Raw genomic sequence first — 71,600 nt, 5'->3', positions numbered from 1 at the left:
AATATAATTAGTTCCTGACCTTATGGGACTTGTCATCTAGTAGAAAATAGAGTCAATGCTCACTGATAAGATGTAAATCAATGTTAATTCTTATATTGCTAACTTACTATAAATCTATACTTATGCTTTCTGTATGTTATCTTATACCTAAGTTGATGATATATGATGATATAAATTAATGTAAATTCGCAACTGTGAGGAACTCTGTGGGGAAAACTGCTATGCTAAGAAATTTGCCTTGGCTTCAGGTCATAAAAAACTTTCTTGTCTGGAGTGTAGCTCGGCACTGGAGCACTCACTTGCCTAGTATGCACAAGGCCCTGGGTTCAATCCCCAGCATGAGGGGCGGGGTGGGAGGGGCACTTTCTCGATGAAATTTGAGGGACCAATGCTACTGAAGATAGTAAAGAGGAGAATACTTCAGACAGAAATATTCTGAGATGGAAGGAACATAGTCTATTTAAAAAAGTTACAAAGGACCGGTGGGCAGGAATGACTTATGGCAACAAAGAGCCACTACGGAAGTTGAGGCTAGAGAGGAAGACAGGGGCCAGATTTTGCAGGGGCTCACAGGCCTTCATTTTAAGAGCAGTGAGAAATTATTTCCATATGTTAAAATAAGGGTTGACAGTATGATTTGCATTGTGAAAAGAACATCGGCTATGTGCAGTTCTGTTCACTGATTGAAGGCAGAAAGACAATAGGGTGGCGCAAATGTAGATAAACTGTCAATTTATCATATGGTATGTTCACTATGGTGTTGCTGATCAGAGCCAGGAAAGGAAAGACCACCAGAAATGAGAGCATATTAGGAGCCAGAGGACTGGGTTTCTGGAACCGCAGCCCTGAGTCCTTATTTCTCCTCATATTTATTTGTTAACAAAAGCATGTAGCAATGACGGATGTTTATTCCAATGAGCAAAACAAGAAGTGATTTGAAAAACACTGCTCTACTTATATGTTACTTATTAAAGCCCTTCCCTTAAAGCTTCCAAGAAAGTGGACAAACCAGAACATTCTGCCTTCATGTGTGCTCAGTGTGCTGAGAAACTTCTTGGTGTGCCAAGAGTCATATTCTTCCAGTCTCATGTTTGACAATACTGGAAGACGTGCAGAAATGCCTTTGATTGTCCCCTTCTTCGTCAGCCTATGGTTTCAGCCTGCAGCAATATGGCTGTGTGGTACTTTCTTGTTTTTCATAGAGATGACATCAACTGTGAAGTGAAGATGGATGTGGAAGGATTGGTTCCAAGGACAGTTAGGAGAATAAATAGAGGAATTTCCATTCTTCAGAACCAATTGAGGGAGATTTATCTAGAGAGTTTGATATAGGTACTCTGGAATTTAAGGAACACAGGAATTAATGCGTGACCTGACTGTTGACTAAAAGCATGACCTGAGTAGCGGCTCTGATGGCAGAGTGAGAAGTACAAAGGGAATGAGCTATTCACCCATTAATTTCAGACAGGGATAGGTGTTTTGAGGAGTCAGATATGTACTAAGCCTAAGGAACAGAGGTTTAATGTCTATGGGAAGAGATGCCCTACAAAGGACTACCTGGAGGGATAGACAGAGATAAGAGATAGAGATAGAAGTTGGGTATGGTGGCCAGTGCTTGTAATCCCAGCATTCTGGAAGGTGAGGCAGAAGTTTAAGGCCAGTCTGGGCTGGGTACATAGCAAGACCCTGTCTTAAAAACCAAGAGAGGACAGAGAGAGAGAGAGAGAGAGAGAGAGATGAATCTGGATGGGGCAGACAAACAAGGCAAATCAAGAGAAGCATTGTTTGCACCAAGGCATTCAAGTAGGAGACTCCTCAGAAAAGCAGAACTTCGAACAGGTATAGCAAACTGCTCACCAGCTGTGGATATCTTCCATGACTGAATGTTTTTAAAGCTAGGAGAGAGCTGTAAAGTGACAAAGTGACTGTTTTTCTCCCCTTCCTGCCCTCCTCTTCTCGACATTATCTCTCTATCACTGCTTTGCACTGTGCAGCATCAGAGGAGCCAAAGAAGAATTGAAACTGGAGTTTTGGACCCCAGCCCCAAAGTCCTGGGCTTCCACATGTTGAGTCTGGCCGCTTGCCCCTATACACCAAATAAAGAGACATGGTGAAGGGCAGAGAAAGATTTATTACACGGCTCTGGCATGCCGTGGGAATAGACAAAGTAAGCACTCAGCCCATCTTCAGCCATCTTCAGGGTTCAGACATGCTAAAAACTTTAAATAAGACTTACAAAAGGTAGCATAAACAGTCCCAGTCACAGATGTGTTCCAGTAGTTGGGTCGGATTGATCATTATCTCAGTCCTTGTTCTTCTAGGTTTCCAAAGAAGATGTTATCACTTTCATCACTTGACATATTTATGTCATCAAGACATCCTGCTTCAGGGTGCAGTCTCAACATTATTGGTACTTGTCCTCTTTTGGAGATATGGTCTGTCCTGCAAAACTCCACTGTTCCTTCAGGGTAGTTTTGGTCCCTTGTCATAAAGATGTTATTTATTGATCAGTGTTGTCCTTTCTTGATTACAAGGTGGCTCCAGAGAGAATGGCTTAGACCAAGGACAATAGGTACAAAATGGAGACAGAGTTGCCAAGTTTTGTCTTGTTTTAAGTTCATTCATAGGCCCATGTAAGAAGTTAGTGCTTTTTGGCAAAAGCAGCTTAAGCACCTCTTACAGAATGAGTGAAGAAAAATAGTTAAAAAGACCAGCCACACTCTTCTCTATTGCAGGTTTCAGAACCTAAAAGGCCTGAACTGAGGAAAAGGAGCACTTTAAATTGGGAGAGTTTTAAGTTGTTTTTTCTTTGTTTATTTGTTTGAGTGGGTGGTACCAGAATTTGAATTTAGGACTTTGTACTTGATAAGCAGGTACAATACTGCTTGAGTCGTGCCTCAAGCCCTGAGTAAGAGTTTTAAGATTTGATAATATGTTATATTGAAACACAAGATTGTTTATTAGTATCATTGAATGGAAATTATTCTGACACTTGATAAAATGGTAAGACAGGTTTTATTTGAGACTTATAGCCAGGCATCTTGGAACACTTTTGTAATCCCATCCCCTCCCCACTCAGTGATTATTGCATGGGAATCACCTTGTCCTGCCCTTTCCATGGGTCAGCAGTGTAGGTTTTAAATCACCTGAAAAAGAGAAGAACAGTCTCTTGGCCTCCAGGTTCACCTGGGCCCCACCAGGCTCCCCTTTGTATTTTCATTTCCTAACTCTTAATAAACCCCATTTACACCCATGTGTCCTGCGACAGATTCTTCCAGAGGACACAAAGAATTTGGATGTCTTCTGATCACAGACTTCACCAAGGCAGTCAACTGTGCAGTTAACTGTGCAGTTAACAGTTGCTGTGAAGATAACCAGTGTCCATGCAGTGTTTCTGCATGTAAGAGGTGCTAACCTGCTTTTGCTGAAAAGCACTGACTCCTTCTTGGGCCCACAAATTAACTAAAAGCAGGAGGAAAGTATGACATCTGTCCCTCATTTTGTATCTGTTTTTGTTCTAAGTTATTCTCTTTGTAGTCACTTTTCAGTCACCTTGGATTCCAGAGAAGACAGAACTGATAACATCTTTATGACAAGGGACAGAAAAATCCCCTAAGGGACAGTGGAGACTTGTAGGACAGACCACCCCTCCAAATGAGGACAATTACCTATAATGATGAGGCTGCACCCTGGAGCAGGAGTAATCATCTTGGGAACCAGATTGCTTCCCTCAAGAAATGACAGCAATAACATCTTTTCTGAAACCCCTCTGGGAACCCTCAGATTGAGATAATGGCCAAACAGAACACACCTGTGACTGGGACTGTATATGCATTCCTTTTGTCCCCTGCCCCTAGTTCTTTGTTTTTTAAAACCTATAACTCATATCTGTACCCTGATGATGGCTGAAGATGGGCTGAGTGCTTATTCTGCCTCTTTCCACAGCATGTCCTGAGCTGTGGAATGAATATCCTTTCTCTGCCTTCATCATGCCTCTTTATTTGGCATTTAGGAGTAGGTGGCCAGACATGGCATATGGAATCTCAGGAGTTTGGGCCTTGGATCCAAAACTCCAGTTTCATTATCAGAAAGTTTAGCACTGATATATACCTCAGTTCTTGCCTCTGGCAAGAGAAGAATTCAGACAAGATGTGAAAATGTCATAAAGATAATATTAAAGCTTATTAGGAATTTAGTACAATAGGATAAAAATGGGGAGAAATGGGAAAAAAGGAGAAACATTTCTTACTCCCCATGCAGAAAGTAGGAGTAAAGACTCAAAATGGTGGCCGTCATCTTTTAGTCTTATATATTCAGAGATGCTCAAAGATAACGGATCTGGGTGCTAGAATGGGTGCTAAAACAGGGAAGTGTCATCCAGGCCTTCTCAAACCATGGGGACAAAAGGTGTGCTTTAGGACTTTGATTTGGTAGATGTGTCCTTCATTCTTTCTGTTCCTCCAACCATCCAAGGAGCCTTGGAGCTTATTAATATCTCAAAGAGAAAGGCGGATGCATGTAGCCCTTTTCTTGCATCTTAAACATCTAAAAGCAGGTGGGAGGGGGTGGCTAGCTGCTCTGGCTTTTTAGTTTCAAGTTTTAATGTCAGAGTCTGGCCCTTTTAAAAAATATTATTTTCCTGTCTCCTCACCTATCCATCCTGCCTCATCCGTCACTTGTGCTGACTGCTACCTAACAAAACGACCTCATTAACACATTTCAATTGCTACCAGATTTTCATCTCCTTAAAAAGCTGGTTAAAGGACTGGCGGGGTGGCTCAAGTGGTAGAGTACCTGCCTAGCAAGTATGAGACCCTGAGGTTAAGCCCCAGTACTACTAAAAAAATAAAAACATTAAAACTTCTTTGTTTTCTCTCTTTCATAAAACTTTGTTCTGCTTTGCAATCACCATATGTCTGTACAATGTTTTGTTTGGAGTTCGAGCCTAAGACCCTTCTGACCAGGGTCTTCAGAGCCCCCACACCAGTAACACTTCTATTCATTCATAATGATAAATAACATTGATATCCATCAGGATCTCAAGAGGAAACATGACTTGTTCAAATTGTCAAATTGTGATAGTTAGAAGGATTTAATGAAGGCATCATCAGAACCAGGACCCATTCAAACCTTGGGAGGTTTCCACAGAGCATGAACCTCAACCTAGAGTGCCATAGTTGTGGCATCCATGCCACAAATATTGTGCCATTGTCACAGAAAAGAATTGAAGGACCAGTCTAGTTAGGAAAGTTTATGGAAGTTTTATTTAGCAAAGCAGAAAATCAGGAAAACAAAATACATAAGCTTATCTCCAGTAAGTTGGAGATGTGGGCACATGAGAAGGGTGCCATGTCCTTTCCGTAAGCCATATTTATAAGACTCAAGTCAGTCTAGGGGACTGTAGGTCCTTATGTCTGTGCATGCTTCTTGTTAGACCATCTGGCAAGTTAATCATTTGCTGTGACAACCTTCCTTTAATTGTAACTTATATTCTTGGAGTTAATAAGTTTGGGATTTCTAGACACTGAGTCTCCTTAATAGATATAGATGATGTATGTTTGACAATCTACCAGGTGGTTTCTTTTAGAAGACATTTATTTAGAGCAGAAAAGCCCTAAGTTAGGAGATACTTATTTTCCTTTAATAAAGTCTCCTTTTAGTCGTAATGTTAACGGCAATGCTGTAGTCTGTGATCAGAAGATTTCCAAATTATTTGTGTCCCACATGGAAGAATCCATGGCCAGACATATGGGTGTAATGGAGTTTATTAAAAGTTAGGGAGGGAAATTACAAAAGGTGGTATGCTGGGACCAGGTAGAAGCTGGAAAGAGAGGAGAAGGAATAAGGAAGAGGGGAGAGAGGAAAGGAAAGAGAGAGGGACCTTCTTTTTTCCAGGTGCTTTTAAAACTTAGGTGAACCTATGGGAAGGGAAGAACCTGGTGATTCCTAACCAATAATTGATGAGTGGGGAGGGGCTTGGGTGATCCCTGAACCAGGCGAAGGTGGTTTTAGTTGTCCCAGAGCTACAGTGTGAATAACCTACACCTAATTGTAATTGAAAAGAACACCCAGAGAAAGAGAGGAATGTTCAATCTGAAATACAATATTAAGTCATATGTTTTTTTAAAGAGTTCTGAACCTCCCCTAATTCTAGCCTGCCCTCACTAGGATGAGTTTTTTTTTTTTTTCTTGAGATATTCACCTAAGATGTGCTTATTCAGAGATTTAACAAAACATTAAACTTAAAAGCTTGGCAGCTGCTTGTAGCCTGGCAGGGAGTAAGAGACTTCAAATTATCAATTAATACAGTGCCTATTCTTGGCTCCTGGCATTTGGTTCCCACACCTAATTTAGCCTGCCTCATGTGGCCAGGAATAGGCATGCTATTCCTTACTTTAATAATTCTTCTTCTAGATGACAGGAATTATTCAACAAAAGCCAAAACATTTCATATCTTATGCGTACATGTATCTTGAGAGCTGCACATTTCCCAGACCAAAACCAACAAGCAAGTAAGCAAAGAAATAAATTTGACCTTTACTATTAGAGGCGCAGGATACGAAATGAGGTGAGCTTTTGTTACAGAGACCTACTATCTGTAATAAATCTTTTAAAAAGGTCAAGACGGGGAGGAGCGCTGGGAGTGCACACCGCCTTGACTTTGACTCTTCAGTTTTCCCTGAAGAGGTGCTTGACCAATTGGCTCAGTGACTTCTAATAGGCTTTTCAGGCATGCTCAGGGAAGGTTTGGGGAAAACAGGATGAGCAGCTCCGAAACTCTCGAATGAGAAAGTGGGCGTCCTGCACGTGCCGCCGGGAGTGCACCACCAGGAGTACAACCGGTGTCTGGAGACAGAGCGAGGGTCGGGTGGGCTCAGCTTCTGCGTCCCCTGCTTAGTAAGGACCATCAGAAGCCATGTGATCTGTGCTTCAGCCGAAGAGCGACAGTCTTGTTCCCTTTATTCTCGGGAAATACTGGCTCCTAGTGGCATATGGGCTGGATCTCATTCGTACATCCAGGAGGGTGGAAATATATTGATCAAAGGATCTGCTCAGGCGAGCCACAGCAGAGGGACTGACAGCTCAGCGCGCTCCCGCTCAGCTCCCACGCGAGGCTGGGGTAGGGAACGCCCGGTGCTCGTGACTCTGTAGAGTGCGCATGGCCAGCACGGGGAAAGCATGCTCCAGTGGCGCAATCGGTTAGCGCGCGGTACTTATACAACAGTATATGTGCGGGTGATGCCGAGGTTGTGAGTTCGAGCCTCACCTGGAGCATGTTTTCTTCCCTTCATGGTTCCAGGCGTTCATGGGAATGCCTTTTTCCCCTCCTCTTTAAAAAAAAAAGCTGAAATGGTTAAATTTTCCGTAGCGAGAACACAGAGAATTCTATGATGAAGGGCATTTGGTCGATTTCAAACAACCACAATCCAGGAGATAAATTGACCTCATTAAGCAAATTGGTAGCAATCTGGAGACACACAGCCAGGTTGTTCATGTAGCTTCAAGAAGAAGCCTCCCTTCCTCTTCCCCACCCCCTTTTAAGAGACGCTTTTTCAGCTCTTTGGAGACTGAGCAAAGAAGCAGAAAAACTAGTTCTTATCTGCTGCTATTTTGTGCAGCTGTCACCGGGGCTCACAGATGTGCAGAAGCCACTCCCACGTATCTTAGCGTTGGAGTCCACTAGGACAGCATTGAGGTTCAACTCCATCCCTGAAACCTAAATATGCTCTGAGTCTGGCTTCATTGCCTCTTTTATAAAAACCTGTCTGGGGAACAAGAATGCCAGTCTCCCGCTCCTCTCCTCCCTCCTCCCAGCAGTGAAACATCATGTATAGGCCGGAAACAACGTCCTTATTTTGGGAAATTACATTCATCTTGAAGCTTGTGTCTGAAATAATGACTGCAGGTTGCATTGCTTTTATCTAATCACTCCTAGATTTTATTTTCTCTTGCAGGACCTTTCTTCTCTTCTGAGTTCTTTGTCCTCCTCCTGTTCCTCACAGTCTGTGTGTAATGGTATGAACAATCTGTATTACAGTTCTGCAGAGAAACAGAACCAACAAAATATATATATAGATACAGGAATTGGCTCAAGTGATTATGGAGGCAATCAGGTGATACCCTGCAAGATAGAGAACCAGGAAAGCCAGTGGTGTAGTTAAGGTCTGAGTATGAAGGCCTGAGGAAGCTGGGGGTAGGGTAAAGGACAGATGAAGAGCTGGGAGGCCAGTTGCTGCTGGTTGTAAATTCCAGAGTCCAAAGACCTGAGAACCTGGAGCTCTGATATCAGAGGGCAAAAAAAAAAAAGGCCCACTCCAGAGGAAGCCTTGAATTCCTGTTTCCTCTGCCGTTTTGTTGGAGGCTCTCAGTTGATTGATGCCTATCCACATTGGTGAGGGTGGATCTTCTTTACTCAGTCTACTGATTCAGATACTAAACTCTTTCAGAAATATTCTCACAGACACAACCAGAAATAATGTTTTATTAGCTTTCTGGGTATTAACCCAGTCAGGTTGACATAAACTTAACCATCAGAACTCTATCCCTTGTCAACTTAGTACACTTAAACATCTCCTTAAATCATATTTCATCTTGAAATAAAGACAACAAGGTCATAAGTCCACCTAACATGATATAACTATTCTGCAGACAACTGAAAACATGCTAATTTCTTCCCCAGAAGAGTAAATAAAATTCTTACATGGTATTTCTTTTAGCAAGTCCTTCAGCTGATCATGGTTCTTACCTGGCAGGGTGACCCAAAACTACTAGTCCTGCCTGTATTGGATTGTTATGGTTTTCCATCCACTTTAATCACAAGGCATGGCAATACTAAGAGATGCTTTAAAGCATCTCCTTTGTTCCAGACAAAGGAGTACCTCTACCTGGAGTAATAGTCCAATTTTCCCTTGGTTGTCAGGATAAATCACCCCACTCAACACTGTAACTCCCTTCTTGGCCTTTTGACCACTTCTAGTTCAATGGAATAATTATGACTCCTTGTAGTAGAAGTATTCCTTCCTCAGAACTAAGATGTCTAGGTCAGCAGAATATAAAGTTGTAGAAACAGGAACCAAAACTTTGCTAGGAGTAATAGTGAATGGCACTACTTTTATTTGCACCTCTTCCTTCCATGACCTGTAAATCCCAACTGTGGAAGGGACAGCACCATATATTGGATTCTGATTCACAACATATACAGCCTTCTAGAAAACCTTGCCCCAGCACTTGAGGTATTGTTACTTAGCTGGCACTGTAACTGTGTCTTCAAAAGACCGTTCCAGGGTTCTATCTTACCATGAGGAACATGGTAAGACTAGTGAATTCATGAGCATGGGCCGGTTGCCACAATTCTTTAGCTGCGCAGTGAGTTCCTTAATCAGAAGCAATGCTGTGTCGTGATATCATGACAGTGAGTGGGCATTCTGTATGTTCATGGGAGGTAACTTTGTCAGAAGCATTGCATGGAAGGCAAATCCATATCCTGAGTGTTTTTGTTCTAGTAAGCACAAAATGCGGTCCTCCTTCCATGATGAAAGTGGTCCAATGTAATTAAACCTACCACCACGTAGCTGGCTGCTCACCCCGAGAATGGTGTTCTATAAGGAGCTCAGTGTTGGTTTCTGCAGCTGGTAAATCTGGACTTAGCTGTGGCCATGGAAAATTCAGCCATGGTGAGTGGAAGTCCATATTGCCCAATGCATGCAAAACCTTCACCCATGCCACTATGGCTCCTTGTTCATGAGCCCTTCAATGATGACAGGGGTGGCTGAAGAAAGAGGCCCAGGGGTATCCACAGAATGGGTCATACTATCTGCTCAACTATAAAAATCCTCCTCTATTGTCACTCTTTGGTGGACATTCCGATGAGACACAAATATCTTCACTTTTTTTTTTTTTGCCTGTTCAGAGAGGTCTTTTCCCCAAGATAAATCCCCAAGAGATATCTTTTCCCCAAGTGACTTCTTCATCAGTTTTCTAGTAATATTCCTTCTAAATCCCAGACCATCCAAGCCAAACCATTAGCCCCAGCCCATGAATCAGTACATAATTGCACATTTGGACTTTTCTCCTACCAAAGAACACAACCAGGTGCATTGCCCAAAGTTCTACCTTGTGAGATTTCCCTTCACCACTGTCATTCAGAATGTCCCAGGTAGGGGTTATAGTGCTGAAGCTGTCCACTTTCAGGTGGTGCAGGCACATTATGCAGAACCATCTGTGAACCAGGCCTAACACTTCCCTTTCTCTGACAACTTTGAAGCCATAGGTATAGTATAGGAGAGAAAGGCAGTGGGGACGGTGGCTATTTTGGTGACTTATTTATATAACTTACTTCTGCTTACAGGATCTGCTTAGGCTTGGTAACATATATGCCACTCCTACTTGATGATGGAGCATTACTGTGCACACCCACCTTTGTGGTTTGGTAGGTCAGATAATATCACTTCATGACAGCCAACTCAGGTTGCATGGTAGCCTGTGGTCAAGTATTCAGTTTCCATTGGGATCCAGTAGAAGGCCAAGAGCTATCTGTCAAAAGGGGAGTGTCATGTGGGGTTGATGGCAGTACTTGCTCCACAATCTTAAAGACCTAAGCTCCAATTCTTCTGTGGGGATGCTGCCAAAGGCTGCAAATAGCATCTCTATAACACTTGGAACACCCTTGAATCTGCTGGATTATATGGCCCAAGTGGCAGAGCAGCCTGGATCTGTTGCAGAGCCCTCTGCTGTTGTGGGCCTCACTCAAAATGAGCAGTTTTTCAGGCCATTTGGTAAATGGGCCATAGTGGCACATCTAAGTGACGAATGTGCTGCCTCCAAAATCCAAAAGGCCAGCAGGTGTTATGCTTCCTTCTTATTTGTAGGAGGGGCCAAATGCAACAACTTATCTTTCCCCTTAGAAGGGCTATCTCAATAGAGCCTCACCACTGACCCCTAGAACTTTTACTTAGGTAAAAGACCTCTGAATTTTAGTTGAATTTATTTCCTACCCTCTGACATACATTTGTGTTTTCAGTAAGCCTACAGTAGTTGCTGCTTCTCACTCACTCACTAGGCCCAGTCAGCATAATGCCATCAGTGTAATGGACCAGTATGGCATCTAGTGAAAGGGAATTCCAATCAAGGTCCTTGTGAACTAAATTATGTCATATGCTCCTGAAGGAGGACAGTGAAAATACATTGCTGACTTTCCCAGTTGGAACTACTTCTGGTGGGCCTTATGAATAGAGATAGAGAAAGGTGCCAGATTGATAACTGTATACCAGGTGCCAGAGGATGTTAATTTGTTTAAGAAATGAAACTATATCTGATATAGCAGTTGCAATTGGAGTCACTATTTGGTTAAGTTTATAATAATCCATTGTCATTATCCATCTGTCATCTGCACAGGCCAAGCAGTATTGTTGAATGGAGGTATGGTGGGAATTACTTTCCCTTGATAGTGGTACTAATCTCTACAGCCACTCCAGAAATGCAATATTGCTTATGATATATTATTTTTCCTAGGCAGAGGTAGTTTAAGTGGTTTCCAATTGACCTTTTCCACCATAATAGCCCTCACTCCACAGGGCAAGGAACCAATGTGGGCATCCTACCAGCTGATAAGTATGTCTACTCCAATTATGCATTCCAGAACTGGAGAAATAACCACAGGATGGGTCCAAGGACTCACTGGACCCACCATGAGACAGACTGAGCTAAAACTCCACTGTACCACAGTGTTTTGGGTCTCCTGAAATCAATGTAGTTCAGAACCAATAGTCCTCCAAAAGTCTGACTAGTTCCTTTTTTTTTCAATGCACAGTTACTCTGGTAAAAGGTGTTGTTAGATCCCTTTGGGGAAGTTTGGAAAGAAATTAATTATATTTATTTTTAGTAGTGTACCAGCATCCTTCCTCAAGCAGACTGACTGCCTCTTCATTCACAGGGTTCTGGGTCTGTAAACTGTCTTACGTTTGGGAGTTGACTAAGGAGCTTGTGACTCTATTTTTTTTTTTTTTTTTTTTTTTTTTTGCGGTACTGGGGTTTGAACTCAAGGCCTTGCTCTTGCCAGGCAGGTGCTCTACCACTTGAACCAGCGTCCCCTGCCCAATTCTGTTTTTATGATTCAAATTATCCTTTTATTGACTTGACCTGAAAGTTTTCTGCTTATACAGATCAAGTAAGAATTTAGTGAGCTTATATCAGTTTCACTTTAGGGAGTGTCACCACCAACCAGCCAATGCCATAGGTCTGAGAGTCAGACTCTGGATTGTTGCTTTAACTCTGTAGGTCCTTATATTAATTACACTCACCTTTCCTTTGACAGCTGAGGGTGACCACTTGACCCCTAACATCCAAGGATCCAATCACTTTCAATGCATTTAGAGTTTCCAATTAAGTGGCTACGGTTCCTGATGTAAAGCCTGAGCTCTTCAAAGATGCTACGGTTTCCCTAACAAAATCATTTCTCAAAGTGGGTGGGTGAGTAGGTTTCAAATGATGAATCCATACTCTAACATGTCAGTCTCCCTACACCGTTTAATTCCATCCTTTCCATTAAACCAAGGAGATTAGAAATCTTCTACTTGCTAATACTGGGTCAGCTTTTGACCCATGTTTTAGATAATCAAGCAAACAGTTCTAACTTCCTAAGGTACAGCATGAAAAGAGGAATCTCTCCTTAATGGATCCATACTAAAGAATTAGGCATGATTCAACTTTCTATTCCTGCCACCATTATCCCAAATCCTTATTATCCAATCATGTAGATGTTCTCTAGATTTCTGCTTGGATAAATTAAAAAACTCAAATATGTCTTTTGGACATATTTGTATGTCCAAATATAGACACAATGGAGTGTAGCACACCATCTTGTGGGTTATACTTTACACCTCGCCTTTAGGATCCTGCCGGGATTTGGGTTTAGTCAGCAGTCTGAAGCAAAGGGAGGTAGTGGAGGTGGGTCCTGAGGAGTATCACATCATTTTGTAGGGCAACTGCCTCAGGGGAGGCCATTACTGTTTCCTCAGACATTACAGAATTAATCCCCTATGGTAGGGGTGGGAAAGCTATTATTACTACCTTTGGGAGTGTTAGGAGCTTGATCTTAGGTAGTTGGGGTTGGGGGGCCACAAAGGAGTGGTTAAAGTCAGCAAGAAACAGATGTTAGGCAAGAGAAGAGAAAGAGCCTAGCCAGCCCTGAGAATGCAACTGTGGAGGGGGAGTGGGAGTGGTCCACTGAATGGCCTATCAGAAAGTTGTTTTCAGGGCCCACAAGGACCCACCTGTCAGAAATCTGCCTCTGCCTGTCCAAAGGCCCATCTGTCAGAAAGCTGTTTACAGGGTCTTGCAAAGTCTGCAAGCTTTTGCTCACCAAAAACTAGATAAAAATTCCTAGACAATGCAGTTGCCATGGCTCAGTCTTTCTGAGTCCCACCCACACAGGTGCTTTTTCTTTACTTCAATAAATTTCTTTCTCACTTACCATTCACCTGTTGTCCAGGCTTGTCATTCTTTGACCGACACTGGACAAGAACCCAATGAACTCAAAATCAGTATCAGGAGGGCCCTTCCACTAGGGTTGGGAGTACACTTGCTGGGAACTTTTTTGCTGGAGGTAGGGAGACTTCTTCCACTGACAAAGAAGACTTATCAAAATTTAAGGGCTTAATGTTCCCAAATGCATCAGTGTTTTCCCACACATTCTATCCCACCTTACAGAATTTCATCCCCCCATCAAAGCCCTTATTTTGACAGTACAAGCCCTATATAGCTGGGTGTTCAACTTATGTTATTCAGCCAATTGCAAGATGAGACCTTACACTTGATCTTCAGCAATTTTAGATCTATAGTTACAGGAACTGAGACTGTCTCTCAGGGCTATACCTAGAAGTGCTTACAACTTGGTGCTTGAGATGGGAATTTGAATCCTTGAGCTCATCCCTTTCTTTTGCTACTTTGCAGCAACATTGACAACCAATGTCATTACATTAGTTTTCCAAAAATGTTTGAAAGTATCATTCACATATATTTACTTAGCTTCTTGCCTCTTGTAAGTGATTGATTGGGAGTATTCAGTGCAGATATTTTGCAAATCTCTATAAATACTTCATATCATGGAATGTCAATGATCTCTTTATACCTGGAAATGACAGAGAGGACAATGAGAGAAAAAGTAGAGAAACAAGTAAAATGTTAAAACAAACCTTCCACAGAATGTCCCCAAAGAAGACCATAGACAGTCCTATTAATACATATACTGGACTTTAAAGAAAACATATGCTAAAATATCACTAACAACAGCAAACATGTTCCTGTAGAGTAAGAGTAAATAAATTATATGCCCTCTAGTTTGTCCCCTCACTGTTTGAAGTCACAGAGAGGAAGGACAAACTCTAATTACAGGAGACTCAGATAAAACTTCAGGAATAAAGTCAAAGTAAATAGTTGAGTAGCTAGCAGGTCAGTAAAAAGAAAATCAATATAGATCAGAACCTCAAAGATGTGGCTCAAAATATACATGTCGCCTTGATAAGGACAGAACAGTGCTTCACTTTTACGTCCACACTCAAATATTTCAAGTGTGCACTATTGTTTTTTTTGGAAGTGTGAGCTTTTTGTGACACTAGGGTTTAAACTCAGAGCCTCATTCTTGCCAGGCAGGTGCTCTTAGTGCTTGAGCCACTCCACCAGCCTGTTTTTTTGTGACGGCTTTTTTTTTTTTTTCAAGATAGTGCCTCCTGAACTATTTGCCTGGGCTGAACTGTGATCCTCCTGATCTCTACCTCCTGAATAGCTAGGATTACATGTGTTTACCACCAGGACCAGTTAAGTGTGTATTATTCTTGCTAATAAATCTGCTTACGTGTCACATGACTTGTTTTAAGGAATTAACTTTCTTGAGACCTGAGTAGATGTCTTTGTCTTCTTTCTTGGGAACCTCTCCTTGGAAGGCCCACTGACCACAGTGATGGAAATAGTTAATCAGATTAGAGAGCCAATACTAGAAACTCTGAAACCAATTAGAAAACTCATCCTTAAGCTTCTGTTTCTCTAGAACTACTCTTGGTACTGAAAATCTGTGTTAGTCAGGGTTTTCCAGAGGGGAAAAAAACCAATAAGAGATATATAGGCGATAGGTAGATAGATAGATAACAGAAGAATTACTGTGGGAATTGACTTATGTGGTTGTGGAGGTCCAGAAATCCCATATGCCATCTGCAACCTGAACAGCAAAGAAACCTGGTGTAATTCAACCTGGTTTCAAAGACCAAAGGAGCGAGTTGAGGGGGCTGCTGGTACAAGGCCTAGAGTTGGAAGGCTTCGGTATCTGGCGCTTTGACATCACAGACGGATAGCAAAGACAGGACTCTAACTCCAAAAGAAAGTAAGTTCACTGTTGCTCTAGCCTTCTGTTCCCTCTAAGGCTCTCAAGGGTTTAGTGTTATCCTGGCCTATATGTTGGTAAGGGTTCTTTACTCAAGTCTGATTCAAATGCTAATCTTTTTGGAAACACTCTTATAAACATGCCTAAAAACAATGTTTTATGATCTGTCTGGACATTCCTTTACCCAATCAAGGTGGCACTTAAAATTACCCATTATACTTCTTTTGTATTATACTTATTCCTTTGATTAGAACAACTCTACAAACATTGATGACTGTAACATTTCTCCCCCATCCATTCTCACATTTGAATATGGAGCGATGCATCCTGCTGACTGACCTCAGGGCATTTCTGACAGAGCTTTTCACCCACAGCTCTGTAACATTAACATGTGGGACTTTTTTGTATGTGTATGTGTGTGTGTACGTGTGTACTGGGGTTTGAACTCATGGCCTCACGCTTGCTAGGCAGGTGCTCTACCACTTGAGCTTCTGCCAGCCCTTTTTGTGTGTTGGTTATTTTGAGATAGGGTCTTGAAAGCTACTTGCCTGGGCTGGCTTCAAACCACAGCCCTCCTGATCTGAGCCTCCTGAGTAGCTAGGATTACAGGCTTGCACCACCAGCACCTGGTAACACGTGGGAATATTATACAACACAAATCTACGTTGTCTTCTGTGCTCTTTATCTCAATGTAATTTTTTTTTTTTTTGGCGTACTAGAGTTTGAACTCAGGGTCTCATGCTTGTTAGGCAGGCACTCTTACTGTTTGAGCCACTCCATCACACCTTATCTCAATGTAGTCATAACACAAATACGCAGTATCTCCTTTTGCTGAAGTTATGGTGGTGAAAGAAGATGAAGTTTCTGCTTTCTAGACCCTAAATTCTAGAAGGAAGAGATTTTAAAAAAATAAACAACTAAAAATAAATATACCAGGCATAGTAGTATAATCCTGTAATCCCAGCACTCAGGAGGTGGAGGCAAAATGATAGAGAGTTGCAGGCTAGTTTGGTCTACATAGCAAGATCCTGTATTTATAAAGCTAGAAATGGTAATGCTAACTTCTATAGGGAAAAATAGGTTAAGAGGTATAGGGGATACCAGAATATGTGTTGGAGGTGCTATTTTATGTAAAGTTATTTTGGAAGGCTTCTCTAAACAAGTGATGTCTAAGTCAAGGCCTGACATATGAAGTATAAGACAGGTTCAGGCAAAGGGAAAAGCAAATACCAAAACCTAGATGTGGATATGGTCCCAGAAAGAATGAAGGAAAGACATTGCTCCTGAATATTTTTCAACAGAAGAGACTCTTCAATAGTTTTTAAAAGGCTAATACCTCATAGGATATTATGCCTGTATTAAAGATAGTAACCAAAAAATGTTGAGAAGACAATGTGAAAGTAAAATGGCCTGAGGCACAAGAAGTGTCTCTAGGGGTATTCCTGTTTTCTGTGCGAATTTCTGAAAACAGCATTGCAAATTTCTAATGCTTATTTAAAATTTTTTTTGTACATTTGAAATAAGTTTCATTATGACATTTTCACACACACACACACACACACACACACACACACTACTTTGATCATATTCACGACTCCCATCTAATCTCTTTTTTTAACCAAATGCACAGTTGGTGAATTTTAGTAATTGTATTAATTGCCTATTGTTGCTACTACAATAGGCAATGTAAATTTATTTTTGAAGGCTTCTCTAAACAAGTGATGTCTAAAACTTACCAACTTATTGTTTTAAAAATATTGTCTTGCAGTTCTATAGGTCAGGAGTTGAAAATGGGTCTCAATGGGCTAAAATCAAGGTGTTTGGCAGGGCTGTATCCCTTCTGAAAACTCAAAGTGAGGATTCATTTTCTTGATTCTTCTAGCTTCTAAAGTCTGCCCACACTCCTTGGTTTATGGCCCCCTTCGACCTTCAGAGACAGCAATTGAATCACTCTAATCTTTGCTTCTCTTGCCACATCTTCCTCTCTTCCCTCAAGAGCCCACCTGGATAAGCCAGAGTAATTGCCCTATTTGAAGATTCTTAATATAGTCAATCTACCAAGTGGCTTTTGCTATGAAAGGTAAATACTCACAGGTTCCAGAGATTATGGCATGGACATCTTTGTGGGGGGTCTTTATTTTTGCTAAACACAGTAATTGTTTTTATAGACAAAACCCACAGATGAATCTCAAAACAATATTGGTACAAAAGCCAGACACATAAGAACATAGATTCCATTTAATTAATTGGATATAAAGTTAAAAAAGAAGAAAAGACATTACATAGAGTGAAAGAGTTCAGGGCAGTGGCTCACTTAGGGAGGGTACAAAATGAGGAGTATGAGGTAGCTGATGGTTATACATGGATATAAACTTGTGACATTCATTAAGCCACACACGTAAGATTTACTTTACTCAATGGAATAGAGGGACAGAACAACCTAAAAAAAAAGAGATAGTTGAGCGCCCAGTTAGAAATTACCCAAGATGAAGTTGTAATGAAATCTGGGAAACTTCCCCAGAGCAGGAAGTTTTGGATCATCAAATCCCTGTGACTATCCACAGTTCGTATCTTTAGCAACCATGTATAACTTTTTTCTTTATCACTTATTTTTCTTTCTCACCTTCTATCATGCTCAGGGAACTTTGGGTTGGTTACCCCATTGTCTAAATTTTCTAATAATCCTGACTTTTGGTTGCACCATTATTTTTGTAAAGGGCAAAATGTTACTTTTCCAGATACAGTTTCTGAAAAAAGAAAAAATTTTAAGACACTAGGAAAAGACTATTTCAATGAAAGTAGGGAGAAAAAAAAAAAACACCTTCCTGTACAGCCGAAATAGCTCAGTTGGGAGAGCGTTAGACTGAAGATCTAAAGGTCCCTGGTTCAATCCCGGGTTTCGGCAGACCTTTTTTTTTTTTGGATTGATTTTAATGGTGGTGTAAGCAGAACTACCCAATGCTAGGCATGTACAATACTTCAGTCAGCAGTGGTACTTATATGATAAGAGGTTACATAAATTTACTATTATCATGAAAGAGGCTTCTGTAAATCCTCTCATGCCCGTACACTCAAGTTCGTTTACAGTTTCCTTTCCTTTACAGGGAAAGCAAGAAAACACATTCACTGTACTTTTAGTAAGAATGTAGATGTTACTAAATGTATTTATAAGAATCAGGACTGAGGGTTTAGCTCAGCAGGTTAGCATGGGCTAGTCCTTGGGTTGCATCCCTAGCACTTACTTTTAAAATGGATTAATTTAATTAAGTAAAATTAGGGCTTAAGTACATTTAATTCTCCACCTACCTGTCTTCACTTAGATTTTGGCATGATAAATCCTTACATTATTGCCAGCATTTAGAATGTGGTAAGAAGTTTAGCTTATTTTGCTGCAATATTTTAGTTGTTTTTAACTGCCGGGATGTACAAGAGGACATTTGACTGCTGAAACGGTTATTTCCTTTTTATGTGATTTGTGAACCGTCAGAAGCCTTAGCTCTTTAAACTTAGGTTAAATGCCTGTGAAGACTAGAAAAATAATAAAATGTCGAAGAACCAAGTGGTTACTTAAATCCGCAACTGTTGGGTACATTCTTTTTAGAGACTCACTATAAGTCCAACACTTCTCCCTTGCTCCAGTGTCAGTTTTAAAATCAACAGAATCGTGACTCGTCCATTCCTTTAACTGTGAAATCAACATATTCGCCGAAAATATATTAGGCATCAGTGTGCATGGAAGTTCGAAAAACTCAAGAGAAAAAAACACAACCCCAGACACATGCAAAAAGAGGTTTCCTGAGGACGCAGGGGTTCCTTTAAACCTGTAAACCGACAGCACGATCAAGAGCACATCGCACTTGATCCTGCCTCGCCAATCCGGTGTTTGAATCCTTCCGTTCACAAGATGGAACTGTGTGACACACAGCTCGCGCCGTGGAATGAGAATTTAATGCTTTCGTCGCACGCAAGTCACCGCAGCCCTTTCCTACGGAATCGACCGGGATCCAGCCCTGGATGTCGTCATCGATGACGTCAGGGCTTCAGAGATGGAGATCCCTGCCACTTCAGAGGCATGGCTTTGAACCAAGTTGAAAATAACAGGCCATTAAGTTACAAGTTATTAAGAAGTTTGCAGGGGGTGGAGGGGAAGTGGTCTAAACAATGTATACACATGAGTAAATGTGAAAACGATTAAAAAAAAAAAAAGAATCTTGCAATTTGCAATCCAGTACACAGTACACTGGTTTGCCTTTAGGAGGGAAGTAAGTCTCCCTTCGTCCACTAGGAAAACCTTACAGTTTTTTCCTCACAAAGAACTCAGCTTTCATCAAAACTTCCATCATGGATTTTCTAGTTTGAATGTGGCCTTGAAATGGTTCGGATTCTTTCATTAAAGTCTGGGAACATAGCTTTACAAGGTACCTTTGAAAAGGGTAAAAAAAAATTATTTTTATGTAAAAAACACACATAAACTCACAAAAAGTGAATTAATTTACCACCTTCTTTAAAAACAGGAGGTCCTTGTGTGGCCGGTTAGCTCAGTTGGTTAGAGCGTGGTGCTAATAACGCCAAGGTCGCGGGTTCGATCCCCGTACGGGCCAGTGTGACTCACGTTTTTGACCCTTGTACCCTCCAGATTCATCAAAAACCAGAATTCAAAACTTAAACTTTACTACTTTCATCTCCTTCTGTCGCTCACTGGGAAGAATTGAAGACCATACCGGAGAAGTTGTGATGATTTAGGGAAGCGGGAATGAAAGGTACGAAATTTGCCTAAACTTTAGCGAAACTTCAGTAGACAATGTTATTTTGGCGCTTTTAAAAGTACTTTCAGCAGAGAAAGGGAAGCCAGATCGGCATAGTCACTGACTCAGTTGGTGACGGCGAGTTACTGATCGCAAGACGTGGTTTGCTTCCTGTGACGTCTAGGCTGGGTTCTTTTTCCTCAACACAGTTACTTTCCCAGGTAAATAAACACCTGCTCCTCCGCGTGAGGTTGTCACCTGGCTTCCGCAGGAAATCTTCTGTCCCCTTTATCCGAAGGGAGGGGGGAAGTGTCTCGGGGCCGTCAGAACCGCCGACTGGGAAGCCGTGCACTGCCCAGCGCTCTGGGCCACGGGAGGAGGCGCTTGGGGTTCACTAGGACTGCAGAGCTCTTGACAGGGCACGTTGGTAGCTTCAATAAAGTTTTCGGCGAAGTACGGCGAGGACAGAAACTAGATTTCGTTCCTATAGTAAAAAGCTCTCTCTCTCTCTCTCTCTCTCTCTCTCTCTCTCTCTCTCTCTCTCTCTCTCTTTAGTTTGAGAAATTTCTCACACTTGGCAGTGATTGTGTACCAGCCTCTCTCCATCACTCTGCCTTGGCAAAGAAAGGCGACAGCCACAAAACTGCCCCTTCCCACTTTCGTCTTCAGTTTCCTTTCTTTTTTAAAGGGTCTCTGTTGGTTCTATCAGCTGGCTTCAGGGCTGAGCTCCGTCCAGACGGCTCAACTGAGGCAGAGCCGCTGGCATCCCGCGTCCCCACAGCAGCGCAATTCTTGAGTCAACCTTCCTTTGCGAAATGTCCCTTTTCTTTTTGGTAGTGACCGCGCCCTGGGCTGCGCCGGAGAGGAGAGACTCCTTGAATGAGAACTCTTCCCAACAAGAATAAATATTAATGGAGAAAATACAATTAGAAAAAATATGCTTTTTAAAGTCTTCTTTGATTTAAAATCCTTTGTCCTAATGGTCTTTTTTCAGTCAACTTCTGTTCAGGAAACGGTAAGAGGTAGAAAGAAAAAGATATGGCAGGATTGTTCCACGAGTCACAGATAGCACAGCGGAAGGTGAAGAATTAATTCCAGGAGGGTGAATGGGAAAGGCCTCAAGAATTGTCTCGATAGGATTTTGGATAAAAGTACTGGCCCGGGGTGGGGGAGGTGGGCGGTGTGGAGAGGAAGGAGGCGGAAAAGCCAAAAAGGACAACCGAGCCAGCCAGGAGTCGAACCTAGAATCTTCTGATCCGTAGTCAGACGCGTTATCCATTGCGCCACTGGCCCACGCCCTTAATGTGTTTCTAAATACTAATGTTCCCAGTGTTGTATTGGACTGTACAGACCGGAAGAAACAATTTAGTTAGACGGGGATTACAACCAAAAACCGTAGAGGGAAGGGGAAGCACAAGTACTAGGAGAGCATTTTTTTTTGTAGTTTGCACAATGTACATTCACATATCTTTATTGAGCAAAATGACCAATTTTGATCTTTTGAGACATTGCTATGTGATAGGGTGAATGTCAATTCCTTCAAAACAGTATTTATGTTCTTTCTATGTCTACTTTTGAGCTCTTTATTCCTTTTTTATTTCAGATCAATCACCTGCGCACATCTGATTTGATATTTTGTATACTTAAAATGGGCACTGATGATATTTATGGTCACTAAAGAGCAAGCCATAGCATTTTAAATTCAGATATTGCAAAAACTGTTTTCCAATACATTTCTGGAGGCATTGATCATAGATAATCTTTTCTGTTTTATACAAAAAAAAAAAAAAGGCAAAAGTGTAATTACTCACCATGGGAGAAATTTAATGTAAAATGGTATAACAAAACTCAATGAAGTACATAAAGGTACTTAGACATAAACAAAAAATATAGTAAGGATACGATTCAGTAGAAGTATTGCACATTTTTAGGAATTGTATTTGACATAAAAACTCAGACACTAGGAAAGCACTTACTAACAAGTATAAAGCTAACTTAAAATTTGCTTAGGTGTTCAAAATAGCTGAAAATGGAGAAGTATTTCTGAAAGGGGTGTGCTCGTTAAGAAGATAAGTTTTCATATGGGTTTGAAAAGCCAGAAGTTAACATGTATCCTCTATGTCTTGGTTTCCTTGCACAGATAAAGCTCTGGGCAGAGCCACCGGCAGATACAATGGATTATTATAACTCTTAATTTTTTGGTTCCCACCAATCTGTGATGTCAGGACAAGCACTAAAGATTGCTACCTGAGAATGTTTGAAGAAAATCAATTTCACTGTAATCAGAAAGGAAAATTGTATTCTCAACACGACACAAACATTCTTAAAGTTCTAACTTCTTCTAAACACATCCATTATTTTTGAACGTGCTCTAAATCCGGAGTTCCTTGTGCTGAAGGGAGACTGTTGAATTATGCGTTGTCGTAGATCCCAGATGCCCAGGTAACGAAAGACGTATGAAACTCACAACTCGCTAGCGCCCTCCTGAAAAGCTCAGGTTGTAAATCGAAACTGCAGCCTAACGGGCTTGTCTTTTTACGGGTTGTAAATCGGAACTGCATCCTAGAAGATGAAATTTTGGGAAAGTTGCAAACAGTGAGACACAGACAGAAAACGTGACCGCTGTGAGCAGGATTTGAACCTACGCGGGGAACCCCCATTGGATTTCGAGTCCAACGCCTTAACCACTCGGCCATCACAGCTCCTGGCGGGCAATGGTCTGTTCATTACACTGAAAACCAGTATAGACCATTTGCCACCGCACGCAAGAAGAGATGGGGCTATGTTCCACCCCACATAGTACTCTTTTCTTTTCCACGTGCCTATATTATAGCAAAACTCTCCACCGCGTTCTTCAAACCAAGACAACAGTCTTTTTCCAGCATTTGTAATTAATTTTGTTGGCCTACTGTGTGGCAGGCACTATGCTGGCACTGTAGACTGTTGCAAAACAGGCATTGGTCCTTCTATAATGAAACTCAGCATCTAGTGGGGAATAAATCCACTGTTTCTACCTGAACATCTTTGTTAGCTAAATACAACTGCACCGTGGAAACCTTTTTAGCGTGTCCGGACTTGCTAAGCTTCCTTTGCATCAGGTTAGTTAGTTTCCCAGCTCTTTGCTGCTTCTCGTTCCCAGAGTAAGGACATGAATGACAAGTGGTCTCCAGTCAAGTGGATATTGCATGCCTTGCTTCTTCTCCCTCCCTAATTCTGAGCCATAGGGTGGCTCTTGGAGGTGCAGCTCTAGTGCTCAAAGTCGTTCCCATTAGGCTGCTCCTGCCTCTCGCTCCCTAAGGTTCTCATTTCAGGTTGCTGCCTTCAGTTTTGTATTTGTCATTAAAAAAAAAAATCACTTATATACTTGTCTCTCCCTTCCAATCAAGAGTTCCTGGGAGACATAATAATGTCTTAATCTTCACTTATTCTCTGTCTCTCTATGCAGTGGGAACTTGTTTGGTGTATGTATAATAGTTTTGTCACCTGAACAACTAGCTCTTGCTTAATGAAATCGCTATAGGCTCAATTATCTTTTACCCTTTTCTCACTCCATTTCATGCCCTCTCTTCCCTCTGTACTCAGCACACATTAGGGTTACTCTCTTGCTTCAGTCTCAGCACCCCTGCCTCTCTCACTTTACAGTCATTTGACTAAGCCACAACTTGAGCAGCTGGATGTGGCTGGAGAAAACACGCTATCAGCTGACAGGTCTCACTTCCGATTCCTGATAGTGAATCTCAAATAGTCCTCAAGGTTGCCACATAACTGTACCACAAGTTGTTAGACTGGCCTACATGCACTCCTGCTGCAAGTTACTATTTCATACCATTTCCCAGCCCAAAGTTCATAGACTTCCTTTCTCAGCCTCAGGTTTAATTGATGACCTTGCTGCCTTCTTCACTGAGAAAAATTAAAGCAATTAAAAGAGACCTTCTTCAAAAATCCTCCACCATGTCTACCCACCTACCAGCCTCTGTAGAGCTGTCAGTAATCCTTTCATGCTCTTGACTTGTCACCAATGACTTGCATATGGCTCAAATCATTTCCTAGTCCTCATCATCGTTGTCATAGCAGCAGCTTTATGTCCTCCTTATTACACTTTCTTCAATTGACTTTAAGGTGACAGTTCTGATTGTCTCCCAGGTACTAATACACATTTAAGGTTCCTTCATGTCTTTTCATGGTTTGAGAACTCATTCTCTTTTAGTGCTGAATAATATTCCATTGTCTGGATGTACCACAATTAATTTATACATTTGCTGACTTAACTACACATACTGATTGTTTCCAACTTTTGGCAATTGTGAATAAACCTACTATAAACATCTGTGTGTGTAGGTGTTTGTGTAGATATATTTTAAACTCTTTGGATAGAGGCCAATGAGTGTGATTCCTCCATTGTATGGTAAATGCGGGTATAGCCTGAATATCTTCTCTAAATTGCAGACCTGTATAGCCAACTCCCTACTTGTTATTTCAACTTGGACGTCTTACAATAGACATTCAAACTTCCATGTTTCCATCTGATTCCTCAGTGTCTCCAAGAAAACCTGCCCCAAACTCAGGGTTACACATTTTGGTTTACAGCAACTTCAACTTTTCAGACATTTAGGCAAAAAGATCTGAGCAACATCCATGACTAGTTACCCATTCCACATTTGTGAGGGAATTCTCTTTTCTTACCTTAAGAGTGCATCTAGATTTGACAAGCTCCTCACCAATTTAACTGCTCCCACTGTATGTCCAGACACCTTCATCACCTCCATAAAATACTGCAAAAAATCTTTTTATAGTTTTTCCTTTATCACCCTTCCCAGTCCTTTGTCTTCCTACACAAAGCAGTCAGAGACACCCCTTTAAATCTAATATATTTCTTGGCACAGCATTGTTAAAAAAAAAAAGTAATATTTCCTGATTTTATCTGAGTAAATGCCAGAGTTCTCATTTAGCCTACAGGGTTGTCCATGATCTTACATCTCCATTTGTACTGCTTGCTCACTCTGTGCAGTTACCATTGGTCTTGTTCTTCTTTGTATATATGAAGCACATCACTACCTCAGGGTCTTTGCATTCACCATTTCCTCTGCTAGGAACATGCAAGACTCAGTCCTTTGCCTATCTCAAAGTCTTTTCTCAAATACCATCAAAACAGTGAAACACGCCCTAAATATTATAGATAAAATTGTAAACTCTTCTCATTCCAGCCACTTTTCCTCCCCATTCTTTGATTTCTTTTTCTCTGTATCATTTATAATCATTTCAAAAACATACAAATAACTTGTTTTTACTTTTGCCTTTCTCTTATGAGAATGCAAACTTCAGATGGGCAGGGATTTTTGCTTACTACTAGATTTCTAGAACTCAGAAATGTTTGGCAGACAGACAATACTCAATAAATATTTGTTGCAAATAGGTAAATTAAATTTCATTATTCCATTTTGCAGATGAGCAGATGATATCCAGAGAGATCATTGAGTTACCCAGAATCACAGAATAAAACAAAAAATGAAACCTGAATATCTAAAGGTATTCATATTTTTTGCTCAAAGTTATTTCTACTCTTCCAGAGATGCCTTGGGGAAAGGAAGTATGGTTGAGTGAGGGAGGGCAAGGAGGCCACATTGGCTGAAGTACAATAAGAGAGAATACTGTAGGGAAGTGGAAAAGCTTTTGCTACTGAACAGATTCCACCAAAAGAACAGTATATCTGGCTAGAATTTTTCTGATGCTCACATTCCAGGGCAACAATCTTATGCTTTATCTTGGAAAAGATTGCTCTACATCAGTGACATTAGTCATACCCATTCACTTAAAGGAAAAATTTCAACCTTTCTTTCACCCTGAAATATGCATTTCCCCATTTCTTCCAGGGGAGCAATACCAGTAACAAGCACAATGTTTGTAAGAGTCAATCTCTTGCTCTCAGTGTTCTCAGAGTCTCTTGATGCTGGCCTTTTTTGCCTCTCCTGACACTATCAAAATCACCTTCATACAGTTTCACCCTCTTACTACCTGTGTCATTCTGTAGACTCTTCCTTCTTCCGGAAAACAACAATAGTGAGAACAATCAGTCAAAGACACATGAACACAAACACTGGCTCCAAATTCTACAATTTGTCTGACTCTGAGCAACTTATTTAGCCTCTCTATGCCTGAGTTTCTATAAAATAGGCAAATGATTGTAAAAAAAAAAAAACAAACAAAACCAAACCAACAATGGCACCTTTTCCTTAGTTTACTTTGTTAGTTTATATATGAAAAATCATTAAATATTTGATTTAATTGCTAATAATTAATAGTACTATTATTCTGGTGATTTCTTTCCTATTATTAGTTTCAACAAAATGCATGTGAATTCCAAAGATAACAGATTTAGGAATTTTTTAAAAATTGGATGTTCACATCCAATAGAATACTAAAGAATGACCAAGTACTGTGGAGTCACACATAACCATGTTTGAATCGTAACTCATATGCTACCTTTGCACCTCGTCCAGATAGGTTATCTCTGCAAGCCTCTGTGTCTCAGCTTAAAATTAGGAAAACAATATGTTCCTAAGAGAGTCATGGTAAGTCTTATGTTCAACCAGTATCCATTCAGTACTTAATATGTAGTAGGTACTGTGAATTCATTGATGAACAAGAACATTGTCCCTGCACTCATGCAACTTACATTCCAGGAAGACAAATATTAACCTAGTTTATCATACTGATAAATGTCAGATGTGCAAGGAAAGAGAGGCACTGTGAGGAATAAGAGGAGTATGGCACTTTCGCTTAGGGAAAGGAAAATTTAAGGAAGTCTTTCTTACGGAAATAATAATTTAGCTGAGATCCAAGCACGAGTAAAACTAAGCAAAAGACAAGCACAAAGCTTTTTTAGGGAGCGGGAACCTCTTATGCAAAGGCAGTGGTAGAGTGACTGCAGAGGGTGACCCCCCCTCCCCAAAGTGTGGAGCATAGACCTCAAGAAACAGGAGCTGTGACCTGCAGGTGGTGAAGTACTTAGAGGTTGGACATTTAGGCCATTTCGGGCAGTTGTCAACAAATGAGCGCTGTGGAATACAGCGTCTATAAAATGTGTAGTATATATCAGGCTCTTAAAATGCTACTTTCTCCTGCCAAAGTATCCAGAATCAGAGCCCTGTTGTGACTTAATTTCTAAGAAAATCAATTAAATTTCCTTTAATGAATTTAAAAGGATTCATTTTATTAGAAGGGTCACGAGTGTTCTCTTAGTACACTGTTGGTAAGGGAGTAAGTGATCTTTGCAGAAAATTCTGAGCTCTGGCTTCTCATCCTCAGACCTCAGTCTCTGTCACCCCCATGTGGTCACTTCGTGCAGGTGCAGATGTTAGTAGCTCTAGGAGGAAAAAAACCACCGAATTGTCCTGCACGTCGGTTAGAAAAGCAGAGACACCCTCCTTCTAGTGTTTCAAACCCTTTCCTTTTTCCCCTGAGTCCCAAGAAATCTTGCAAACGGCGCAAACATGAAGCTGGTTCTAGATCCCGCCTTTCTCTCGGGTGGGTGGGCAGGCAGGGAGCCCACAAGGACAGAGCGGGACACTGGTGGCAGCGTTTTCCTGGAGACGGTGGCAGTTATGCCAGTGCGGAGAAGCTCCCCGCTGCGGGAGTCCGCCCTGGGCCAGCACCGGCGCGTGGCAGGTCCCCTACCGCAGGGGACGCACTCAGTCCCGCTGCCAGTCAAGTGTCACTGGATCTTCTCGGAGGTTATGGGAACTGGGATGGCACCGGGTGGAAGGGAGGAGGTGAGGGGGTAGATGGAGTGTGTGTGGGGGGACGGTCACGAAAATAACAGTTGATGTCCGGTTCAGACATCCGGCCTTGCTCAAGGGTAAGAATCTCTTCTTAGTCATCTCGTCACCCTCTCCTCCCAATTTTTCCTCCTCTTCCACGCTGGGTGATTTCTAGAAATATTTTTGGTACTAATAGGGCTACAGCAGATAACTGGGGACGTCTGCTGTCTTTTAACTGGCCTGCGGTGGCGATCCTGCTGGACTTCTAAGCAAAGTTTTTTTCTTTTCTTTCTTAGACTTTCAGGAGACAGCCACTTTGTGGAAAACCCGCACATGCCGATCTCATCTGTCCTGAGTCACCGCCGTCTTCAGGAGCGGGCACCATTCGCGTCCTCTACATGCCCTAGGACGCTGAGGACAGGACAGGGAGAGAGAGGGACGATCCACTTGTTGGGGCCACACTGGTTTTAGTGCCGGAGGCTTCAAGACACTCATTTTAAACTCTTAGTCTTCAAATGGAGCTGGAAAATTCCAGTAAATTCTCAAGTTCAGGGCCGCAAGAATTGTCCAAGTCTTGTATAAATTATAAGAGAAATTTAGAAAGTAGCAAAAACCGTGAGCATCAGTGTTCCCGCCCGGTTTCGAACCGGGGACCTTTCGCGTGTTAGGCGAATGTGATAACCACTACACTACGGAAACCCCATGTCTACAGTTTTTTTCTCTCTCAATAAAAGCAAATATGCCTCGATGCCCCAGATTTAAAAACTTTGGATTTACCTTTCAGAAAAATTTTTGCTTATGGTGTTCTTCCCCTCACACTTTCCATTTACGAAAAACAAACTATCAAATACCGATGGTGGATATTTACCAGCAGAAACGCGTTCACCAAATGTTCAGTGTTCAGAGTAGCCGGTGCATAAAATAGTCAAAAACTGAAGGAAGATTTCCTAGGGAAAAATGACACTGGGTCTGAGAGATGGAGAAAAGCATGATGGTTGTTGAGACGTTAGAAAGGGTGTCGCCCCTGGAAACTAGACTGGCCACGGTCTTTGGAGGAGTTCAATGGTTGGTAGGAGAGCACAGAAAGAAATTAAATGGAAAGTTATGGGCTGGATCAGGGAAGAAGGGTTGTGTCTTCTAAAGAGGAGAAGGTATATTTTAATCCGAATGTGATGGGAGAAATTGGAGAAGTTGGACTTAATTCTAGGAATGTCGATGTCATCTAGTGAAGAGTTGCTGCTGTTTTTAAAATCAAGGTGTAATTGACATACATTAAAGTGCACAAATCTTAAATACACAGATCAGTGAAAAGAAATATGAAATCAACTCAGCAAACATCAACTGAAAGAAACAAAGAAAACTATATTTACAACTGTACTGAAAGACTGAAACCAGAGATAAGGAAAAATATCTTAAAAGCATTTGGAGAGAAAAGATTTTAGGTTAAACAAGTTAAAGTGAATAGTAAATACTAATTCAAAGGAAGGCAGAAGGAACATAGGAACTGGTAGGTTGCCTCAAGGAGAAACAAAGGAACAAAGAACAGGTAAGTCATATAGAAAACAAATAATATGATGGTGAACTTAAATCCAATCATATAAATAATTGCATTGGACCTTCTGGAGCTTACCACAGGCTGTGTTCTTACACTGTGTTGTATACAAAGAGGAGGCAAAGTAAACCTACCCCTTTACAACTCAGGCCAGGCCCTATGCCTGGTCTGTATTGTGAATGGGGGGGGGGCAGGAGAAGAAAAATATATAATTACATCAAATGTAAATAGGAAACTATCAGACTAGATAGTAAAATAAAAAGAAACAGAGTCAATTATATCTTGCTTCTAGAGACACAGAAAGGTTAAAAGTAGTCCTGGGGAAAGAGGGACAATGAAAACACCAACTACAGAATGTATTCCATTTGGAATCTTCAAATGGGGAGTCTATTTTTGTGCTCTGGATGTAGTGCCAGAATTACATCCAGCTATGTAGTTCTTTCTTTTTATTTGGTCACCATTGGTCACTAAATAAACTGGTGAAAGGATTTTGATGTCTCTAAAAAGGTGAATGGTAAGGCATGGTGATGATGGAAAATGTTGGGGAAAAATAAATGGTCTTAGGGGGTGTTTCTACCTGGAGTCCAGCCAGGGAATTTTTGGTGTGTGAGGCGACCATGGCAACAACTACACAACAGAAAAATACTTCCAAACATTGCTGCTCTGCAGGCTCAGCAGCATGAGCAGGTCCCTTGACCTGACTGAGAGACTGGGGATTGAGAAAAAAACCACAAAGGCAGACATATAACAAAGCTGAAGTCGGGTGGGTCCAGCACTCCTGATGAGAGATGCTGGCGATCCCCTCCGCCTCTAAGCTCGTTTATTTATACAGCATGTGTGGGAAAGCAGGGTGAAATGCAGGTTGAGTTCTCATGGGTCCAGTCGCATAGGTGGCAGGAGCAGCGCAGCTGTGGTATGTTGTTGTTTAGTACAGACTATCCTGACTAGTGTGTCCTATTTTTCTTACAAGGCAGCCTTGCCTACCTTTGGCTGGGTCCATGCCTATCAGCCAAGAGGCCTTTGACAGAGCCATGCTCATGCCAAAGCTACTTTCACTGCCTCAGTCTCCCTACTTGCAAAGCAGCCTTGCTGAACCTTGCTCACCTCCTTCATGACAGGGCTGTGCCTTCTCAGCACAAAGGACTTTTATACGGCCTTGCTCATGTCAAAGTTTCTTCTCAGTCTATTTAGTTACTGGTCTTCCACACTTCTGGAGTCCATGTCCTTGTTACCTGTTATAGTACTTTGTTCTCCGTGTTAAGATTGTCTACTGTTGAGGCTGTGTCCACAATTTCACATGCACAGCGCACAATCTTAGCAGTGTCCAATGCCCACAGGTTAAGTTATAAGTTCTCTGATCCCCACACCTTACCCATGATCACACAGAGAAAAATCTCAAGCATCTTGGCACTTCCCAGGGCTGCCATTTACAATGGACTTGACTGTAGAGTCTCTGGAGTCAGTTGTTCCTGCATCTCTCAGAATTTCTTCATCCACTGTATGGACGTTTGCTGCTTGTCTGGAGTTGATGATCCCCAAAATCCATGTCTAAATGAAGTCTCCCCCAAACCAAAAATTATATTTCCATTTCCACCTGGATTTCATGTAGGTGCCTAAACAACTCATCAAGAATCCTACTAGAGACTTGGGGTTAAACTTGACCCCTCACATCCCTTCAAATCATCAACAAATCCTGTTAATTTTGTCTGCAGTATATGTGCGTTGTCTTTCCCCTCTGCCCTTCTCTTGCTTCTGGTTTGAGCCCTCGGCATCTCTTTCATCACCATCTACAGTAACCTCCTTCTGTTCTGTCTTCAAGATTGGTGGTCCAAATCCATATTCAATCTAGCAGACAAAGAAACTGACTTAAAATACAGAACACCCTTTCTTAAAACTTCCTAGCCTTAAACATTTCTTCTCTTTCTAATATATGTGTTTAAACCATTTTCTAGTTTGCATTGTACTTTTATGTTTACTTGGAGGGATTTTAGAAGGATAAGGTGATTTTAGAAGGAAAGTCTGTGAATTTCCTAGTTATTTTTTTGTTATTGACGTCTGCTTTAATTCCATTGCTGTCAGAAACCATATTTTTAAAATGATTTTAATCCTTTGCTTTATGGTCTTATTTTGGTGAATTTTTCACGCATTCTTAAACTACTGTGTATTCTGCAGTAGTTGGCTATGATGTTTTATAAATGACAACTGGGTCAAGTTGATTGATTAATTGACATGGTTCAAGTTTTCTATATTCCTACTTTGTTTTCCCTTTTCTTTCAGTTGCTCATTAGTTAGAGGTGTCTAAAATCTTTTTATTTTTTCTTGTTTTTTAGTTTAAGTTTTCTCAATTTGCTCTATATATCTTCTTGATGGATTGATCATTTTGTCATTATGTAATATTGTTCATTATCTTTGGTCTTGCTATAAAGTCTGCTCTGTCTGATATATATCAAACAGATAAATAATATATACTGTAGGTCTAGAAAGAAATACTATTTTGTTTATAGAGAACTCCTTTTAGAAAAAACACAGCTGTCAATATTCAGATCTTGTTGAAAAACTGGTTTATAGAGTAACCATTTTTGTCATGTGATATAAAACTCTTCTATAACTAACTACATGACAGCACTCTAGTATATGCAATTCCACTTTAAGGGGCCTTTCATTATTTGTTATTATTAAATTTGGTTTTTGCAGTTCTGGGGAACTAACCCAAGGCCTCTAGGATGCTAAACTAGCACTCTACCACTGAGCCACATGGACAGCCTAAGGGGGTCTTTTACAGTATCATTCTTCTGACACATTGGCACTCCTACAGACTCCACAACAGACTAATCAGTCACTGGACTACCATAGTAAAGAGAAAGAAGATGCTTGAGATGCAAGCCATTGTTTGCAGAATTCTGTGCACATCATTAAGGATCAGGGAGTGGGTATTTGTAGATTCTAACATATAATTTGCAAATATATCTTAGGATAGGAAAAGAAACAGAGCAAATAGAATACCTAATTTCTCAGGGTTTGATGTATTTTTTTTTTTTTTGTAAAAATCTAAGAAAGACTTCCAAGACTCAAGGTCACAAAATGCTTTTTTCATTTACTTGTAAATCAATTGTTATTGTTTTGTACTAACCATTGTTCTTTTAAGATATCAGTTTCCTCTTTTCAAAAATTTCCATGATGTCCTGAGTCCAGAATAATTCAAAAAGCAACAGCTATTGCAGTATTCAATCTAAATTTTAAATTAGACTTCTTAGTCCTTTCTGTCATTATTTTTCCTTACCGTTCTTTGGAATAGGAAAAGAGCAAAAATGTAAAAGGAACCTATAGCTTACTAGGAAGTGTGGAAGTATCTAGGGAGACTCAAAGGTGAATTTAATGCACTATCCATTGTTCCTACAAGTTAGTTGATGCATGCTTCTCCATTCCGCTTTAAGCCATTAAGAAAAAGTCATTAGCATTTAATAATCCACTGTAAAAACATGGTTGAGTGTCAGCTCTATTCTAAGTGTGTTGATGGTGCCAAGGTTACAAAACAAAAACAATCTTCTCTCAGTAATGAGGAAAATATAAATACCTGAAAGGGCTCGTTTCAGCTGTTGAATTTCCATTGCAGCAGAAAAAAGGTGCAGTCTACTATCCACCCTTAATCTCATTATAAGACAGTTCTTCTGTCTTTTCTGTTTCCTGTCATAGGCAGTGCTAACACTTTTCATGAAATTGTTTCACTTGTCATCTCTGTTTCCATTGCAAAACCGGAGTATTAGAAGATGTGAAGTCAAACTGATCCCAGCCATGCTGGTACTTTGCACCAGGAGGATTACAAAAAGATGGCAGGACAATAAAGGCCCCGCTGGGATTTGAACCCAGGATCTCCTGTTTACTAGACAGGCGCTTTAACCAGCTAAGCCACAGAGCCAGGCTCGGCAAGATTTTCAGTTATGTTTTATTTGAATATGATCTCACACTTCTGTAAATTGCAACAGTCCTAGAAATTAGTTTGTCTGGTGATTTGAAAACAGAAAAGCATGGATATCTCAATCAAAACCAAAGAACTTTTTTTTTCATAAGTGTGAATATAGAGCCTGAGTTGAAATGACTATCTCCCCTTGGGAAATTGTTCCAACAAGGACCACTAGACTCACCTATAAATACTAACGGTCGGACAAGGTCATTTTTGGAACCCAAAGGAAAACTATCTTACACAAGCTTTTTTCCCTTAGTGTGGACAAGCGTGTCACTGGTAAAACTTTCGCACATGTCTGACCCACGGTTGCTGTAAGGACTGTGAAGAGGTGGCGCACCTGTCAGCGCCAAGTCTGTGACTTTTTTCCGCGCGGAGCCGCAGACCGGGGACGCTGAGCCACCCGGCCAGGCGGAGGGAGGATGCAATTTCCCAGGTGCCCAGGACTCCGGGAAGAGCAGGAAGGGTCTAGGGGAAGGAGAGGAATCCGCACCCCACGCACGGGAGCCGAGTCCTCCAAAGCCGCGGCGGCCGTGGGTGGTTCTGCGATCCGCTCGCCTTGGAGCAGATTCGGGTTTGTCCTGGATCTTCTCTTGGTAGGGGAGAGGACCGCTCAGGGACTTCTGATCTTCCCGGATCTGAATCAGAGACTTAAGAAGAAATGTCTTCCTGGAAATACAAGGTTCTTTGAGGTCAAATCTATAGAAAGAAAGATGGGAAACGAAACAGGTGGACCTACTTCTTCCTCTGAAAATAAAATTGGAACAAATCATGCAGTTTGATTATAATTTACATCTCGAAAAGGAAAGTGTAAAGTTATTCTGGCCGGTTAGCTCAGTTGGTTAGAGCGTGGTGCTAATAACGCCAAGGTCGCGGGTTCGATCCCCGTACTGGCCAGTTAAATACGGTGTATTTTGCCCTGCCCGTTAAAGCCCGGTCAACACACTAATGGTTAATAAACCTCCTTGGAGATCTAATTCCAGGGCGTTGATGTCACTTCCAAGTTTAAGCCCGGTCAACACACTAATGGTCAATAAACCTCCTTGGAGATCTAATTCCAGGGCGTTGATGTCACTTCCAAGTTTCAGTCTCAGAAGACTCTTATCAGTTTATTTGTATTCATGCACCTCTGTGGGAAATTGTTTCTTGTAGTGAATTTGATTTCTTCCTCTGAAAAAAGATTGTAAAATCACTTCCACTTCATATCACTCTGGGCAATCCTGACTTCCCTAGTTCAGCTTAAAAGAAAATAAGAAGAAAAAAATGTGAAAAAAATGTCTACAGCTTCAATAGTAAGAATGACAAAGATCTTTGTTTTACAACTTAAACATTTGTTCCTTCATGAAAGGGATGCATTATTTTAAAAATAATTTTTCTAAAGTCTTACACAAATGATTACCAGAAGCTAAAAAATGATACTGAAAAGTTTTCTTTCCATCTTTATCCTCTATCAGCCCAGTTCTATTATCTCCCATAGGTAAGCTCAGTCCTTAAATTCTCATAGTCTATCTTCACTGGTTTTCTTTATGCACATACATATAGATATTTATATTGATTCTTACTTTTTCTTTTTTTACACAGAAAATAGTGAGATCCTCTAGATTCCTGGGAACTTGGGGGTCTCACACATGCTAGACAAGCACCCTACCATTGAGAGCCCTAAGCTATTTTGAAAAATACAAAGTTGGCATCACTGAGATAAGGTAAATTCTTTGCCTAGTATGATTTTTCCAACCCATGTTGTACCAGTGAGCAGGATAAGATATGTTTTGATAAATTATCAGATATCCAGCGCATAATTGCAAATGCATCTCTTAATGAAATGGATGAGAGGAAGACTTTTTTTTACTTACTTCATGTATCTATTGTTGAATATTCAACATCAATTGTACATTGTTTTTCATTATATATTGAGAGATTGTGTTCATATAAATAAAGAGATAGGAAAGAAAGGAGTTTTGAAATAGGAATGCACTTTTAATTTTTTAACTTATAATCACATAATGATTATAAGATTTAAAAAATATATTTACCACTGACAGCTAAGGCAGGACCTCTTTAGTTTTTTCAAAAAGCAATACACTAATCAGAAACCAACTGACTAAGCTAGGGGCTCAAGTGGTAGAGCGCCTCCTTAGCAAGGGTGAGGTTTTGCGTTCAAACTCCAGTACTACAAATAAATAAGAAAATAAATCAGTGATTTAAACCATTTACTTTATCACAGATACCATTCTTTGTTAGATGCCTCGAGGTGGTTTTACATTCTGGAGCAATGTTTAGGATAAGGATTGTAAGATGTGACAGTTGAGAATTATGCCTTTTTTTCCTTAATGGAAGAAAGACTGTAATGGGCAGTGAGATTGGAAAACAGAATCTTTACTTTGAATGCAGCAAGTTCTCACCTATCAGTCAGAAGGGGTCCATGTGGAAACAAAAATCTGGAGCTAGAATCCCTTAACACTGTCCATGTCCATGAGTATACATTCCCTAGTTTGAAAGTGAAAGCATTCTGAGAGAATATCTTGGACTCACCATGTCCTGTTCTAGATCCGTTTAAACAAAGAGATTGCTTGCTTGAGTTTAAATTTCTCATTTGGGTAATATGTCTTTCTGTAGGTAGTGTGGAGCTAAGCTGCAGATCACACATTTTTGGGGGTGTCAAATGTAAACATATGGGCCCTCTAACCTCTTTCTCACATATTTTCAGATAAATATGGTCTAAATTTGGTACAATCATTCTTCTGATGTCATAGGCATTTTCCAGTTTTTGAGTCCCACTAGATTAACCTCCCTGCTGCTTAAGGCGTATTTGGTGCCCGCCCCAGGTGGGGTTTCTGTGCCCATAGCATAGGAGGAAGTGAACCCCTCTTTTCTGGGGAGGTGAGTACTTTTGTGTTCCTCTCCTTCCTTCTGCATTACATGCAAATTCTGGAAGTGGTTTGGGGACCATCCAACAAAATTTACCTATAAGCTTCCTTACTTCACAAATTTATCCAGCTCTGCGTGATTTCTCCTGTCTGCGGAGTGATCTCTGGATTCTGTGAGGCTGGGGCAGGAGAGTTACCCTCTGAGGAAGTGGCTGAAGCTAACTTATTTGTTTTTCCTTTTTTTTGTGCGCAATAGTCTTAAATATATGGATGTTACAACCATGGTCAGTTATCTAACCTTGACCTTTCAGCTTTGATTTCTGAGCATGAATGTCCTTTAGGATGCTCATTCATTTCTTCCAGTGACTTTTTTCTTTTAGGTTGCCTGGAACTCACAATCCTCCTGCCTCAACCTCCTGAGTGCTGGAATTGCACATGGGACCATGACATCCAGCAAGTGGGCTACAGATTTGTGAGACCCAGTGCAACATGAAAATAAATCCAGGCTAGAGGTCTGCATCTCTGATCTGCTAGAGTACTTGCCTAAGATGTGCACGGCTCTGGCATTAATGCCCAGCACTGAAAAAAAGTTCATTAATTAAAAAAAATGCAGAGCCTCTTGTTCAAAACTTAATTATTTTCAAAACTGTAATGGCAGAACACTAAACCAAATGTGAGGCTTTTCTGAATGCAGGGTTCCGTGTCACTGAACAAGTTACATGCTCATGAGACCAGGTTAGACAATATGTTTGTAGTTTGTTTTTTAAAATCATTTTTACATTTGTTTGCAGTGTTAATAAAAATTTATATGGATAGCTCACACTTTAATTCATGGGCCCTGTTAAACACTTTGAAAATTAGAGATTGTCAACACCTAGAATCATCAGGATTATTATTTTCTTAAAAGCCTCTCTGCCTTCACAATTCCTAGTTGTTCATAGCTTTTGGAGTTTTAAAATCTCCACCAAGCCACATGATTACAATTTCATCAGAAGAGACAAAATTAAGCTTAAAATCAAGCAGAAAGTGTGAACTCATTGAGGAGACCTGCCCATCCATACCTGAGGATGGCCTCAGCCATCACACCTACTCCAAGACCAGCATTACTGATTCTGGAAAACACTGACATCTTCCTCTATGTTCTGCTCATTCATTTGTCTAGAGCCTAGGACCACAGTTGTGTTTCATGGCAGAGGAAAAGTAAAGAGAGAGAAGCAGCTAGGCAATCTTGTGCTTAGGCTCCTGGATTATGAAGGGGCTTCTTCTCCATCACCTCTACAAACCTGCCCTTACTGTGCTTCCTGTTCTGCAGGGATATAACATTGTCTATAGCAGAGCTCATTCCCCACCTGTGAGGTTTAGGCTTTGATAAAAGTTCTCTTCCTTCTAGAAGTATTGTGACTGGTAATTCCACCCCCCTTCCCGCCCCCAATAGTGTTATTGCAGGAAGTGTTGCTGGTGGATGCAGAAAGTGTTTGGTGGAAAGCCCTTCTGCACTGTGTGTGCTCATTTGATGCCACTAGAAAGGAGCAACCACTTGGCCCTGCTACATATGAATACTGTTGCTGTGGAAAAGTGTCACACTGGGATCCAAGAATCCAAATTTAAATTGGCTGACTGCAACATACGTTCAGGACTAGGGTAAAATGTCTGTTCCACTGAGAATAGCTAACACATATATACCTATTTAATTGATAAGTATTTACAACATGATAGGATTTTTTTTTTGATCAGGTAGAAATAATTATTTATATTGATTTAAAAGCTACAAAAATTAGGAATGTTTTCATTAAGGAAATGAGAATGATTTCCTTTTTCAGAAAAAAGCATGCCATGGAAACTTAGGGTTTCTCAAATCTGCTTATTCTAGCTGTGAAGGTCCAGATAAACATCTTTGGAGGTGCTTTCGTCCTTCTTTTCCAGAAGACCAAGGCCAGGAAAGAATAAAAGCTGGCGTATCTGACTTGAAATCTGACGCAGCTCATGAAAATGAACCACTGTGTTTGTCACCAGATCGCAGAAAACGTTTAGATGTCAAGTCTTGATGTTTGATCTCAAAATACAGAAGCATAACTATCAAGAAAACATTTATCTCATTTCTAGGTTTCTCTGAAGCATGGCTGAAAAGGAAATGAGTTTTTCTAAGGGAAAAGGGGACTATTCCACAATGGCAAAGAGCATTTTCTACTTTACCAGGCACCTTTTTATTTATTTGTTTATTTTTTAATTTATTTTTTTATTATTCATATGTGCATACAATGCTTGGGTCATTTCTCCCCCCTGCCCCCACTCCCTCCCTTACCACCCACCCCACCCCCTCCCTCTCCCCTCCTGGGGAGAAACTATTTTACCTGGCAGAAACTATTTTGCCCTTATCTCTAATTTTGTTGAAGAGAGAGTATAAGCAATAATAGGAAGGACCAAGGGTTTTTGCTAGTTGAGATAAGGATAGCTATACAGGGAGTTGACTCACATTGATTTCCTGTGCATGTGTGTTACCTTCTAGGTTAATTCTTTTTGATATAACCTTTTCTCTAGTTTCTGGTCCCCTTCTCCTATTGGCCTCAGTTGCTTTTAAGGTATCTGCTTTAGTTTCTCTGCTTTGAGGGCAACAAATGCTAACTAATTTTTTAGGTGTCTTACCTATCCTCATATCTCCCTTGTATGCTCTCGCTTTTATCATGTGCTCAAAGTCCAGTCCTCTTGTTGTGTTTGCCCTTGATCTAATGTCTGCATATGAGGGAGAACATACGATTTTTGGTCTTTTGGGCCAGGCTAACCTCACTCAGAATGATGTTCTCCAATTCCATCCATTTACCAGCGAATGATAACATTTCGTTCTTCTTCATGGCGGCATAAAATTCCATTGTATATAGATACATTTTCTTCATCCATTCGTCAGTAGTGGGGCATCTTGGCTGTTTCCATAACTTGGCTATTATGAATAGTGTTGCAATAAACATGGGTGTGCAGGTGACCAGGCACCTTTTTAGATACTTCATTTCAATCCTTACAACTGTCTCCCATCAGGTAGGAATTATCTCTAAATAACAAATAATGAATTTACAGCTCAGAGAGTTAGTGGGAAAGCCAGAATTAGTACGTGCGATTGTTGAGTTGTAAAACATGATATTTTGAATCCTCTTAAGGACACCAGGCTTCTCTTAATTTTAAAGGGAATAGAATCTAGAATGCTGACATTTCAATCAATGGAAGGAAATGAGTATTCAATAATGATATTAGGATTTCTGGTAGTCTGCTGGGAATAAGGTAGGGTTGAAAATATATCTCACATATTACAAGGAAAAGAGTCAGATAAATAAAAGCATTAAATATAAAATATAAATCATGGACCTTATAGAAGTAACCCTAGAGTTATTTTTGTTCAATGATGTTGTAATGGGGAAAAACATACATAAAATTAGACATAAAGCCAGAGGAAAAGGCTAACGTTGGCCACATATATAACCATTTTCTATGTCTAATGTCACCATGAAGTTCAAAGACATGTAACAAACTACTTGGATTCATATCAGAACAAAGTTTGAGTCATATTTATGAGCTCCTAGAAACAATAAGAGAAAAACCTAACAACTAATTTTCTAGTAGAAAAATTAGCAAAAGATATTAATAAACAATTTACAGGAAAAGAAATACAGATGGCTCTTCAACATGTAAAAAGATGCTCAAGGTCACTCTCACCAGAGGAATACCAAATAAACCTTCACAAGGGACCATTTTCATATTTCAAATGGGAAAAACGAATCAGAGTTGGGAAGGAATTAACCATTCTTTCCAGAGGGCTTGGGAGACAGCTCTTGCAGATTGTTTTCCAGAACAGCCTTTTACAGCAGTGAGACTCCCCTGCCACTGTTTCTCACTTCTTGGGGGCTACAGAGAACTAGTTTCTTTTCTGTGGTTTTAAACGCTCAGTTTCTCATAGAGTATTAAAAGCTCGTTGGGAGCAATGAGATAGAAAAACGGACACGCTTCTGTACTTTTGAAGGTTGATTTTTGGAAAGGGATGGGGAAAGAAAACTAGGCCTACCGAGAGTGGGGTTCGAACCCACGCGGGCACTAGCCCATTGGATCTTAAGTCCAACGCCTTAACCACTCGGCCATCCCGGTATATTGCTTCCAGTTCTGGCAGTCAATATTTTAGCAGAAGCAATGCATCTGTGCTGCTCGTTAAGGAAATACAGACTTATTCCTGCTTTGTGGAATTGCATTAAAATATGAGGATGATTTTGATAGAGAAAAATACTGCTTTCTGTGCTTGAAAAAAGCGCTTTCCTTCACCCTCCACTCGATGACCTCTAACGTTCTGAAGAAATCTTTTTACTTAATTTGAAAGGAAAAACCAATGGAGGCGAAAGGGGAAGGGGTGTTAAAAGCTGTCAGGGGGAATTTAAGGACCCAAGAAATTAAGCTGCCACATGAGAAGTTGGCGTTCTGGAGGAGGCAAAGCTGAAGTGAAATCCTGAAAGGGGGTTAGAATACAGCTAGCTTATATAACAACACTGTAACGTGTGTAACATGCCCCTTTGTTCACGTAACCAGGGCAACGCAACACAGTGTGAGAGCGTCTGTCATCTGCAGCAGACAAGCGCTGAGAGTCAGAGGACCACTCTTCCCCATAATCTCAACAGTTGATGAAGGAGCCCTTCCTTGAGATGCAGGACTGTCCAGATCCACATCCAGATCTATCTCTTTGCCCCATAAAGCCACGGACAAGGAACTGTCCTCCGTTGTCCTTTGGCTGTTTGGCTTCTGGGTTCCATTCCGTCCAAATGAAGGCTCCTTCCCTGGAAGAGAAGATACGGCCTGAGAGATTCTGCTTCTACCAAGAATTGAAGGAAATTCAGGTCTCTCAGGACTGGAGCAAGACCTGGCTTGGGGAATGAAGAGGGAGACGACTGACTGGAAAGTTTCCTAGAAGGCATATCAGGGAAAGAATCCATTTATTGCATGCATATATAGATAGAGACATGGAAGTTTTCAGGGTGTTCTATTACTGTTGTTCTTAATATGAACTACACGGTAGACTCAAATCAATTGTGAAGTTTTTAAAAGTACATTTAACTAGAGAGTTGTAAGATCTACAGGTGAAAGTAAATTGACAGCTTTCAGAAATAGATGGAGGAGGGAATGGGACTGCAGCTCAGTGTAAGTGCTTGCTTAGCATGCTGGAAGCCGTGGGTTCGAGTTCCTCCCCCCCAAAAGAGGAAATTATCCTTATGTCAGCAGGGAGCAGAGAACTTTTTAAAAAATTTCAAAAGCACAAAACAAGTTCACCCCTCCAGCTGAATTGGCTTAGATTAAATTTAAGAATGTGTAAAATTAAGGGTAAAATTAAAAAAAAAAATACAGATGTGATAATAGTAGTATATATATATATATAATTTATAAATGGCAAGGTTTTAATATGTGTGTGTATATAATCCATATGTAATTGCAAGAAGTCATACAAATTTACAAGATCAGGACAGCAAGATCAAAAGGAAATGGGCAAAAGACAGAACATAATCATTAGAGAAGAGAAATATAAAGACTAACAAAGATTGTACAAAATCATTAGTAATCACAGAAATAAAAACTAAAAAGATATATCATTTCACTACTGTTACATCAGCAAAATTTAAGAGCTAAATAAAATCAATTATTGCAGGACTAGACCTGCTGGTGGGACTTAAATTGATAAAGCCTTTCTGGTGTATTTATTTTTATTTTTTGAGATAGGCTCTCCCTATGTAGCCCACGCTGGCCTCAAACTCCTGATCTTCCTGCCTCAGCCTCCCTAGTATTAGGATTATAGGAGATTACAAGTATGAAGCAGCACATTCACTAGTTTTAGAATACTTCTAGTTCACATTAAGGATATTCATATTTAGATGGAGCTATTCTGCATACTAGGTGTCACTCTTGTCTCACCTTATCTACTGCCTCAGATCTTACACAAGTACAAAGAGTGAAGGAAGTTAACCACAGCATAATTTGCGGATTTCTGAAATTGGAAGGCAATTTGATTTCTATATTACACAATGGATAGGTAGAGTACTATAAATACATAACATAGAATATCAAAGAATGTCAAAAGTTACAAAGTAGATGTGCATGTAGTAACATGGATGGAACTTAAAATTATAACACTATTGAAAAAGAGCACTGAAACAGATACAGGTTTCTGTTTCCCCCTATGAAATAAGCCCTACTATGTGAATTGTTGTTTACTGGGAATGGATACAGGTATAAAAAATAAATGTAATAACTGTTTATAGACATTTAGTCTGCTGTTGCTGCAGGACTGGATCCCCTAGAGAAGAGAAATAAATGAGGAGAATCTTAGAAATGCTTAACTCATTCCCTACATCTTGTAGGCCTTAGCACAGAGAGGAGAAATTCAAACAGAGCTAGGTAATGCTATTGAATTGAGGACAAAAGGAGGATTTCAGGAAGGCAAAAGCAGTTAGGATTTATGAAACAGAATACCAGAGAGGAGAAACCTGTGAAGATAGAGCTCCAGTTTTGTAGAGGGATCCTGTACTTTCAAAGGAATATTGATCTGTGCATGAGTGGGATTAAAATGCTACGAGGCTAGGGAAGGAACTACTGGAAAATCATATACTAGTCAATTCATGGCACTCATAAAGTGCTGGGAAAAAAAAGCCTGTGTTGTCACCAGCAATAATGAAAACAATTTATGGGACAAAGCCTTGCAAAGCTGTAACCTTAGTTTTGGAACTACATTATCCTAACTGAGGCTACTTTGGACCCCATCCCAACAAAGTTTAGAAGCAAGACACAAATGAATCAAATGGATCCCAAGGCAAATCTTATTTGAACCTGGGAGAGAAGGGTTCCTTGTAATGAAGTGGTAAAAGAATTTAGAAGCACATTGCCTGTAGTATCACAGACTGTAGAAACAACCCTGTGAACGGAGTAGTTGGCTATGGAGATTCCTACTACTTTCTTGCTGTCTATAGTAAAAAGTGAGTTGAGAGAAATAGAGGAAGAACTATTAAGCAGAAATAAGCCACAACTTGCTGAGTTTGAAAGGTAAACTGTTTATTATTCTCATCTGCTCCAGAGAGAAAATTATGCTAAAATTAAGAAATGGCTTTCACTTGAGAGGCTGAAGAAGGAGGATCATTTGAGTAGAGGGATTTTAAAATGGTCAGCCTGGGTAACAGCAAAATTCCGTCTTGAAAACAAACAAACAACAGAAAGCAATGGCTTTTATGCAAATATCAGATTCAGAACACTGCTGGAAAATGTAAGATTTGCAGGCCCAGAATGACTTAAGGTGGTCTTTAATGGGAAAACCCCTAAGGACCTTCGGGGCAGATCTGACTGACTAAATAACGGTTCCAGGAATCTGAACCATGCGGTCCTACAGCAACTTTACAGGAAGCCTATGGCAGGCAGAACTTATTTTCACAAGGTTTGTGAATGTGGCTTTTGTTTAAAAAGAGGTTGGCAAGGTGGGAAAAGAAGGAGAATAATGGAGAGAATTAGCTGAACTAGGGTACAATTTATGTATGTATGGAAATGTCACAACGAAATCCCCTGTACAACTATCATATACTAATAAAAACTTAAAAAAAAAAAGAGGTCAGCAAACTTTTTCTGTAAAAGATCAGGTTTTGCTGGTAAGTGGCTCAAGCAGTAAAAAGTGCCTGCCGAGCAAGCATGAGGCCCTGAGTTCAAATTCCAGTGCTGCCAAAAAATGAAAAAAGGAAGTCTGTAATTTCTGAATCCAAAGGCACAGAGCCGTGTTGGCACAGAGACAGAAGAGAAGTCTCTCTCATGAATTCTTATAAAGGTGACTCTGATGGATTGTTAGGTGTGAGGCCCTAACTTTAAGGCCAGTACTGAAAAAAAAAAAAAAAAAAAGAAAAAAAGAAAAGGTCAGAGTTTTTTTTTTTTTTTGCTTTTAGTGTTCCTGGGGTTTGAACTCAGGACTTCACATATGTAAGGCAGAAGCTCTACCACCTGAGCTGCTCAACCAGCAGATATGTCTTTTGAACTATACACCCACATCTGCTGTAGTTGCAAGAAAGCAGCCACAGACAATATTGTAGTCCTAAATGAATGATGTTAGCTGTGTTTCAATAAAATTATAAAAACAAGTAGCTGGCCAGATTTGCTGGGGGGGGGGGGCCTGGGTAGGTGGGGGATGGGGCATAGTTTGCCAACCTCTTATCTAAAGGGATAAATTCCAAAAACTTTCCTGAAACCACAAGTTTTAAAAGAAAATTGTAGCCACTGAACATTGTACTTGTACAATGGGGACAGAGGAAAGCACAAAATGAAGAGGACTTTTGGATACCTCCCCTCTCCCAGACTATGATGGAAAGGAGTAGGTTAAGAAAACTACTCAGCAGCAAATAAAAGGATATTCTTACAAAACGATCGATGAGGCAGGAGGATCATGAGTTCAATGGTGAGAATAGGTTACATAGTAAGACTCTGTCCCAAAAAGGAAAAAACAAAGGATGATTGAGTGTGAGTGTGGAACCAAGAGTCCAGACCTCTCTGGACCCTTCCAAGAGCACTGGAGAATCATTTAGTCCTAGTCAAGTCTCTAGAGTTGTGTTCCTACTGGTTCCTAGAATTGCTATGGACCAGTGCTCCTGTTTGGTTTTTTTGAGTAGGAGTGCCTATATAGGTTATTTTAAGCCCCATCTGCCCATATGTTGGGAGACAAGTAATTTTCATCTTAAGTATCTGAATATTTGAATGTAGATTTTTTTTCTCCCACTGTGCAACCTACTTCAGTGCCAGCAGCCTACCACTAGCGGCCAGGCAATGGTTCAGAACCACAGCTTGCTCTGGCACGGGACATTATGATAAAAGGTTGTTATTTGAGGATTCCTACCCAAGGAATTGCACTCAAGGGATCTTATCTTCACCTTTGCCTGATTTAGTTAAAGCCATTCTGAGCATGGAGTTGCTTTGTAAAAGAATTAGACTTAGAGAGGATAAGTATATTTTGCATGTGGGAGAGGAAAAATTATTGGGGAACAAAAGTCAGAGAAAAATGTCAATAAAATCCACGGCGGTTTGCCTCTCTCAGTCACTGAGTCAACAAATAAAACCAGAGCTCATGAGAAGGCAGATCAACTACTAGGCACCAAGAGATGTAATTGTTCTCAACAAAGTCCCTTCTTGGCTGCCAGGGATTATACTTCAGTGGTGTCCTCGAAGTGTTAAGCAGTTTCCCGAAGGTAGATGGTGAACTCAATCCAGGCCCCGTGCATACTCTACAGCAAGAACATTCTTCTCTGCTTTTGATCAAGAACCAGGTGTATGTTTTTGTTATATTCTAAAGAAATCACTGAAATGAAAATACTGGAGGGAAGAATGAAATTTTGTAAAACAATACATTACCTACAGCAGCATGCCCCAGGGCTCTGTGGCTTAGTTGGTTAAAGCGCCTGTCTAGTAAACAGGAGATCCTGGGTTCAAATCCCAGCAGGGCCTTTTCTGTAACCTGTATTAAAAATGTCTGTTTTAAGCAAATTCTTGATTTATAGCTAATGAAACAGTTAGACCTTAAATCTTGATGTCTGAAGCACTGTGTAGAGGAGATTAGTGACTGAATTAGAACTACTCATGATAGATGCTCCAGGTTTAGCTCCAGGGATGTAGGGCTCACCTACTATGCATGAGGCCCTGGTGTGCGTTCAATTCCCAATGAATTGGCAAAACTTATACTGGAAACCTATCATCTGCAGTTGGGTTATAACTTTCTAAGTTCAATTTTCTCCCCCTTTTTTGGTGGTACAAGAATTTGAACTCAGGGCTTTTGCTTGCTAGGCAGATGCTCTATCTCTTGAGCCACACTGTTAGTCCCTAAGTTTACATTTTTATAGTTTCTTTTCATATTTCCTAAGAAACTTACAACTCATTTTAACTTTGTCACTTACAATACAATTAAAAAAGAAGTCAAGGAAAATAACTGACTGCTGTGGTAACTGTTCCTCCTTGCATGATTTTGACCTTAAGACATCAATGAATGATTTGAAAAATGGAATAACATGATGACATCTTAAGAGAGATAAGAGTGATTAGTGAAGAAAAACCAAAACAAATTAACAAAAAAGACTGAAGGCAAATGAGACCTGAAGTCTCAGATTGTTTGTTAGACAAATGATTAAAAGGGTGGGGAAAAAATGATCAAATCCTGGAATAGAGTCTTATATTTTGGCTGGTCGCTTTCTTTTGATATTCTAGGACATGTCCTCAAAGTATCCATTTTACAAATGCTTTCCCTCATCCATAGTATTGTGCACGACATTTCTGGTTATGGAATTGCTTTCAGCTTCAGGAATTCTTAAACTGGAAGGGTGCTCCTTTTTTGAGCATTTGGGAGAACTGGTTACATAATTTGTGGGCTAGATATAAAATGAAAATGCCCCTTGGCTAAAAATTAAGAATTTCAAACCAGCAATAGTAGAAAATCAGCTCAAGTGCCTGGCCGTAGACAGATGGGTAGGTAGCATGCCCACAGTGCTGGCTCTGTTGGGAGTGCAAATTATTTGTCAAAAGACTGGATTTTAAAAGTCACCTTAAAACGGAAGGAGATCTAAAGTGATGAGTGAAGGATAAATCAAGAGCCACTAAGAGGCTTGAGAAATGACAGGTATCTCTTTCCAACTGAATTAACATTTATTTTTCTATCCCAGTTTATTTTTTCAAACAACTCCCATGTCCATTCATTGGCATCTGGACTGGGACCTTGAGCCCTGCAGCTCCTGCCTTTCTTTATGTTCTTCTCTCCTTTGTTTTTTGGGTGTCCGCATGACTTTCCGCTCTTAGACTACTGTATGAAGAGAGGAGGTTGGATAAAATTCCATGCTACAAAACTAGGCTGTGAACACAGTTGATACGGTTGATTTGAATGCACCGGGTCGGTAAGAAGAAAGCAGTTAAAGGTCATCGTGTATCACATGAACCAAACTGCAAGAAAAAAATACCCAGTAGCGTTGTTTCCGCCCGGTTTCGAACCGGGGACCTTTCGCGTGTGAGGCGAACGTGATAACCACTACACTACGGAAACCCCTTGTGAAAATATGCCTTTCTGGTAGGCTGATGAGAGATACTTCCTAAAAAACTTAAGGTCTCCTCTCTCCTTAGTTATGTTACTGAGTCAGTGTTTGCAATTGCATTTAAAAATTGATCTGAAAACAGCGTCATGGTGAATTTAGAAAGTATGCAACACCCAGTTTAAATTCTGTGAGTCTTGTACCACAGCCATGACCACAATACAAAAAATCTCAAACATCTTGAACTGACCAAACTTGTTTACTTTTTGATGTGATAAAGAAAGCATTGAAACCCATCCTGTCTGCCTCGGAATTCCTTCCCACCCTCTCATCCAGCATCAGAATTGCTGCAAATTTGGGCTGACTTTACGTTCAAACTCTCCGAAATATCCTTCTCCTCGTGGGTCGCTATTGTCTACACGGTTTCCAGACTTGACTCTTTAAATCCACTCTTTTCCAACTTTAAAGTTCAAAGCTTCTTTGAACTCTACAAACACAAACCTTTCTTCTTATATATGTACTGTTACATACAAACTATATATATAATATTTATATAATATAATATATATATAAGAGAGAGAAAAAGAGAGAGAGAGAGAGAGAGAGAACACAGGTTCACAACAAAACAGCAGAAGACAGAGATGTCCTGTGCACCCGCTGCTCACACCTGCATAGTCTGCCTTGTTATTGGTGCCAGTGTCGTCGATGCATCATCATTACCTGGTGACCTTAGATTACTTTAGGAATCACTGTTGGTATTGTACATTCAGTGGGTATAAAGACATATATCCACCATTATCTTATCCTGTAGAGTAGTCTCTGCTCCCCAAATCCTCTGAGCTCTATGTATTCCTTGCCAAACCACTAGACCCCGACAACCACTCATCTCGCCACTGTCTCCATAACTTTGACTTTTCCATAATGTCACATAGTTAGAATCTGGCTTCTCAGATTGGATTCTTTCATGTAGTGGTACGTACTTAAGTTGCCTCCATGTATTTCATGGGTTTTATATCCAGCTTCTTTTTAGTGCAGAATGATATCCATTGTCTGGATATCATTCCCTCACTCAACGACATCTTGCCTTCCAGGTTTTGGCAGTTAGGAAAAGGTGCTGTAAGCATCTGTGTGCAAGGTTTTGGATGGACATAATTTTTCAACTCCTTTGGGTAAGTACTAAGGAGTATGACTGGTCCTCCAGGAAGAATATATTTAATTTTGTAAGAAACCATCAAAATCTTACAAAATGACTATACCATTTCTTATTCCACTAACAATGAACGAGAATTTCTATTGGTCTACATTCTTACCAGATTTGGTATTGTTAGTGTTCTGAATTTTGGCCATACTGATAAGCCCGTGTGACATCTTATTGTTGTTTTCATTTGCATTTCTTGATGTCATATGATGTGGAACTTTTTTTTTTTAACCATCTGTATATCTTCTTTGGTGAGGTGCCTGTTCTGATTTTAAGTCTATTTTTCAGTTGTGTTGTTTGTGGTCTTACTGTTGAGTTTCAAGTGTTCTTTATTTTGAATAACAGCACTTAATTAGGTAAGTCTTTTGAAAATTTTTTCTCTAGTCTGTGTCTTGTCTTTTCATACCCTTGATGTTACAGTTGTGTTTTTTTTTTTAATCTTTAGCATTTCTTCTCCCCCCCACCCCCCTTTTTTTCCTTTTGAGGCAGGGTCCAGCAGTGTAGCACAAGCTGGGGTGGAACTCATTTAGTAGCATAGACTGGCCTTGAACTCATGATCCTCCTACCTCAGCCTCATAATCTTACTGAGATTACGGTAGTGTATCACCATGCCCAGCTTTCTAGCTTTTCTTTTTGGTTCTTAGATTTTCCATCTCTCTGCTTACATTATCCAGTTGATCTTGTATGCCACCTACTTTATTCATTAGGGCCATTACCATCTTAATCACAGTTATTTTAAATTCCTGGTCAGATAATTCCAGCATCTCTGCCACATCTGAGTCCAGTTCTAATTCTTACTCCTTCAAGTTGTGTTTTGTGCCTTATTGTACACCTTATTTTTTCCTTGACAGGTGCATATGAAGTGCTGGGTAAATTGAACTGCTATAAATACCTCGAGTGATGAGGTGGTTAAGGTATGAGATTGGAAGAAGCATTTTACAGTCCTCTGAGCAATTCTCAGTCTTTCTATGAGCCTGTGCCTCTGGGCTGTGTGAACTTCAAACATGCTTCTTGGGTTTTCTTCCTTGTTATGGGACTGGTTGGCTACAGTGGGCTGAAGTTGGTAATTTCCCTCCCCGCTAGATCTTTTCTCTTATAGAAGCCCAGCAGGATGAGCACTGGTTAACTAGTTTCTCCTGAGGGCAAACCTTGTTAAGAACAGGAGGTTCTGGTGGATTTCAAAATGGTTCCTTTTCCTTTCTCCTGCCAGAAGCAAAAACTACTTTTCTTCCTATTCACTGTGAGAACCTGGTTGAGCTACTGGTTATAAAATTCACAAAGTTATGGGTTCCAAATGACTGGAGATTTTTTTCTCTCAGTCTTGGCCTGGGTCAGCCTTGGACCCTGAATCACAGTTCTCTGGCACTAGAAGAAGGATTCTGCTTCCTGGGTCTCTGCTCTGGTGAGTTGTGATTCGATTTGCCTGTCTGTCCTTCCCGTTTTTTGGGGGATAGCAGTTTATCCTTTGACATCACTTCTCTGACAGATCTAAGAAGAATTGCTGTTTTTGTCAATTTGCTCAGCTTATTAAATTTTTTTTAAGACTGAATAATGGCTTTTAGCTTTTTACATGTGAGATGGGATAATTTATGCATTAAAATCCTCAGTTTTCTTTCCAACCACTACTTTAGCAGTTATCCACAAATTTTGATCTGGTATACTTCATTATATTTAATTCAAAATATTTTCTACTTTCCCTTGTAATTTATCTTTGACTCATGGATTATTTTGAAGTGTGATTTTAATTTCCCAGTGGAGATATTCAAGTTTTGTTGTTGTTGTTACCAGTAAATTTGGTGTTGTTTCTAGTACATTCTATCCTGATTAGCGAACACTTTATTATTTTAGTCCTTTAATATTTAGAAAAACATTCTAATGGTCTACTTTTTGTGAATTTTCTACAGGCCCTAAAAAGGAATCTGTATTTTGCAGATATTTGGTATTGTGTCAAGATACAAGTCTAATAAAAGGCTGAGTTGTTGGGTCAAGAGCGTAGTTCAAATCTTTTGTATCTTTACTGATTGTAGTATTCTTTTGTTCTGTCTGTTACTGAGGAAACATGTTAAAACCTCTAGCCATGACTGTGGATTTTTCTATTTTTAGTTTCATCCAGTTTATTAATTTATAAATTTGAAATAATTATAGATTTACAGGAGGTTACAAAGAAAGTACAGACAAGTCCCCCCTACCCTTAACCTAATTTACCCCTAGTGACTATCTTATATAGCTATGGTATAATATCAAAACCAGAAATTTAACATTGTTACAAGACTTGTGTAGTTCTAGGTCCTTTTATCACCTGTGTAGATTCCTAAAACTATTAACAGAAACTAGATACAAAATTATTCCATCAGCTCAAAGCTCTCTCTCTGATTTTTACCCTTTAAGTCACATCTACTTCCCTGTCCTATTCACAGCTACTAATGTGTTCTTAATCACTATGATTTTTTTAATTTTGAGGATGTTATGTAAACATCATACAGTAGATTACAGTTTAAGATCGGCCTTTTTAAACAGCCTAATGCCCTTAATATCCATGGAATTTGGGAGTGCCAAAGTTCCTGCCTTTTTACTGCTGTGGTCCTTGTACCACAGTTTATTTGGCCATTTTCCTACTGAGGGACATTTTGGTGGTTTCCAGTGTTGGGTATTACAAATCAAGGTGTTATAAACAATCATCATGTACAAATATTTGTGTAAACATAAATTTAAATCTCATTATTTATATATTTTGAAGCATTGTTTTTGGTGCACATTTAGAATTATTAGACCTCTCTTTAATATAAAAGTCTCTCTTTATCACTATAAATTGCTTCTCTTTTATTATTATAAAATGTTTCTATCTATGATAATGCTCCTTGTCTTAACATCTACATTCTTAAAGTCTACAATGCTTTTTTTATGAGAATTTTATGGTTGTAGCACTTTTGTTTGGGCCTTTGATCCGTTTTGAAATAATTTCTGTATGTGGTATAAGGGAAGCATCCAACTTCATTGTTTTGCACATGGATATCCACTTTTCCCCACACCATTTGTTGAAAAGTTTGTCCTTTCTCCATGGAATGGTTCTGACGCCCTTGTCAAAAATGATTGCTCACATAGGCAAGAGTTCACTTCTGAGCTCTCTTTCCTCCACTGGTCTTTATATTTGTCCTTATGCTATATCATATGGTTTTGATTACTATAGCTTTAGAGTGCTTTTTTTAGACATCAGATAGATGGTGAATCTCTTCATGATTTCATCTGATGAACTAGGCAACCATCACAGTACCCATTTTTCTCCTACTTGTAGTATTAAATTTAGTTATCAAAGTGAAAACAGAAGTCCAAATTTGACAAGGGGGGAGAACAAACCTCAATGAATGAGAGAACCCATATTGCTTTGGCTTATAGATGTTCTAATTGCAGAAAGTGTAGAACCTCCAAATTCGCTTTCATTTTCAAGATTGTTTTTGGCTATTTAGGGTCCCTTGAGATTCCATATGAATTTTAAGATGGATTTTTCTACTTATGGAAAATACACCATTGAGATTGTGATAGAGATTGCATTGACTCTGTAGATAAGTTTGGATACTTTTAGCCATGTTAAGTCTTCCAATCCATGAAAACCTATGTTTTTCCATTTATTAGTGGCATGATTCAATTTCTTTCAGCAATGTTTTGTAGTTTTCAGTGTATGCATCTTCCTTAAGTTTATGCCTAAGTATTTTTATTCTTATTGATGTTATTGTAAATGGAAATGTTTTCTTAATTTTCTCTCTGTATGGTTTATTGATGGCATGTGGAAACACAATGAAGATTTGCTTGTTCATTTTTGTACCCTTCAGTTTTGCAGAATTTATTTGTGTGTGCACACATGTGTATAGAGTTCTTGTTTCTTTCTTCCTTTCTTTTTTTGAGATAAGGTACCAGGCCAGCCTGGAACTCACTATCTGGTCCTCCTGCGTTAGTCTACTGAATGTTGGGATTATAGTTGCATACTGCCAGGCCCAGCTCTGGGTTTTCTATATAAAGATTATGTCATCTGTGAACAGACATAATTTCATTTCTACTTTTCCAGTTTGGATAATTTATATATTCTTTTTTATTGGCTACCTACTTTGGCTGGAATTGCCAATACTGTGCTGCAGAGAGTAGTAAAACTACACATCTGTCTTCTTCCTGAACTTAGTGGAAAAGATTTCAGTGTTTCACTATTAAATATAATGTTAGTTGTCAGTTATTCATAAGTGGCCTTTATCATATTGAGGATGGTTCCTTCTATTTATAAGTTATTAGACATTTTTATACTGAAAGGCTGTTGCATTTTGTTAAATACTTTTCTGAATTGTGATGATCATGTAATTTTTTCCTTCATTCTGTTACTGTGGTGTGTATTACTTGACTTTTTTTGTTTGAAGTACTATTTATTTTTTAAACAATTTTATTAGTATATGGTAGTCATACAGGGGTTTTTATTGTGACATTTCCATATATACAAGTATTAAACACCCCAATTTGGTTCATCTTCTCCATTATTTTCCCTCTTACCCCCAACGCCCTTCTCAAAATAACTTCAATAAATTTCAACAGTCCATATTATTTGATTTTTTTGTATGCTGAATCATATTCATATTCCGGGAATAAATCTTGCTTATTCATAAAATATAATCCTTTTAATATTCTGCTGGATTGGGTTTGCTATTATTTTGTTGAGGAATTGTGCATCAATATTCATAAGGGATGTTGGTCTGTGTCTACTTGAAGTGTCTTTATCTGGCTTTGGTATCAGTATAAAGCTGGCTTCCTAGAATAATTCAGGAAGTATTCCCTCCTCTTTAGTTTTGCAGAAGACTGTGAGAAGAATTAATACTAATTCTTCTTTGAATGCTTGGTAGAATCCACAAGTGGAGCTTTTCTTTGTTGGGATGTTATTTATGACTCCTGGTGTGTACTTACAAAATACAGGTCTATTAAGATTTTGGTTTCTTCATGAACCAGTTTTTATAGATTATGTCTTTCTAGGCATTTGTTCCTTTCATCTAGGCTATCTAATTACTAGCCTTGAATTGTTGACAGTATATTCTTATAGTTCTTTTATTTTTATAAAATCTGAAGTAATGTACCAATGTTCATTCATGATTTTTTTTCTTCTTTTTTTCTTAGTCTTGATAAGTGCTTGCCACTTACTTTGCCAAACTTTTCAAAGAACTAATTTTTGGTTTTATTGATTTTTCTACATCATTTCCGATGGCCTCAGTGTTCTGACTGCATGGTCTATGCATTTAGTACTTACTAGCCAGGCCCACAACTGCATAAATCAAGTCCTTCTCCAATAAGTCCCTCTACCCCATAAAAATGTTCTTCTTGATGATTCTATACAAACTGTACCAGGTAACCAGCATGCAACTCAAGAATATCCCCACTTCTTTTCACTCAGTACCCATTCTCCCTAGGGAGCCCTTATTCTGACTCATGGCAAGAGTTTTGCCAGCTGTGTAATTTATGTCAATGGAGACATAAAAATGTGCCTGCTTTTGTGTCTGATTTCTTTTGGTCTACAGGTCTCTGAGATTCACCCATGTAATTGTGGATTGTTCTTTCTCATTGCAATAGATTATTTCATTTGAACTTATTTATCTACTTCCTCATGGACACTGGGAAGTTTCCATTTCTTTTGAATATTTTGAATAGTTTGCTGAGCATTCTGATAAATATGCATTAATTTTTAATATATAAAAAGCAACCATCAATAAGTGGCATTGTTGATTTTAATTAGTGGAAAGCCTGAAAAATATAATGGGACTACAGGCAAAAGAGCACAAGAATAGGAAATGTTTCTGAACGTGTATGGCCCAGATGTACCTTACAAATCTAGGGAAGTCTGTATTTCTGTGATACAGTGGTGACCACAGATGCCTAACATTCCAAAGCTTCCTTCTGAGAGTATCTTTGTGTGTATGTGTGTGTGTGTGTGTGTGTGTGTGTGTGTGGTACTGGGGTTTGAATGCAAACTTTGCACTTGCTAGGCAGATGTTCCCCACTTGTGCTATGCCCTTTAGCCCCCTTTGCTCTGATTATTTTTGAGATAGGGTCTTGCTTAATGCCCAGGCCACAATCCTTCTGATCTCAGCCTCCTGCATAGCTAAGAATTCAGGCACACACCACCACACCCAGCTACTGATTGGGATGGTGTTTCATGAACTTTTTTTGCCCAGACTGACCTTTCCCTACAATCTTCCCAATCTCAACCTCCTAAGCAGCTAGGGTTATAGGCTTGAGCCATCAGTGCCTAAGAGTCTCCATTTAGTAGTTCATCTTAATAGAATCTTTGTAGTTTGTCAAGCATATGTATGACATGAACTTATGTGCCCTCTCCCTTGTCTTGTGACACATCAAGAAATTTATGGTCCTTTCTTTCCTTCTTGCTACTGGAGGTCTCCATGATCTCTTTCTCCCTAACACATTGCTATCAGTTTTTTTCTCCCTTTACAACCCTGCACTGATTTTCAGCCTATAAGGATCATAGGTGTTGTCCCCATGGAGGAATCTTTCTCGTGCCACATGGTTGATACAAGTTTCCTTAAAATCTAAGGAAACTTATATGTGGGTTTTCTGAAAAGTATTTTTCTTAGGGTTTCTAAGAAGGAACAGGGATTCACCCTGTGTCAAGTGCAGAAAGATTTTTCATAAATAGGTCAGTAGCAGTCTCATGTGGAACAGTATTAATATAGAAACAGTCAAGACTGAAAAAAAAAAAGACCCTTGGCATCCATGGATATATGATTCCAAGGAGAATGCTGCTGATTCATTTCCCTAGCTCAAAAATTCTCCTTGGAATCAAATATCCATGGATGCCCAGGATGTTATCAGAACCAGTGAGACTGTAGGGAGGAGGTCTCCAAAGGGAGGTGGTTCCTGCCTGACCCTTGGGCACCAAGTTTATGACATTCCAAAAGAGAATTTTAAGACACATTGAAGTAGAGACCAAGAAAGTTTATTAGCAAAGCAAAGCAAAAACCCAAAAATTGGTGTGGGCACATCTGATAACAGGTGCAATCAGTGCTCTAACATCAGGGTACTTATCTTTAAGATATCTTTGCTCAGTTCCTAGAGAACACAAATTATTAGGGCAATCAGGCAAGCACAGTGGGAAAGAACTGCTCTTTTTCCTTTTTTCCTCTTCATACTAAATTTCACTGCTTATTGAGAGAGTATGAGCTTAAAGCAAAGAAAGTAGGGCATGTGTGCCTTTAATAAGCTTTTCATTGATACAGTGCTTACCTCTGAATTCCTGGCTGCTGTTTCCAAGCCTTGGTTCCCCTGATCTATCCTACTTCAAGGATGCATAGAATTCAGTACTCTACTGCAGATGCTGGATTCATTTCTCCCACACCACCACTCAACTTCTGCTAAAGACATGCCACCTTTCAACAAATATAAAATTTTCACTTTATCACTTAAATTAAGCATACCACATACCCTTTCTGAATTGGGAAGATTACCATAACGTTTACCTTACTTTTTGGGTATCATTTGCTTTTTGGAAGGTATTTTTCACAAAATGAAGGGCAGGGAAACACTCAGCAGATCATACAATGATTTAAACACAACTGACGCTAACACAGGACTGACAGAGCTTCTCTACAGCAATGGAGCTGCATAATGCAGACACCACTAGGCCAGAGAGGACTCCTCCTATAAGGCCAGGCTTTGTGGTGTGTCTGTAACACCAGCACCTATAATCCTCAGGTGGAGGTGAGGAGAATGCAAGTTTGAGGCCAGGCTGGGCTAATTTTGCTCATCTTGTCTATCCTGTTCATTATGCATTCACAATTTTTCCTTGAATTATTTATTTCTTAGATAAAATAATGGTACCACTCCCATTGCAGAGACTAATTATATGTTTATTTTTAATCTTTTTAATTTTTAAAATAAGTAGCACATTCACTTGCTTCTAAATTCTAAGCATAGAAAGAAACTTATCAACTATTGCTTTCCTAGAAATGTTTCCCATTTGTCCAAAGCACAGCCTCAAAATAGATTACCAATGTCAAGAATTTCCTGTTACCTTTTGAGATGTTAAAAAGTGTACATAGAATCTACTGGATGTGGTGGTACATTCTGCAATCCCTGCACTTGGGAGGCTGAGGTCAGCATTGTGAGTTTGAGGCCAGCCTGAGCTACATACTGAGACTCTGTCTCAAACAAACTGAAAAAAAAATTCACATATAACCCAATACAAATACATACACCCTTTCTCCTTAGACCTCCCCCACCCTTGCCATGGTAGCATTCTAGACAGATTGTTCTGTACATTACATTTTCATGGAATGTCTTTGGAGGTCTCTCAAATAAGTGCACAAAAAGCTCTCTGATTCTCTTTTAATATGCTTAACATTTCCATTTTATAGACATGCCAAAATTTATTTACTTATATTGTGAAGATAAAGAAGTTTTTCCTAATCTTACTATTATAAATAAAGCTACAATGAAGAATTTGAATAGAATAATTTTATATTTGCAGAATCCTTCACACACTTGTAGAAATATACAACAAGGGATATATGCATTTGGGATGTTGCCAGGTCTTGCCAAATTGCCTTCCATGGTGGCTGCATGTAGTTTATTTCATTTTGGTAAGAACAATGTCCCTCCCTTGGGATCTCCGTTTCTAAAGTTCTTTTTTTGCAATCAAGAGGTGAAATTCAGGGTGTACTGAAAGAACAGAAAATCAGGAATAAGACAGTACCACAAATGGTCTTGAAATCAAATTATTTTGCATTCTGCCTAAGGTGGTTTTGGACTGGCATTTGTGAAAGATTTTGATCATTGGGCAAAAAATTTCCTGGGTTTTGAGTCATGGAGTTTTGATATTGTTGGTTTTGATAAATGGAATATGTAAGGAAAGTGGAAAATGTAGCAAATATGAAAATGCTCTAAGGAAAAAACAAATTTCATAATACCAAATGTGTTGGCCAAGAAACATGCATTTTTATTTTTTGGCAATATTTAATAAGTTAAACATATGGAAGACTTGTCTCACTGAAATCTCACTCCTATTTATATTCTCTACAGAAATGTGTTCATTTGCTGAAGGAAAATGTTCTAAGTAGCATAATTGTAATAAACTAAAGTGGAAAATGTCCAAATATTGAATTTAAGAAGTAAAACAGAAAAGTACAAGTACCATGCAATTACATTTGTGTAGTGTAAGTAGCAACCTAAACTAATCTGTGTTCCTAGAAGTCAGAATAGTGATACACTTAAAGAAAAAACAAAATGATTGAAAGGAAGTTGCATAAAACAAGAATATCAATCTGGGTCCCATTTAGAGAAAGAGCACCCAGTAATCTGAGCAGGGAAATTTGAATATAGGGATCTATGAACTATGCTAAAGGATTGGACTGAGGAGGGACTGGCTAGCAAGAAGTAGTCTTAGACATATCGGCTCTCTCATAGAAAGAACACTTACTGCTCCTAGAGCTGAGATAGTGCGCTCAAGAAAATCTCTCCTCCTCTACCAGGGTTGAGATCCAGACTTAGTTAGGGAGGGCTAAGAAGTTCTTGGGGTGTTTTGGCAGACCAGTCAGGACTTGCATACCCTCCAGGGAGCTGGGGAAAGTTGCTTGTGGGGGCAGGTGTGTCATCAGTGGTGGTTCCTAGGGCAGCAATTGTTCAAGGGTAGAAGCCACACTCCCTAAGCTGGGAGTCACTCTCTCTCTCTCTCTCTCTCTCTCTCTCTCTCTCTCTCTCTCTCTCCTCTAGTGACAAAGTTTAGCAGACATAAAGGAAAATACTTGAAAGGCTTGGATCCATTTTTCACCCAGCAAGAAAACAGTGCTGATTTTATCTCTGAAAGGCATAATCCTGAATGTTGAAATACCTGAAGTCCAAGATATAAAGTCCCTTAAGAGCAAAATCTGAAAATCACACTCCTTGAAGATTAAAATCCTGAACGTTGAAATACCTGAAGTCCAAGATATAAAGTCCCTTAAGAGCAAAATCTGAAAATCACACTCCTTGAAGATTAAAATCCTGAACGTTGAAATACCTGAAGTCCAAGATATAAAGTCCCTTAAGAGCAAAATCTGAAAATCACACTCCTTGAAGATTAAAATCCTGAACGTTGAGTTTGGAATGCCAGAAATCTTCAAAACTATGATTCCCATGGTGGAAGGTTATGAAAGAGGGGTAAAAAGCTGAATCTGGGGAAGGGACAAGTCCATTTTCAGTTGGATGCAGGAATAGTGACCAAATTACTCAAACATGCGACTTCTGCCTCTTTATACACAGTGCCATGCTTGCCTTCAGAGAATAAAAATAAGTCTACAACTTCAGAACCAAAGACAGCTGCTAATAAAGAGGTTCCTTCTGGGTTATAAAGTAGTGAGGTGGTGAGCTGTTCCCGCTTCGGGATTGGACTGTCCAAGAAGATAGATTTTCATTTACTACTCAATCTAACAGAAAAACCAAGGCAGGCTTCACTTTGGCTGATGGGTGACACTTACAAAATTGCCTCTCTCCCATTTTTTTTTTTAAATCAAAGTATACAATTCATGCCTCAGCTTTACCTGAAAGTTCTAGAACTGATCTGCTGGTTTATGTATTAATGACAGGAAAAAATGAGACACTTAAAAATTTATTTAAAAAATCTTTTGAGGATTTGGTGGACATCACAGAATAAAATCAATTAATTGGAATCCTTAAAAATCATTAATGACAGTTTGGAATTAGGCACAGTGGCTTCTAAAAGTGAATTTCAAGATGTTCCCAGTAAAACTTGGTTTATCCATTTCAGCCCAGTGCATTTGTTGGAAAATCCAGATGACTGGATTGGCTACGCAATGCAACAATGATCAAAATTTCATTTTAAAAATGCGTCATTTGTCTGGATTAGCATCCCTTATAGGAGATGAAATTTCTGGAGCTTTTAATAAATGAAAGCAGTATTTGTCTGAAAAAGCTAGGGAAGTTATTGCCTGGTTCAAAAATACTTACCTACATGGTAGGATAAGAAGGCACACAACAGCATCCTTGTGTGATTGTTTCCTCCCAATTTGAGGTGCAAATAGAACGCATGCAGAATGGATTTCCACGTATCCCAAACAACACAGAAGCATGGTAGAGAAAATGGGAAACTTTAATAGGGAATTCACAGGTCCGTGTACATGAGCAATAGAATTTTAAAATATGTAGCAGTGTCAAGTAGCATGTGAATGCAAAATATAAGGTGACAGATGTGCTCTAAACAAACAAGTAAAGCAGCTTTTTGATCTGGTGGAGGCGAGGCTCCTGGACTGAGGGGGCTCCCTGAGCAGGGGGCAATTTTGGCCCACTGCCCAGAGTGGCGTCAGGCTTCTCTTAAAGGTGTCCGCATTTCCTACTGAGAGTCCAGCCTCCCAGGTCTGGAGTTGAGAACTTCAGGATCAAGCTCAGCTGCGAACCCAAGGATCATAGAACTGGAAAGGAAAGGGTAGCCTAGGAGTCAGGTGATTCGGTCATCTCTGGCTGGCAGAGGACTCGATTATCCTGGAAAGCAAGAAAAATTTTCTTCTTTCCTCCCTTACTTCCTACCTCAACCCGCCCACACATCTCTTCTCCTCCCTTCTTGATGATTTCTGAAAAATTTGTCAACCAGGAATAAATTGGCAGACACTTCTGGTGTCCTGTAACTGACACCAGGCTTAGTCCTTAACTGGAGTTGCACTCAGCCTGGGAGGAGCAGAAGCATTTTGTTTCTATTGATAGACCCATACGGATGAGTGAGCTTATGGAAGACTGGGCTGCCAACTTGCTGGGACCAGGGCAAACATTCATTTTCATGTGAGGGACAAAGACAGTGCTAAAGATCCAAATTTAAACAAATTTCTCTATTTTTGTTCAAGTGCAGAATCCTTATTGTAAGCTTAAGAACTAACTTTCAAAAGTTGTGTTTCCTCTTTGTGCTTCAGAGAGGAAATTCTCTGCTCAAATCAAAGCAGAGCCCTGTTCCCTTGCTAAAACTCCCTGGGAAAACTCGCCTTACAGAAAACCCTCAAGGATGGCTCCCGGATTCCAAGGACACCAGGGTCACCTGAACTTCGGATGATGGGCTCACAAATGTGCAGAAATTCTTGAAACAAATAAGAATTCAGGAAATAGAAAGACCCTCCCCACCCCAGAACAACTTGTTTCTGCTTGGTTTCAAACCAGGGAGCTTTCCCGTGGAAGGCAAACGTGATAACCACTATACTCTGGAAATCTGCCAGAAACCTCTTCCCTTCTTTCTCTTTTAATACATTTCTACTGGAGTCGACTGTGTTCAGATTTTTCTTGTTTGATTATGGTGAATTTATTTTTTTATATTTATTATTTGTAATATAAAAATAAGCTGGTATAATTTCAGAGAATTTGATAACTCAACTATATATTTTTATATAATAAAATATCTTTTATAATTGTTATTGATAAAAGTAGAATAGTACTTTGAGAATAAATTTGAAACTTACTTCGTGTCAGGACTCATATATTTGTGAGTCTATGAATTTATTTTAAAATACATTTGTTTTGTTAGATATACTTTTAATTATATTGTGCATTTTAAATACTGATTAGTTTCCAAATTTATATAAATTTTTAACATTTAGTTCTGTACAACTGATAACTACAATGATAATATAGAGGAATTTTTAGAAAAATAAAGCATTATGCTCCCTAGAACAAAAGTAAAATTAATATGCATACTTGTGTTTATTACCTGGAAAGGATATGGTAAAATTATTTTTGAAAATGTCTAAACATAAATAATGTTACATTAGAAGACAAGTCTATGGGAAATTCAGGTTTAAGACAGAAAAAAATTGCAACATTCCAAGATATAAAAGAACTTAATCATGTACATTTTTGTATAAATGATGATTGTATCAATTTTCTCTACGTATGGTCTGTTGGGCATATTTTTAAATGATGTGAGAATTTTATATTTAAGTGCCAATCATTATAATATGAAGACAACAGCATTCTGCCTAAATAATTAAGTTATAGAACATTAGATGTCAAATATTTAAAACATTGCAGAGGAACTTTCTCTGTTTCCCCTGAAAAATGAGTGTGTAGGTTCAAGAGCCAGCTTTTGACATATCCGGGCTTTAATGGATCAGGCCTGAGCTAAATAGTAGTATTTCCTTAGAGGTTGTCTTTATTGCAAAAAGTGTGGGACTAATGTAAAGATGGTATAGCTCAGATATTCCAGGCCCAAGGGGATGCTTTCAGAGGCCTTGAAGGTTGTCATGGGACCCCCACAAAAGGGGCACAGCAGCCAGTGTAACATCATACTGTATCCATATGTGATGTTATCCTTACTTCAGAACACTGTGACTTTCTTCTCCAGTTCATTGAAAGCCCAGCGGGACAATTTATAACACACACACACACACACACACACACACACACACACACACACACACACACACAGACACATAGACACACGCATGCACCTACCCCTAACCTGCTCCACCCCATTACTATTCCCATTCCTGAGTTTTCTGCATTCTTCCATATGGAACTTGGAAGCCTATTTATAGCTTGAGGCCCAGATAAGAAGCTCCAGGAATCTAAGGCCTGTGGGCCAGGAAATGTGGATACTGTTACGGTTTCTCATGTGGCTCCCAGCTTTTCGCAAAAGGAAGGCCAGTGTTCCTGCTGGGAGAGAAGCAGGTGAAGCCACCTTCACATTCAGGTTTTGGAGATTTTTGGAGTGTGAGCGGGGAGAGGTTGAGGGAAAGGTTGTACTTGGGAGGTCAGCCGGGCTGCCTCTGCAGGGTGATCTCCCTGAGCCAGGCCCTTGAATCTTCCCAATGCCTCTACTTACCCTCTACCACCTTCTATCCTTTTCTCATAATTAAAAAGGTCAATCAAATAATGTAGAACTTTTCTTTTTCCTGGTAATGACCTGCTAATGACTGCCCAGGTAATCTTCACTACTATAATTAGAAACAGAGTTCTATTTCCTTCTAGAAATCCGTACAGACCTCCTGATAGGTAAACCCTCCCATTGCCCTCTCTGTATTCTGGTAGTCATCATTGTGCAAGGACAGACAAGGAGCAGCTTTTCCTCTTGACACCAGCCAGTCCCCTTGGAACCAGGCAAACCAAGCAGAAGGGGAAAGAGCTGGTAATGCCCTGGAGGAAGGGAAAGCATGAAGATCTCAGTGTGACGTCCTGGCGACCTGATTTCAGCAAGGCAGACTGGCCAGGAATCTTTGGTTCCAAACTATCTAGTTATGATTCCTGCCTCTGACACATTTTTTGTCATGTATATGTAGTTGTAAACAAGCCTTTAAAAATATATTATTTATTGTGCTGGGTGGGGGTACATTGTGGCATTTACAAAAGTTCTTACAGTGTGTCATAGTTGAATTCACCCCCTCCATCATTCTCCTTTACCTCCTTCCCCCATTCTTGGAAGTTTCAACAGCTTTTCCATTTGCATACATGTGCATACAGTATTTACACCATGTTTACCTTCTACACTCTTTCCCCACATCCTCTCCCCTCCCACTGGTACCAACTCCCCAGGCAGTGCAATATTTTAGACAGTGCCTGAAATATAGGAGTGGTGACTTTTATTTTTATTATTACTTTTAACCCTCTCAAGCCTTTTAAGTAAAGATCTGGATTGCCATTTTAGATTTATAGTCAAGAGATAAGAGTGTGCTTAGGTTATACTAGGTAGTAAGGGATACACCAGGTGTTTTTGCCCCAGACCAGCACTACCCTCTCACGCCAAACCAAACCAAAACAAAAGACCCTCTGCAGTCAGGATATGAAGGAAACCCAGGGCTGTTCCACGATCACTACTACTGTAGCTCCTGAAGCTACAGTTGGAGGACCTTTGCAGAGACCAATATAGGCCAACTGTTCATACAGAAGAAAGGCTTATTGTAGAAAATCTAGTCATTGCAGTTGGCAAAATTACAAGGATGTCATGTGACAATGAGGGACTTTCATTAACCAAAATGGTTAATTGACAAAATCTTCAGAGGAGACTCTTCAGAGACAGTTTGGAGATAAGAGGGGAAAAGCTGTCAAAATCCAGATGGACTCACCTATGCTAGACCTCACAAAGTTACTAAAGCCAAGAGGTTTTATAGAAGTGATCTTTTACAGGGCTATTAGATATCTAAACCCTTGCAAGTACCTCTGACAGAAGGCAAGCACATATTTTAGGCCAAGGCCTTTTATTTAAGTGAAGACAAATTATTTTTGCTGGCTCTAAACTTATCTTTTGGTAGTCCGTGCTCATGGAGTTGTTTTCCCCTAGGCAGTCTATTTATTTAACTGGGAATTTTCTGACTTCTACTTACTCTGTATTCTACTTTATAAAGGTGTTTCTAGTTTTAAACTTAAACAAGTACTTTTGATTTAACTGCCAGTTATCTGTCCCCTTCTCCTATATTTGTCACTGGCCAAAAGACCCTAGTTCCCTGGTTCCCAACGTACTTGGACTGCTTTTGTTGAAAAGCGCTGGCTCCCTACTTGGGCCCACAGATTAACCAAAAATAGAAAAACATGGCATCTCTCCATTTTGTCTATTGTCCTTTACTCTGAGTCATTCTCTCCTGCAGATGCCCTGGAATCAAGAAAGGACAAGAATGATAAATAACATCTTTATGACAAGGGACTAAAACCACCCCCAAAAACAGACTCTGCTCAGAATGGAGCACCTGCCAGATAAACTCTCCAGAACCTCTCCCAAAAACCAGAACTGAGATAGTGACCAACCCAATCTCACCCGTGGCTGGGACTGTTTTAAGTATACATAACTTTGTCCCCTGGCCCTAGTTCTTTTGTCTACTTAAATCTATAGCCAATATCTGTACTGGAAGATCACGTGGTTTTCCTTCTCATGCTAATAACCATAACCATTGGCCATTTGTATTTAACTACATGTCTCACTTTATCTCCCAAAGGCTACATTCACTTATACAGGATGCCACTCAAAACCATGCTGCTTCTATAGGAAAAATGCTGCTTTTATGACAACCAGTCCAAGATCATTCCTGATGCTGCTAAGAGACTTCAGGAATATGCTGCCAATCTCCCACAATGAACAACGGACAGCTGGGATAAGTGCTCTTCCTGGTTTAAGTGGATGTCATGGATCTTCCCTCTGCTGGGACCCCTTATTTTTTCCCATTCATCCTTGCCTTCTTCGAACACTTTCTCACTTTGTTTCCCAGAGGCTCCAGGCTTTTGTCTAGGATACTGTTCTTAAACAGATCAACTCAGTTCTGGAAGGACCACATCTACCCTCAAGGAAATGACAAGCCACCACCTTGCCAGGGGTCTGGAGCTGAGCAACTTATGTACCTAGTTATCACTTATCTCCTCTAGTTTCCCCTAGCGATAGTTGACTCCACTTGGAAGACTTTCCCCCCCCAGCAGGATTCCCCTCCAGACTGCTCCCCTATATGTACTCCAAGTCTGTAAGTGACTGGGGGTTGCAGTTCTCTTGCTAGGGTCCCCATCTGCAGGGCTCCTTCCTCAACAATAAACCCTGTGCTGGCCTTTGAGCCACCTCTCTGCCTCTTCTAAGCCCCTTTCTTTTTTCCTTTCTTTGGTCCTTCCTTCTTTCCTTTCAACTGCTGTTTATTCTCCATCAACCTTCTTGCCATTTTGCTGAAGAGTCTGCAGACAAACAGCTTAAGACCATTCACTGGTTGTTCCTACCCATTCAGTGACCTAAGCAGAGGGAGCTGCAGTCTTCAGTGGCAGGTTGGGCATTCTGGTTTTCAGAAGGGAACTGCTGGATAGGCACAGAGCACACCTGTGCACCTTCAGACCAATCTGTAACCTCAGGCTAAGTAGCTGTGAACTCTTGACTGGTGCAGTCCATTCACCCTGAAATTCATCCTTGGTCACAGCCCTTTCACCTACAGCCCATTCTTTTCAATCTTTTCAAAATCTCTGTTAGACACAGAGATTGGGCACAAACTCCCTTGAATATTCATCACACATGCACCAAATTTCCCCGGCCAGCATCCACTACATCAGACCCACTGAGTGACCGGCCTTCTGGTTACATGGAATGGCAACATTCCCATAGTGCAGAGGGGAATCTGTGTTACACAGAGCAATGGTAGGCAGGTCTATGCAAGATGCCTCTTTGAGAGGCTGGTACTCAGCCCTAGGATCTGTCATCACCAGAAGTCACAGCTCCCAGAAGGCCTCCTCAACAGGGTTAGTGAAGGATCCAGGACAGAAAAGTCCAGCAATCAGAGTGACTTCAGTGGCAGTGGAGAGTTCAGCACAGCCTGCTGGCCAGGATTCCTGGAGAATATGACGCTGACCTCAGCAGGGTTTTCACTGCCAATACTGTCAGATCTATGATGGAGATACCATCACTTTTTTCTTTTGTAAGTAATCCGTTCCATCTGGAAGTCAACGTTGGTGCCACCTAAGTGGGTTCCTGCTGTAAGGAATTTGAGGACATCCTCTTTTATTTGCTGGACATTGTGTTGCAGTTTTTCTTTAAGTTACAACAGGAATCAAGAACAACACTGTATGGACTGCTCTCTAGGTAGCGCACAAAGGCAGGCAAGCTACTTTTTCTTTTTTAACCTTTAAGTAAATGGATGTTTGTTGTTTAAGCCACCCAGTCTATGGTGTTTGTTATAACAACCTGAGTTAACAAAGACAATTTTCTGTTAGCTGAAATAAATTCAGTGTTTAATACAACACATACTTATTCTCTTTTGTTGTGGAGGTCAGAAGTTTGCAATCAGTTTCAGTGGAGGAAACAAGATGTCAAACAATGTTAAACACCCGCCAGAAGCTCTAAGGGAGAATCGGCTTCTTCACCCTTTCCTGATTCTACTGGGCATCCATTGGCTCATAGCCCCTCCCTCCATTTTCATAGCCCCTCCCCCATTTTCATAGCCACCAGTGTAGCATCTTGATTCAGGGTCACATTGCCTTCTTTTTCGTGTAGTAAAATCCCCTTCTTCCTCTGAGGACCACAGTGGCTGGGTCTCGGCTTGCCAAGGTAACCTCCTATGGGAAGTGCAGTCGGGGACCCGCAGCATTCTGCTGTTGGGATCTGGGCGCCAAGAAAAACGCGGGCTTGGGGTTGGTGCCCCCTCCTTCCTCCCTCCCCCCCATGCTCAGGCCCTGCACCTGTCAGGCCAGCTCTCAGCATGCACCGAGGCGATGCCAGCGTCGCCTCTGCAGCCGCAGCTCCTTTGATGCAGAGGCGGGGAACTCTGTTTTCTTTGCACCCCTGGCCTGGGTGTTCACAGGGCTCTTAGGAACAAGAGCGGCCTGGGTTTACCAGGTTGCACAGATCTGAGAACCGGGCGGGGGGGAGGTGGGGACGGGTCTCTAAGCTGGGGCTGTAGCTGTCCTCCAGGGTCCAGGCCTAGGGCCTAGGAAACAAGTGCGGCCCCTCCCCCATCCCCTGCATCCAGAACCAGAGCACGGCAGCCGGGGTAGGGGTGGCAGGACTGGAGACCCAGGACAGTGCGGCTGACGGGACCAGTGAAGCAGCGACCAGCAGCAGCAGCTCAGGCTGCTCTGGAGCCGGGAGGTGGAATTTGCTGATGGGGCAGCTGAGCTGCAAGGCTATTAGAATCTGCGCCATTTCTGCTGGTGTCACCTGTGCCACGGCCATTAGGTGCCCCTCACCCATTCAGAGGACCAGACTCCAGACCCCAGCACAGTTGGAAAAATTTAAAGAATTTATTGCTTGCTTATTCATGAATGTCACATTCATTCATTACCAATTTGTTTTTAGAAGTACTCATTTCCTTTCATGTTTAAAAGCTATTTGTGTCTTATATTCTCAGGAGAGTGAGGCTACCCTATTTAACTCTTTTAGGCATAAATCTTTAATCATAAATTAAACATTATAATATTTTTATAAAAATCAGTTATTTGGCTGCATTAAATATTTGTATTCAGGTAAGGAACCCCCCCCCCAATAGTTTTTTTTTAATTTAGAACATTCTGGAATGAATTTAGTTTTATTACTAATTGATTATAGGCAATTAAATAATCTTTTAGAATATTATTTCAAATATCCATTGTGTAAAAGAATTAGATTATATATCATTCCTTTACTTTTTTCAATTTGTTAGTTTTGATTTGCACATTGAATTAGGCTTTTTTTTGTTGCTTTGCTAAACAAAAAATTATTCATGTCACCTGCTAAATACCATCATGTGGATTTTTTTCCCTTGAGGCTATTACAATGGGGGTTTTGTGGTTAAGGACAGAGATAGGGCTCAATTGCTAATACAACATGGAGAAGTGAAGATTTATAACCAAGGATTGGGGGTGGGGGAACTTTGAAGATGACAAATTGCTAAGAAATAGGGAAATTCTTGGCTACCATGACCTATCAGGATTTTTGCTGAAGACAGGCCAGGGTGATAAGAAATCCAGGTTGAGACAAGATGAATTTGATCACAAAACCTAATAGGGTCAGAACAAGAATAGGAGCACTAAAATGATTCTGTAGGGTTTTTGATAAAACCAGAATAAGCAGGCAGTGACAAAACCCAATGCTAATACTTTTAGTACTTAGAGGAGCCTGCCTAGAATTAGGTCAAAGAGAAAGACTTTCTCACTTTTCATATAGGTAAGTAATTAATTGGATTTCATATAGTGGCAGCAATCTTTACATTTCTTTGGAAAATAAATCCATATCAGAAATGTGAATGGATTGTATAAATTGGATTTGAGCTGTAATTCCAAAAGACACAATCTCTTAGGTCACAATCTCAAATATTGATATCCTAAAACACCAAAATCTCTTTAAACCTGAAAAATCCTAATATTTTCAAAATCCTGAACATATATTTCTGTAGAAAATAATTTTATGTCTTTAAAGTGTTTATTTCCATCTTCTAAGGGAATTTATTTGAAAAATATGAAAACACTACAGACCATTTACACAATAAAATCAGCAATAATATCTATCTATCTATAGTTATCTTTCACAAGCATAAATATTTCAGTACACTAAGACCAGTTGCATGGACATAAGTTAAAAACAGATGAACCATATTAATAAATAGGTGAAAACTTACATATGTGCAAGTGCATATAACTGTAGTTAATAAGTTTGTGTACTTTATATCTGCAATAATCTGAAATGCTGTGATGGAAAACCAGTCTTAACAAAATGGATCAATAATTAGGATGGGTCATTACCCCACAGGGTGTCTCCCAAAGAGCCGCAATCTCCAGCAATTTTATCCTTCACAAATGCAGAAAAGGATGTCTCTTCATTTACTGAGGAAGTGTCAACATTTTCACACAATGCTTTTTTACACAATGAATTTGGCAAAATACTTAAACACAAACTCATTATTGTGATAATGCACTTTTGTGGAGTCAAATTTGCAAAAAAAAATACACAAAACAAATTAGAATTCTAAAAGCGTTTACCAGATTTATACATCCAGTATTGGAAATGATGTGAAGCGCTTTTGCGGGAGAGGAGGAAGGGTTGCTGGGAATTGAACCCTGAGCCTCAAGCATCCATTGACTGAAATGCTTCTGTGAATCCACATACATCTCCATGTGTATTCTCTATTAAATTTTCCTTTTTTTTTTTTTTTGGTTTCATTATTTTGCCCAGTCTCACCTCGAACTTGCAATCTCTCTTCAGCTTCTTCAGTGCTGAGACACATCACCACACCCTACAAATTCGGCTTTTATTCATTAAAAGCTCCTGGAATTTCATAAGCTTGAGGGAATAGCGATCAAGACAAATGATGCATTTTTAAAATAAGGATTTTGTCCTTGCCTCATGGCGTGGTTAAGCAATTCATCTTAATTTTCCAATAACTGCAGTAGGTTGAAGGGAAATAACAAAAATTGTTGACAACTTGAAATTCACTTTTAGAAGCCTTCGTTGTGCTTAATTCCAAACCTGTAATTATGGTTGAGGGATTAGGTTTAAATCCACTTTCTTCTGCAAAATCTGCCAAATTTTCAAATAAGCATTTATAAAGCGCCTTAGTTTTTCCAGTCAATTCATAAGCTACTGAATAAGTTCTAGAAAATTTTAGATCCAACAGGGGCATGAATTGTATATACTTGAAAAAAAAGTTGGGACAGTTTTGAAAGTGCCATTCATTAGCCAAAGTGAAGCATTCGTTTTTCTACATTAGTTTGGGTGGTAAACAGAAGTATATCTTGTTGGACATATTCCCAGGCAAGTATAATTGGTCATTTAATGTGCTTTGTTACCTCAAGGAACCTACTTATGCAGTGTCTTTGGTCGCTGAAGTTTTAGAATTATTATTATTGCTGTTGTCGTCGTTGGCGTATTAGGGTTTGAACTCAGGGCTTCGTGCTTGCTAGGCAGGTTCTCTACCTCTTGAGCCACGCCTCCAGCTCATGTCAAATATGTTTATTTCCCGAAGGCAAGCATGGGGCTAGGCAGATGTCCTTCATGATTGAATAATTTGGCAACTATGTACAATGGAAAATGGACCTGTCCCTTCCCCAGAATTTGGTTTTCTATCCCTCTTATTTAGTTCTCCTCCCCACACCCCATGAGAATCGTGGTTTTAGGTGGGGGGGATTTCTGGTTTTTCAGACTTCAGCATTTGGAAGTCTGGCATTAGGGATTCTTGCCAGGATAAATTATATCAAGAAATCAGACACCAGGCAACTCACAGCTAGTTCCTGCATCGTGGTGGCTCTTTAGGCAGGGCACTTTCCTGCCTCCTCTAAGAGGTTTATCCGCAGGTAAGACCAGGGATAAACAAGGGCTCGTTTGCAGAAATGATAGGTTGGATACTGTTACGGCATCCGCACCCCCCGCCCCGCCCATCACACACACATATCGGCCTTGGGGTATTCGTTCTATGGTTTCCCTCCCCCGGGAAGGGCCAGGTCTGAAAGGGAGGTCCTCATCTGTCCTGCCCTCTTAGGATTGTGTAGCCAAGAGGGTGAGGTCCTTCTCCCTGCTCCACTCAAGCCTTTAAATTTCAATCTTGGCCTAGGGTTGTACTGAGTGTTAGAGTGCTTGCCTAGTGCAAGGGTTCAATTCCAGCCCCGCCAAAAAGAAAGAAAGAAAGAAAAAAAGAAGGGAGGGAAGGAGGGAGGGAGGGAGGAAGGAAGGAAGGAAGGAAAGAAGGCAGGCCCAAGCACTTGGGCAGGAGGCTTTTGATGTTCAAGGGGTGAGGAAGGGGGAGGGGAGTGGCTTTTTCAGTCTCCTTCTTTTTGGGCTTCTCTGTGTGGACTTGCTTACTGGCATTTGAAAGCCAGGGGACAGAGCGCTGAGAGTGGAACTTGGACACTGTGTTCAGTCTTTAGGAAGGTAAGGTGAAGAAGCTGAAGGGTAAGGGAAAACGTTTGTAAAAAGAGGAAAACATGCCATATTGAAAGTTCAAGTTTCCAGTGGCTTTTGCTGCAGAGTCCTTGTGACCTTAAGCCCAGAGTTAGGGGGCTGGAAGGGGCCTGTTCAATGTTGATTCTGTTTAGTCCCAGGACTGGAGACACAGCAAAAGCAGAGGTAGGAAAATTCCCACAGGGGAGTGACCCAGACTTTTTTGAGACAGGAGCAGGATGGAATCCCAAAGAAAAAAGCACTAAAGGGCAGGTTGATCAGTACAAAGCATTTATTAGGAAAACTTACGGTAGGCTGCAGTGTTTTTGCTATGGGCAATTACAGAAAAGGGATGATCTGCCTAGCTAAGTCTGCAGCAATGGGATCAGAGTATGGAGTTCACCTGAGGGTTGAAGGAATTTTGGCTCAGGGATTAGGTCACTTTCTTTCAGTTTTTTGGGTAGCAATGTTACCACCTTTATCAGTGCCTGGATATGTTCAAGCTCTGGCTTGGGATCAAAGCTTCTGGGAAAAACTTGCAATGGCTGGGTCACAGAATACCTTGAGCATTCTGTGGATCCAGTGGTCAGGACACAGAAAAAAAAAGCTGGGGTGGGGTATGAGGGTGGATCTGAGGGAACTAATACACAAAAAAAAAAAAACAATAAAATTGCAGAAGGCAGTGATTTCTAAGGGCAAAAGAGTGCTCTCATTCTTTTCCTCTCCTAGTGTGTGTGTGTGTGGGGGGGGGGGTACAGGGGAGACATCCATGACAACAATGATGAGGACTTAC

The 71,600-nt window shown here is 40.2% G+C and overlaps 13 non-coding genes and 1 pseudogene across 13 annotated transcripts; 6 read left to right on the top strand and 8 right to left on the bottom strand.

Annotated features, from left to right (window-relative positions):
- The first annotated feature begins 7,181 nt into the window (after positions 1-7,181).
- On the top strand, positions 7,182-7,275 carry Trnai-uau (transfer RNA isoleucine (anticodon UAU)). The gene is made up of 2 exons: positions 7,182-7,219; positions 7,240-7,275. It is a non-coding gene; the product is annotated as a tRNA-Ile (tRNA).
- Positions 7,276-18,205: 10,930 nt separating this feature from the next.
- On the top strand, positions 18,206-18,278 carry Trnaf-gaa (transfer RNA phenylalanine (anticodon GAA)). The gene has a single exon. It is a non-coding gene; the product is annotated as a tRNA-Phe (tRNA).
- A 1,622-nt stretch (positions 18,279-19,900) lies between these two features.
- On the top strand, positions 19,901-19,974 carry Trnai-aau (transfer RNA isoleucine (anticodon AAU)). Its single transcript has one exon. It is a non-coding gene; the product is annotated as a tRNA-Ile (tRNA).
- A 1,364-nt stretch (positions 19,975-21,338) lies between these two features.
- Trnar-acg (transfer RNA arginine (anticodon ACG)) lies at positions 21,339-21,411 on the bottom strand. Its single transcript has one exon. It is a non-coding gene; the product is annotated as a tRNA-Arg (tRNA).
- A 1,327-nt stretch (positions 21,412-22,738) lies between these two features.
- On the bottom strand, positions 22,739-22,820 carry Trnas-cga (transfer RNA serine (anticodon CGA)). The gene has a single exon. It is a non-coding gene; the product is annotated as a tRNA-Ser (tRNA).
- Positions 22,821-28,501: 5,681 nt separating this feature from the next.
- Trnav-aac (transfer RNA valine (anticodon AAC)) lies at positions 28,502-28,574 on the bottom strand. Its single transcript has one exon. It is a non-coding gene; the product is annotated as a tRNA-Val (tRNA).
- A 914-nt stretch (positions 28,575-29,488) lies between these two features.
- Positions 29,489-29,623, top strand: LOC141410622 (small nucleolar RNA SNORA51). Its single transcript, XR_012435457.1, has one exon. It is a non-coding gene; the product is annotated as a small nucleolar RNA SNORA51 (small nucleolar RNA).
- A 3,646-nt stretch (positions 29,624-33,269) lies between these two features.
- On the bottom strand, positions 33,270-33,343 carry Trnat-agu (transfer RNA threonine (anticodon AGU)). The gene has a single exon. It is a non-coding gene; the product is annotated as a tRNA-Thr (tRNA).
- An 868-nt stretch (positions 33,344-34,211) lies between these two features.
- Positions 34,212-34,285, top strand: Trnai-aau (transfer RNA isoleucine (anticodon AAU)). Its single transcript has one exon. It is a non-coding gene; the product is annotated as a tRNA-Ile (tRNA).
- Positions 34,286-40,300: 6,015 nt separating this feature from the next.
- On the bottom strand, positions 40,301-40,383 carry Trnal-uaa (transfer RNA leucine (anticodon UAA)). The gene has a single exon. It is a non-coding gene; the product is annotated as a tRNA-Leu (tRNA).
- A 5,281-nt stretch (positions 40,384-45,664) lies between these two features.
- On the top strand, positions 45,665-45,738 carry Trnat-agu (transfer RNA threonine (anticodon AGU)). The gene has a single exon. It is a non-coding gene; the product is annotated as a tRNA-Thr (tRNA).
- A 1,506-nt stretch (positions 45,739-47,244) lies between these two features.
- Trnav-cac (transfer RNA valine (anticodon CAC)) lies at positions 47,245-47,317 on the bottom strand. Its single transcript has one exon. It is a non-coding gene; the product is annotated as a tRNA-Val (tRNA).
- A 4,389-nt stretch (positions 47,318-51,706) lies between these two features.
- Positions 51,707-51,772, bottom strand: LOC141410653 (small nucleolar RNA SNORD77). The gene has a single exon (XR_012435478.1). It is a non-coding gene; the product is annotated as a small nucleolar RNA SNORD77 (small nucleolar RNA).
- A 13,394-nt stretch (positions 51,773-65,166) lies between these two features.
- On the bottom strand, positions 65,167-67,132 carry LOC109674075 (small ribosomal subunit protein uS2B-like; annotated as a pseudogene).
- Positions 67,133-71,600: the final 4,468 nt, after the last annotated feature.

This window comes from Castor canadensis, chromosome 8, assembly GCF_047511655.1.
Source record: "Castor canadensis chromosome 8, mCasCan1.hap1v2, whole genome shotgun sequence".
NCBI classification, from domain to species: Eukaryota; Metazoa; Chordata; class Mammalia; order Rodentia; family Castoridae; genus Castor; species Castor canadensis.
The sequence above is the reverse complement of the archived record's forward strand: the minus strand, read 5'-3'. Positions and strand labels throughout refer to the sequence as shown.